Raw genomic sequence first — 72,089 nt, 5'->3', positions numbered from 1 at the left:
ATCCTATTAGACTTATGATTTTTTCTAGTATAAATATTTTTTTGCAGAAACTTTTTGAGGTTAGACTATTTTTTAATTAAAAAATTGATATTGTTGCTATTTTTTGTGTAGTTCAGTGATTCTCAAACTAAGTTCTTGATTGAACTTACAAAATTTTAAAAGATTGATCAACTTTATTGTGATTTTATACTACTCATTCGAATCTCTTTATAGATATAAAAAGGGGATGATTATTGCGTATAACTTTGATTCTTCAAGGTAAATTCTTGTTTAGCTAAATTGCAAATCATTGAAATTTTATTTTAGCGAATCTTAAAAAGTATGGGCAACATTTAATGATTGTTTTCTATTCTTTTCTACAATTTACACTTTCAAGCAGCATCAAAAAATCCATCATGGTATATACTCTTAACCCTCATGATACACTTTGTTAGCATATTGTTCACAGCACATCTCACCAAAGCTAGTTTTACACAACAAGAGATAATCCTTCCTCATTTTTAAATTCTCATCCGTTTCTCTGACTGTTTGAGTCTGAGAAGGTAAAGTATAATTATTTTCAAAAGTATTTCACAGGGTTATTTATGAAAACTTGATCCAAGTACCCATCACAAGCACAGATCTGAGAGTTCTCATAATTATAAGAAACAAAGTGAAGGCAAGTAATTCAGAAAAAGAAAGAGTCATTGGCACATGAAGTCGACTGGGATAAATCAAAATTTAACACAGAAGATGCTTGATGTCATTGGCTCAGCATAGGGTTATTCTTCACCCTCAATTTACCTCTTCTTCTTCCCCCTCTCAAGAATAGTAAATAAAAGAAGAAGCTTCCCATGGCCGTTTCACAGCATAATAATATAGGAGCAGTTTCATGGGGCACTGGTAAGCACGCAAAAGTCCACTATGGGAAATTTCGTCAGTAAATGACAATTGCAATGTGGTCATGCCGAAGAAATATATCTCTGGATGGAGAGGCTTCGGCCAAGTCCAAACGGTCCCAGCCAATGGCAACCAATGGCCCTGCAAAGTTCGAGCGTCTCTATCTTGTCAGCAGTTCGTTCAGCACTTTCTCGTGATATGTGAACCACAAGGGTCCGGGTCCCAGCCCCAGCTCATCATCATCACGATAACTTTTTCAAGCAAAATGAAAATCCAGTCTGCGTTCCCATTGAGTTACAACAGTAAGCGTCGCTTCTTTCTCCAACCATTTCATACCTTGCAGGCTCCAGCATATTTATCGTTAGCATTTCATATGTAACTTCTGTACCTGTATCCCAAGTTCTATTTATAAATGAAAAAAACGTAGCTTATTTCCTTGTCCAATTTGATTTATAAGTATTATTTGTTTGGGATTGCAGTCTAATCAGAAGTTGATCAAAATGTTTTTAAAAAAATTATTTAAAATTATTTTTTATATATTTTTTGATATTTTGATGTGCGGGGGTTAAAAATAAGTTTTTTAAAAAATAAAAAATATTATTTTAATATATTTTTTAAAAATAAACTTTTAAAAAATAATTACCATCCTACTATTAAATACCGACAGAACTGCTGCAACCAGAGGGTTCATGGAGATGAGGTGCTATTTATTGGCTATGTGTGGTGTAGTGAAGCCACACAGACTTACAATACATGCCATGGAACGTGTCTCATGGTAGAAAGGCTCATTCTAAAGTAATTATTTTTTATATAAAATATATATATAAAAAAAATATTTTTAATATTAAAACATCTAAACAATTTAAATACATAAAAAAATATTAATTTTAAAAAATTAAAAAATAATATTTAAAAAACATAATTTTAAAATATAAAAACAAACTGATAAATTATGCGCACAGCAAAAAAAAACGTGGGGTTGTTAGTCGGCGCTTGGATAAATGGAGGCAAATATAATATTATTAGTCTTTATTTAATATGAATGAAATTTAGAAATACACATAGACTGGAGAAGCAGACAAAAGACTTGTAAAGCTATATAGATTCCGAATCTGGAGAGATCATTCTCATTCTCCATGCAACTGATAAACGTGGTTTATTTTCTTCCAAGTTCCCATTATCCTCTTTCTTTTTGCATTTGTTTTTTTATTTTAAAATATTAATTTTTTAATTTTTTTTCAGCATATTAATATCAAAAATAATTTTTTTTAAATAATAAAATTATTATTTTAATATATTTAAAAAAAAAACTTTAAAAAATTACTATTTTAATATATTTTTTAAAAAAATTTAAAAAATAATCATTACCACTACTCAAATACATTTTTATTTATTTTTAATTTTTACAAACACCACTGCTTCATGAATGCCTCGCTTTTCCACCCCATTGGACGAGAATCTTTCCATCGTGCACTAGATACATAACACATGTCACAACATCACATCAATTAATAAAGAAATTATAAGCTTGATTATATAAATACATCCAATCAATAGACCACGATGAGGAGGAGGATAGTATTAACTTTAGTATTAAAGTATTTTATATCCCAATAAAAAATCATTTTTATAAGAACCACTCATTAGCTTGTTACATTTCAATTAGAATTGAACAATTAATAGATAACAATTTTTATTTTTATTCAATGTGAAAATTAAATATTGTCCTATAATTAGGAGTACATTTTAACTCAATATATATATGAATTTAGTCACAACTTTTTTAGATTTCATTACCTGATGCTTTTGATTTTTTATTTCCCTACATTGATTACTATTTTCATATATAAAATTCAAAATTATTAAACAATTTATTGATTTTTTTACGTAATATATTACTTTTATCATCTAATCTATTCACTTTATTGTGCAAAGTTCTTATTGAATTACTTAAATTCTAAATTTTATCACACAAATCATTTTTGTATAATTATTTATTTTTATATGTAATTGACAATTTTACATAAAAATAGTTTTTCTTACGTTAATGGATCTTGTTCAATATGCAGATTAAGTGATGAATTGTTTTTACCCTTTTAACCAACTGTCAAACAAAACGTTATTATATTAATTAAGAAATAAAATAGCTACGAGGAAAAAACAAAATCTCACTCAATTAATAAAATATATCAGTTTTAAAGAATTTTGTTGGCCTAGGGTTTGTCAACTTTAAGTTTGATGGGTCAATTTCGGATTGAAGTTGTAATGTAGTGTTCAACACATGTTTAAGTTAGGTGGAAGCAATATTGAACTATACGTATTGAGAATTTTGAGAAGAATTAAGAAAAGGTGAAACAGATATAGCACCAACCTACAGATCCCTTAAACGACTTATCGAGCATTAAAAGAGGCTAAGTTGAGTTTTGTGCACAATCTTGCTTATTTTGGTAAGATTTTGTGCAATGGCTACTTCGAGACAATGGATTACAACTAAAATTTTAAATTCTTTGTAAATTTTAACGTGGGTCAACGCGAATCATGGTTATCAAACCCTCATCTTTTAATCATAGTTATCAAACCCGACTCGTCCCGGGTTGCACGGGTCAACCCGAATCAACCTAGAAAAATTAAAAAAAAAATATTTAAAGTTTTAATATTTCATGTGAAAAAATTCATGTGAATATAGGCTATAAATGTTGTAAATAATAAAGTTTTAAAAAATATTTTAAATTTTTTTTTATCCCACATTAAAAAACATAACTTTTTTTCTTGTGAACATAGAGTATTATAACAAATACTAAAACTGCTCAGTGTTTCACTATGCAAGTCCACAGTGAAACGCTGAGCAGTCTCTGTTTTTTTTTTTTTTCGTTTTTTTTAAACTGAGCTGTCTTTTTCTTTCCCTTTTTTTTTGTTTTTTGAACTGTCTTTTTTTTTATTATTTTTTTTAATACCTTTCAGGTTTTTTTTTACTTCGTTTTCGTTTTTTGATAAATTTGTTTTGTTTAATTTAAATTGTTTTTATTTAGTTATTAAACTTCCATGACACGGAACCCGGGTTTAACAGGTTAACTTGGTTTGACAAATTAACCCAGATTTTTTTTTGTTTTTTTTCTTTTTAATTAATTTCTTTTGTTTACTTTAGTTTGTTAATGTTAAATTTCTTTCTATTTAGTTATCAGAGTTTCATGACACATATCCCAGGTTTGACGGGTTAACCTGGTTTCACTGGTTAACCCAGTTAATTCTAGGTTAACCCGTTTATTTTTTTTGTTTTTTTTTCTTTTAATAAATTTTTTTTATTTAATTTAGTTTGTTAATGTTAATTTTTTTTATTTAGTTATCAGACTTTCATGACACAGATCTCGGGTTTAACGGGTTAACCTGGTTTGACGAGTTAACCCGGAGTTTTTTTTTTTTTGCTTTTTTTCTTGTTAATTAATTTTTTTCGATTATTTTAGTTTGTTAATGTTAAATTTCTTTCTATTTTGTTATCTGGCTTTCATGATATATATCTCGGGTTTTACGGGTTAACCTGATTTCACGGATTAACCCAGTTAATTCTGGGTTAACCCGTCAATTTTTTTTTTCTATTTAGTTATCAAACTTTCATGACGCGAATCCCAGGTTTGACGGGTTAACCTGGTTTGAAGGGTTAACCCAGTTAATTCAGATTTTTTTTCTTTTTCTCCATTAGTTGTTTTCTTCCATTTTGGTTTTTATTCATTAGTTTTTGTCTTTTTAATTAATATATTTAATTATCACACTTTTATGATACAACCTTGCAGCTAGACCCACATCCAATGCTCTTGGGTCTGGTGTTGCAGCCAGACTCACTTAAACTTGAGTCATGTAAGTTATATATTATTATTAATATTATAAATATTACTCTTGGGTCAAGGGTTGCAGCTAGACCAAAGACTTTTGGGTATCTCTTTACAGAAAGACCTAACACTATTAGACTTTTATGACACGGATATTAATTATTAGATTTTTATAACACGGATCTCAGATTTGACGGGTTAACCTGGTTTGACGGGTTAACCCAGTTGATTCAGATTTTTTTCTTTTTCTTCATTAGTTTTTTTCTTCCCGTGGATTTTTTTCTCTTTGCTTTTTCCTTTTTAATTAATCTTTTTTTTTAATTTAGTTCATTAATATTAAATCTTTTTTCTATTTAGTTATCATATTTTCATGACACGAATCCCAGATTTGACGGCTTAACCTGATTTGGCGGGTTAACCCAGTTGATTCAGATTTTTTTTCTTTTTCTTCATTAGTTTTTTTCTTTCAATTTTTTTTTAATATTGTATGCAGTCCACAATGAAAAATCTGATGCCTTTAGTTGTTTTTTTTCTTTTTTTCTTTTTATGCCTTTTCACTGTGGATTGCACAGTGTAGTCCACGGTGAAAAGGCTGAAACCTTCTTCTTCTTTTTTTATTAATTTTTTTTAATTTAGTTTGTTGATATTAATTTTTTTTTCTATTTAGTTATCAGACTTTTATGACACGGATCTCAGGTATGACGGGTTGACCCAGTTAATATAGATTTTTTTCCTTTTTTTTCTTCTTATAGGTTTTTTTTCCTTTTATTTTTTCTTTTTAATGAATATTTTTTTTTGTTTAATTTAGTTCATTAATATTAAATTTTTTTCTATTTAGTTATCGACTGATGCCTTTAGTTTTTCTTTTCTTTTTCTTTTTCTTTTTTTGTCATTTTTATACCTTTGACTGTGGACTACACAGTGCAGTCCACGGTGAAAAGGCTAATGCCTTTTGTTTGTTTTTGTTTTTTTTTTAATTAATTTTTTCTTTTAATTTGGTTTGTTTATGTTATTTTTTTTATTTAGTTATAAGACTTTCATGACACGGATCTCAGGTTTGACAGGTTAGCCTAGTTAATTCAGATTGTTTTTCTTTTTCGTCATTAGTTTTTTTCTTCATATAGGTTTTTTCTTCTTTGTTTTTCCCTTTTTAATTAATTTTTTTTAAATTTTAGTTTGTTGATATTAAATTTCTTTATATTTAGTTATCAAAGTTTTATGACACGGATTTCAGGTTTGACGGGTTAACACAGTTAATTTAGATTTTTTTTTCTTTTTTTTCATTAGTTTTTTTCTTCCTATAGGTTTTTTTTCTTTTAACCCAGTTAGTTTTTTTTTTGTTTTTGCTTTTTTGCCGTTTCTATGCCTTTGACTGTGGACTGCACAATACAGTCCACAGTGAAAAAGCTGATGCCTTTTGTTTTTTTTTTGTTTTTTCCTTTTTAATTAATTTTTTTCATTTAATTTAGTTTGTTAATGTTAAATTTTTTTTCTATTTAATTATGAAACTTTCATGATACGGATCCCGGATTTGACAGGTTAGCCCAGTTAATTCTGGGTAACCCGTCAATTTTTTTTTTCTATTTAGTTATCAAACTTTCATGACACGAATCCAAGGTTTGACGGGTTAACCTGGTTTGAAGGGTTAACCCAGTTAATTCAGATTTTTTTTCTTCAATAGTTTTTTTCTTCATGTTGGTTTTTTTTTATGTTTTTTTTAATTAATCTATTTAATTATCACACTTTTATGATACGACCTTACAGCCGGACCCACATCCAAGGCTATTGGGTCTGGTATTGCAGTCAGACCCACTTAAACTTGGGTCATCCAAGTTTAATGTTATTATTATATTAAAAATATTACTCTTGGGTCAGACATTGCAGCCAAACTCAAGGCTCTTAGGTATAACTTTGCAGAAAAACCTAAAACTTTTAGATTTTAACTTTTTTATATTTTTTATGCAAAAAAAATAGACCCGCGGCATCGCGCGGGTCATGTAACTAGTATATACTAAAGGGTTTCAAATCTCATATTGAAAAATAACTTCTTTCTTGTAAACATATAGTATATATATTAAAGAGTTTCAAATCCTACATTGAAAAGATATTATATTATCCTTTTAAGTTGAATTATTTAAACCAAAACTTTTTTTATCCTATATTGAAAAGACATAACTTTTTTCTTGTGACATAGAGTATATATACGAAAGGATTTCAAATCTACATTGAAAAAATAACTTTTTTCTTGGGAACATAGAGTATATATACTAAAGGGTTTCAAATCCCACATTGAAAAAACATAACTTTTTTTCTTGGGAACATAGAGAATATATACGAAAAGGCTTCAAATCCCACATTGAAAAAATAACTTTTTTCTTGGGAACATAGAGCATATATACTAAAGGGTTTCAAATCCCACATTGAAAAAACATAATTTTTTTATTGTGAACATAGAGCATGTATGCAAAAGAGTTTCAAATCTCACATTGAAAAAATAACTTTTTTCTTGAGAAAATAGAGCATATATACTAAAGGGTTTCAAATCCTACATTGAAAAAATAAAATATTTTTTCTAATATTTATATAGTGAGCTTTAAAAAGTGTTAATAACCAACTAAAAAAATATATAAAAAAAGAGGTATAGGAGAAAAACCACATTTGAAAAAAAACATCGGGTCTCGTCCGAGTTCGCCCGGTTTTGCTGGGTTGTTGCACTGTCGGTCTTTTAACAAACCCGGACCGGTCCGGCCAATGGGTCGACCTGTCAGGCCGATTCGGGTTTAATAACAATGCTTTTAATTGGCTAGATGAAAATTCAAGTGAAAACTTCAAAGAATTAGATGTCATGTTAGCTATTTGCTCATCCAAGTTATTTAAACCACATGAAATTATTTTATTGATTCAATGATGTGGTTTAATAAGAAGATTGAGTTTTGAAAAGAGATAAACATGGCTATTGGTTTAAATCAGCTTGGACTTGGACTAACTGGAGATAACATGAAAACCACTATAAATAGAGGAGCCAGGAAAGAAGAAGAAAAAATACATTTACAAAATAAAGAGAGGTGAAAGAAAAATAGAGGAGATTCGGTCACTATAACCAAGTTTCATTTAATTCTTTTCTCTTTTGTTTTTTTGTTAGTTTTCTCTATGAATTTGATGTTTAATATCTTAAACATGTGTAGCTAGATATTTCTTTTGTTAAGGATGATTTTAAAACTCTAGACATGTTTATTTTCAATCAATAAATTTCATGATTTACTTGCATCTCTCTATTGAATTTGTTTATATTCTCTTGATTTCATTATTAAAATTTGTCATCTTGTTGATTTAGGTTAACAATAAAGTAAATATGATAGGGATTTGGTTGCTATTTTAGGATTTTGGTTTGTTTTGTTATTAATTCTAAGCTAAGTTGCAAATTGTGTTAGTAGATTATTAGAGATTTTCAATTAATTATTTGTAGAATATAATCCAGGACTAATAAACCAAGTTTGTGTGTTTTCTTCTTGATTCAACCTACATCTTTCTTGATTTATTGCTTTCTTTAAATTGAATTTAAAGAGCTTGTTCTAGGTTGTTTAATGAGAAGAGGTCAAGTATAAAGTTTATTTTACTTGACAACAAGGTAAGGAATGATCAAGATAATCGAAATTATGATTATTTTAGAGTTGCTAAATTCAAAGGAAAGTGAATGAATAATTTTGATTTTTGGCTATATTTCATGTTTAGAAGTGGGAATGATGCCTTAACCATGTTTCTCATCAAGTTTTAAACTTTATTAAAAACTTGATTCTAAAATTTTTAGGTTTCTAGATGTTTATTTTTATTTTTATATATATACTAAATTGCCCCTGATTTTATATGTGACTAAGATAGAAGTGTTTTTTAGTTTGTTTGCAAAGTTTTAGTCAATTGTATTAAGTCTAGATAGGTTTTTTAGTTTTATTTTTTTAGTAATCATATTAGATTTTTTTTCTTGTGTTTTTGAGACAATAACTTATTAACCAGAAACAATATTTTGTTCGAAAGACCCTTGCTTGCTACCATACTTAATAACGATATTATTTAGTAAAATAATTTAATTTATATCTTTTTAGAGTGTCAATTTTGGCATCGTGTCATTGGGGATTGTTTTTGCTAATTATTTTGTTATTTGTTTATTTTTCTGTTTATCTTAATTAGGTTTTTGGTTTTTTTGCTTTAGTATTTTATGAATGTCTATACTTATTAGAGAAGAGATAGATCAACTACTCAATATAACCTTGCAATTCATATTATATACTCAAATATTAAATGAGAAATATGCATTTTTTCCACCAACACCATCTGAATTCAATCGAGCATTGCATGCTATTCTCAACCTAGTCCATCAATTGAGTAATTGAGTAAGAAGATGAAGAGATAATTGAATGAAACATACAAATATGATATATAGTGAGATTATATTTGTTTTTAGTTTAATCTTATTATTGTATTGTTAAATATTGTTTATGGAAAAAAAATGTTTTTTCTATCATTTTTTGTCGAGAAAAAGATGAAGATATAAAGAAGAGAGATGAATTTTGATTTCTTTATTTCAAATTTGGTTTAAGGAAGATGATTATTTATAGTAATATTCTAAAGTGCAAAAATGAATTTTTAGGGGTGTATGGTACTTTTTTTGGTTTTAAAGTTTTTGTTTTTATAAAACTGAAAATTGTTATTTTTTTATTATTTATAATTTTTTAAAAAACTATTTCTTAATAAATTTATATGAAAGAAAACAATTTATACATAATTTTTTTAATTTGAAAAAAAAATTAAATTTATATTATTAGTTCAAATATAAACTAATAATATAACACATTTAATTATGATGGTGAAATAATAGCATCGTGATGGTATCATTGTAGTTTTGGTGGTGACACTAACGATATAACAATAGTGATGATATCATTGTATTTATGATGCTAATAATGATGATAATGGTTATAGTAATACCAAATTAACAATGATTGTTATTTTAGTGGTGATGATATAATAGAGGTAATTATAATAGACTAGTGATAAAAAAAATCTTACATATGTTTTTAAAGTCCATAGAGCTCATGTTGGTGGTGGATTTAACCATGATGATGATAATATTAAACTAGAGGTGGTGCTTAAGATATAATAATAAAATTGGTGATTATGATGACCATGATTATGATGATGATATTACAATAATAGTCATGATCATAATTAAGAAGTTAGGATGTTATTAATAGAGAAGTGAAGGTATGTGTTGTTATCCACTTTCGACCCCACAAACAAAACAAAAAACAAAGGAAAAGGAGAAATCCAAAAAAAACAAGAAGAAAGCCTAAAAGATTGCTCAAGTTGATGGTGAACGACCAAAATGACAAGTGGAAAAATTAGAGGACCAAAATATATAATATTAAAAAAATAGCAACCCAATTCTGATTGACAAAGGACTCATTTGGTGAAAATATTTTTATTTGAGGTAAAGAAATACAAATTTGAATAAGTAAGGATTCAATAAGAATTTTGGAGGCTTAATTAATTTTATTAAGGATTTAATTGCAATAACAATTTAGTTTTTAAAGTCAATTTAGACTTTAACTGGAAGAAATTAAGGTCTGGAGGTCGATTTGCAATTTTAAAGAGTTAATTGAGTCAATTCAAGGCTTAATTGCATAAATATTGAAGTTTAATAGGCAATTAGGGACTTGATTGAAGAAATCCAAAACTAAGGACCAAACTGAAAAAGGCATGTGATTGTAGGGGCTAAAATTAACCAAATCAAAAGCCAAATTGAAAGTTTGATGGTCAATTAAGAATCCAAGTGCACAAATAAAAAACCAAGGACCAAGATGAAAATGACACTAAACTTTGAGAATGATGATTGAGTTTGGCATAGGTGAAATTGCATAAAATTAAGAGTTTGAGAGGCAATTATGGTTGCAATTAAAAGCAACTGGAAGAAGACACCAAAATGAAATATATTAAATCCCAAATTAAAAACCCTAATTCCTAGAGTTTAACCTAGACAACATGTTGTTCATCCATTGTTTAACTTTTTCTTCGAAAGTTTTGGCTGATCGAGTAGGTAGTTTTAAAGGCCTAAAATGCCAGTTTGGGGTTTGATAATGGCTGATTCTATATCTGGGCATTTTCTAGGTTCTAATGCAGTGTTCTTCATGTTCTTGGAAAGAACAATGCCTTGACTCCATGATTTGGACCGGTTTTGGTCCAATTATCCACACAAAATTCTTCGGGCGACTTTATTAGTCAATAATCTAGGGTTTATTTGTATCAATAACATGTTTCCAGTAGGTTTTAATCTAGGGTTTCAGTTTTGAATCAAAACTCATTTTGACAAAATTATGGTTTTTAAATGATAATCGAAGTGCATGAATGCTAGATTATTGATCCTTGCATGATTTCCAATATGTCTATGTCCTTGGTTTGTCTATATGTTGTATGATTTGAATTATACGTTGCTGAGTTTATGTTGAATGTTCCTCGATGTTCTTCATGTTTTTTGTTTTTCTGGGTTTTAATCCGTTTCGATAAAAAGATTTTGAGGTTTTTTTTTTTTTTTTTTAAGTTCGATTTTGTTTTAGATTCTAATTTAGGTCTTAGTTTGTTTTTCATGTCAAACCAGCGAACTTTGGTTCAGTTTATGGTCGAACTAAAAGTTTTAGATCAACTCGGACGGGTAAAAGGTTAAGACTCTGTTTGGCTGACAATGTTTTTACTAAAGGTTTTCTTTGGCTTAATGGTATTTTTGGCAAACACCTCTTAAGCCTATTTTAACAGTTTTGGTTTTAGAAAAAAAATGAGTTTTTGTTAAACATGACCTTAAAAAAAAATTGCATTTTATTCATAAAAAGAGAGAGAATGTTTTTTTAGCATTGTTTTTTAGAATCTTTTTTGCATTTTTTTTTTGAGAATTTACAATAAGTTTATAAAATTCTTTGAAGATTTGACTAATATTTCAATAACTCTAATTTTGTTTTCTCTAAAAATTAATGGTCAACATTCTAGTATAAATATTGGACCTACCAATAGGCTGGCATTTAAATACCAAGAGTTGACTAGAAAATTCTCAGAATTGTTTTAGATATTCACAATTTTAAGTAGAAGTATTTTTTTCATCACAATACACGAGTTGTGGAAAATACTTTTGAAGTTAAGGTGATTCAATTTGCAAGGTGAACTATGTATTTTGTTTGTTTATTTATTTATGGGCGACAATGAATAACATTAATGTTAAATCGTAGTTAACAGGTGTAAAAAATATACTAGGAATAATGATATTCAACAATTAAAAGAATTTTCTGACTATATGATGTGGCAGTGAAGGATGACGTGGCAGCTGACGGGTAGGAAGGATGACGTGGCAGCTGACGGGTAGGAAAGATGACGTGGTGGAGTTTGTTTATGTGGCACTCTTGGTGACGTGGCTGATTATGGCTGAAGTGGCAACAATGTGCTGAAATGGCAGATGACATGGCAGGGTTAATTAATTTTGCTTTAAGAGTCTTCCCCGTAGCTGAGTCTCCGGTGGCAGACGATTATGGTTTCTTTATAGTTGTTGCAGGTGGCAAATGTGGAAGGAAGTGTGACTGTTGTAGACGAAGAACTATTGTTGTCTTCTACGATGTTGATCTCTTCCTAGTTAAGTTGGACGCGGCCAATAAAGAACTATTATTGTCTCCTACGATGTCGATCTACTCACAGTCAAGTTGGACGTGGTCGATGGCTGGTCGTGGCGGAGGCTATGTTGGTTTTAGGTTGTTGACACTAATTGATTTGCTGCTGGTGGTGTGGACAATCTGTTGTGGAGGCGTTACGCGAGTGTTAGAGGTAGCAAGTCGGTGTGGATCCGTGGATTGCTTGTGACACGAAGTGGTGGTTGGATAACAGATCTGCCGCTGGCGTGGAGAGTGACCTGTTGTAGGAGAAAATGTGATATGTCATCGTGGATGCTGTAGAGAATTGTCGTGGGTTTTGGTGGCTATTCGAGAAGCCCGATCTACTTTCTGGTGAGGATGGCGTGCTTTGTGGCGGGTGTTTGCTGGTGTGGATGGCTGCCGTTGTTGATGGAGAAGATGAACAAATTTTTTTTTTACTGTAATCAGAACAGGACTAGAGATTTTTTTTTTCCAAATCAAACTAAAAATTCCACAAGCCCTAATTAGATCGATTAATTGTGAGGAAAAATTAAAAATCCAAGGCTCTGATATCAAATTTGATGTGGAACAATGAAAAAAAAGAATTAAAATAGAAAAGAAAAAAGTTTTGTAGAGAAAGAAGTTAAAAATTGAAAGCAAAGATAGAAAAGAATGGGAATTGAAAATATGCAAGTCTATAATATTTTTAATTAATCATCAAAACTCTCTCACAAAAGAGAACATATAAATAACATAACCCTAAAACATCTCACTATTGGGCTCAGCCTATCAACTAAAATTGTTTAACTTAAATAAATAAAATAAACAATGAAATAAGCTTAAATGAGCTCAGTCTCCCAACCAAAGAGGTCTAGGCTAGGCCATCCTACGTCGTCTTTGTTCATATACTCGTGTGATCTATGGTGTGGGTCTGTTGTCCCCACCACACTATTTAGCTTCTTCTTCAACAGTTTTGGCTAATCGAGTAAGCAATTTCAAGCAAATGAATGTGGCGTTTCCAATCACCTTTAAGGTTGTAACCACCACCATTCAACTAAGAAAGAACCCCTCCACAAAGATCACTCATTATCATCAAATGTTTACATCTCATTTTCTTCAACGAACTCAATAACATCTTGTCACCAATCAGCCATCACTGCATTTTCAAATTCTAGGTTGATCGGGTTGACATTTTCAAATGAATAAATGTAAAGCTACATACCTTCGAATGTAAGGTTTGATAAATAAAAAAAAGATGTTCACCCCCTCTACCAAGATCAAGTGATCTTTAATGACGATGACGTCAAAGTTGCTTCGATAAAGTTTTGAAAGTGGTTAACTCAGTCATCGATGGATGTGATATCTATTTTCCAAAACCACTAATCTTTTTTGTGTGTTCTTATCAAAGGTTGGTTACGTTTCTCTCGAGATCAAAAGGCCAGAAACAAACTCCTTGGTCTTCAAGTTTGAAAAAACACCAAAACCTCCAAAAACCAAGTTTTTTACAAGACCATAATTGAAAAACCAGCATATGTACAGAAATCACAACTGTAGAACCCTCTCATTTTGATCAAAGGGCTAAGCTATAATCAATATATGTTTGAACCCATCAAAAACCCTAGCAAACCCCTATAAATATCCCCTAGAAAATCAAAGCAAAAATGAGAAAAAAGAAGAAAAGGCTAACAAAGAAACTTGAAATATAAATGTTTAAACGCCTAGCACAAGGATTTTTTAAGTTTTGAAAGGGTAACAAGCTTGTGGAAGCAATACGTTGCAAGAAAGTAAAGAGGGCAGTAGCTACTGTAGGGGCTTGAAAGTATACTTTCTAACCTGAAAGAGGAGTCCATTTGGTCTGTTTGAGTGTTTTTTTTTTTTGTCATTTGATTTGTATTTATATTACAAACATAGAGATGACATTTAGAATGTTTAGCAAATAATGTTGTGGTTGCTCCTTTTGTTATTATGATAGTTTGATTTTGTTTTTTGAAGGGTTTTTTTTTTATATATCTTAGATGTAATAAAAGTCTTCTATTTAAGCTGTTTTTTTTTTTTATATAAAACAATGTTGTAATGATCAATGATGTTTATCTTTGATTTGCTATGTCTATTCATGACCAAAATGAGCATCGAAAAATCAATTTTAAATCCATATTGTATGAACATGTAGGCTGTTTTAAGTTTACGTTTATGGATTTGGAACATCCTGTATGATCTAGATGATTTGATGTTGTTTGTTGTTTCTTTTGATTCAAATATGCTTAGTTATGATAACGTGGTTTGTTATAACTAAGTAAATATGCTTTAGACACCTAAATTGTTAGTTCTGGATTTGACAACGACTGGTTCTATATCTGGGTATTTTTTGGATTCTTCAGCACCTTAGCCCCATGACTTGAACTAGTTTTGGTCCAATTCTTTACACTCCTTCGGGCAACTTTATTAGTCAATAATCTAGAGTTTATTTGCATCAATAACATATTTTCAATAGGTTTTAAAATCGAAACCTATTTTGACAAAATCATGGTTTTTGAGTGATAATTAAAGTGCATGAATGCTAGATTATTGATCTTTGCATGATTTCCAACATATATGTGTCCTTGGTTTGTCTATATCTGGTTTGATTTAAAATCTACGCTTTATGATAATTGAAAGATTAGGGACCCAAATGAAACTTTGGATAACCTAATTGATGCAAGCAAGAGATTAATTGAAAGAAATTTGAAGTTTGAAGGTTAATTAAGAACTGAATTGGAAAATCCTAAAACCATGGATCATTGTGAATAAGACGCAAAAAGAAGAGGACCCAATTGAAAATAGTTAAGGGTAGAATTGAAGAAACTTCCAAATATTAGGTTGAGTTGAAGGGAGGGGGGCATAAAAATCTGTTCTCATCTTTCCGAATCCCCTTTAAAACATACCAAACACATACACTGGATTTGGATCCTTCAAGGTGAATAAAATCAGAGGAAATAGAAAAAGAAATAAGAGGGATTTGCATTTTCAGAGAGATTTGGATAACCTAATTGATGCAATCAAGAGATTAATTGAAAGAAATTTGAAGTTTGAAGGTTAATTAAGAACTAAATTGGAAAATCCTAAAACCATGGATCATTGTGAATAAGACGCAAAAAGAAGAGGACCCAATTGAAAATAGTTAGGGGTAGAATTGAAGAAACTTCCAAATATTAGGTTGAGTTGAAGGGAGGGGGGCATAAAAATCTGTTATCATCTTTCCGAATCCCTTTTAAAACATACCAAACACATACACTGGATTTGGATCCTTCAAGGTGAACAAAATAAGAGGAAATAGAAAAAGAAATAAGAGGGATTTGTATTTTCAGAGAGATTTGGATAACCTAATTGATGCAATCAAGAGATTAATTGAAAGAAATTTGAAATTTGAAGGTTAATTAAGAACTGAATTGGAAAATCCTAAAACCATGGATCATTGTGAATAAGACGCAAAAAGAAGAGGACCCAATTGAAAATAGTTAGGGGTAGAATTGAAGAAACTTCCAAATATTAAGTTGAGTTGAAGGGAGGGGGGCATAAAAATCTGTTCTTATCTTTCCGAATCCCCTTTAAAACATACCAAACACATACACTGAATTTGGATCCTTCAAGGTGAACAAAATAAGAGGAAATAGAAAAAGAAATAAGAGGGATTTGCATTTTTAGAGAGATTTGGATAACCTAATTGATGCAATCAAGAGATTAATTGAAAGAAATTTGAAGTTTGAAGGTTAATTAAGAACTGAATTGGAAAATCCTAAAACCATGGATCATTGTGAATAAGACGCAAAAAGAAGAGGATCCAATTGAAAATAGTTAGGGGTAGAATTGAAGAAACTTTCAAATATTAGGTTGAGTTAAAGGGAGGGGGGCATAAAAATCTGTTCTCATCTTTCCGAATCCCCTTTAAAACATACCAAACACATACACTGGATTTGGATCCTTCAAGGTGAACAAAATCAGAGGAAATAGAAAAAGAAATAAGAGGGATTTGCATTTTCAGAGAGAAAACAAAGTTCACCCACCAGCTTATACTAGCCAAAGCACCATCCCCCTTTTCGGGTCTTTTTCTCTCTAGTTGATGTTCAAGATACATGGAGGAACTAAAATCTAATTCTCATAACACTAGCTGGAATAATCAAAGTGAAGTCTTTTCCATCATTTTGAAGGTTCTATACTCATGTTCATGCTAGTTCTAGGTTCTAATGAAGGAAATTTTCTTGTTCTAAATTCGATACAATCAGGATGTTATAATCTTCTCAGAATGCTTGCACCGATTTGTTTTGATTTCCTTGCTTTCATTTGGAAATGATTTGAAACATGCCATACTTGATTCAGGATAGGTTCATAGGAATGTTTGTTTAGGTCAGTTGAACAAAAAATCTTTTTTTCCTTGTAGATTTGTTATAAATCAAGTTTCAAGGTCCAATTGTTTCTCTATGTATTAAACATGGCAGTCTCTCTTTTGTTCTTCATTTTGTGAAAGTCCATCAGTATCTGGTTTAATCCTCACAGCGTCAGATTTTGATTTATAACTTTTGTTTAGGGAGTAAACTCATATGATTCATGAGATGATAGAGTCCACGATGAACTTACTTCCATGATGAGTGTTTGGCATGGAATGTGTTCGGTGTCTTTAAAAAGAATGGATTCTGAGATTATGCAATGTGTTTTGAAGAACATGGAGCACGTCCTTTGATGTTGTGGTTCTGATCTTCCAAAAACAAAAGGGGCACTCAGGTTTTTGTTTATGGATCAGGCCTTATTGGCTTTAAAATGGAAATCTAGTTTGTGTTTTCTTTTTCTTGAAGTCCATTTATTTTTCAACCAAATTCGTGTGGGCTGATACTAATGCTTGGGTCTTTAAATGGGCTTGGGGTTGAAAGATAATAGGGGGCTCATGAATACTTTATAAGAGCTTGGGTTTTAGCAGCCTTTGGCCAGGTTGAAAAGCCCAATCCACATGAAAGGTTTTTAAGGATTATGGTTATTTTTAACAAAACTAAAATTTATTAAAAAACAAACATATTTTTAGACTCGTAAAGCATGTTTAGCAAACACGTATTTAAAACAAATCTCAAACTCATGTTTTTGTAGCTAAGAGTGTGTTTAACAAGTATATTCTAATGTTTTTTTTAGCCTTATATTTTTTTTTTAATTTTACCAAACACAACCTTAGCTAAATTTTAATTAAATTTCATATTTTTAAGCACAATTTTGTAATTAGTTTTAGGTCTCTTATATCATTTTATCTTTTTGTATTTTATATTTGAAATTGTGAACTTATACACAAGGTATTTTTTTAATATTAAATAAATTATTCTTTTTGTTTTTTTTAGGATTAATTTTTTGTGCTTCTAAAGGCAAAATAGTATTTATACTATAGCAAAAAGAAATTCATGTATCATTTTACCAAGAAATACTCAAATATATTTTATGAAAAAAATTATCTCTACCTAAAAATGGCATACTCAATCAGTGTTTTTGCCAAGAAAAAAATGGTCTTTATACCACTCTAATTTACAATAATCTCTGTTTTGATAAATAATAAATGTTTTTTTTAATTTTTTTATATAATATTTTTTTTTGTCTCAGGCTTTATAATTTTCATTTATTTTCCCTTAGCCCTAAGTATATACTAGACTTGTAAGCTGGGTTTATCATTTAGTCATTCCGAGTAAGGTATGTTTTGTGAGAAATTAATTACCCAAATTGATACTTTGATAGATTAATGCATTATTAAATTAATAATTTGTTTAGAATTGTAATAGCGGTGGTGGTGATTTGAAGTGTTTTTTATTTAAAAATATATTAAAATAATTTTTTTTATTTTTTAAAAATTAATTTTAATATTAATATATTAAAATGATGTAAAAATATATAAAAAATTTCATTTTATTTTATTTTTTTAAAATTTTTAGGAATGAAACATGCTATAAATGGTTGTATCTGTAGCCTTTAGGTACTATTAACCCTAGTGCTGCCCGCTTCTTCTCTTTTTTCTTTTCAGGGGGGGTTTTTGTTTTCTATTCGGGATGGTTACTTGCTGAGGACGAAGAGAGCACAAATACAGAGAAGACGATCAGAATCAAAATCCAAATCTCACCCACCAGACCCACTTGCCTAACAGCAACGCAATCTTTATAGTTTATTCCAAAATTTCTAATTTCTGTATCACTGTCGGCTCGGCTCATATATTTTGATTTTAGAGTTTCAATGGACGAAGTGATGACAGCTGCTGATGCATCGTCCAGATATCGATCAGCAACATCTCCACCCGCTAGTCTCCCCTCCAACATTCCTCTCCTTTCCGCCTTCCTTGCCTTTTCACTTGCCCAGTTCCTCAAGCTTTTCACCACCTGGTAATCTCTCTCACTCTCTCTTCATTGCATAAATGTACATCCTTTTCTTTTATACACATAGTTTACGTTTCTTGTTTGTTTTTTCGGTGGTAGGGCTTAATGGGTTCTTAGTTATATGTGGTGTCGAGTCTATATATTGCTTTCGGTTAAGTGGTAAGAACGAAAGTGTTGCAAAGAATGTGGAATAGAGGGAAATAATTCATTTCAGCAATAATTCTTTTCCTGTTATTTCTGAAACTGGTCTAATTTGTCTCTCACAAAACATGCCTTGGTCGGAATTATTTCACTGTAATAAATTGTGTTTATTATTTCCTTAGTTCATGAACTGAAGAAGAGACAATTGAATGAAAACTACAAATCTTTGTTTAATGCAAGTGAAACTGAAAATACCAAAATTCATACCTGAAAAAGTTATCATTCACAAAAATTAATAATTTTATTATGTCTTTTCTGTAATCAAGTAATTGACAAATTGCGAGCACTGTTGTGCGAATTATGTGCACAGAGCTTATTTTTGTTTTTCCATGAATATATTTGTCATGATTGACTCCATTTCTATGTGTCCTCGAAACAATCTTTTGCAAAATTGTAGACAACCTTGCTCATTTCTGTACCATCTATCCCCCCCAATATATCATCTTTGTTGGCAGGTTCAAGGAGAAGAGATGGGATGCTAGAAGGATGCTTGGGTCAGGTGGAATGCCCTCATCCCATTCAGCAACCGTGACTGCTCTAGCAACCGCTATTGGTCTGCAAGAAGGAACTGGAGCACCAGCATTTGCTGTTGCATTGGTTTTGGCATGCGTTGTATGTATTTTGTAAACAGGTCTTGTACATTCTTTTTGGTTGACATGCATGATCTTGCTTAAGTTCACGATTACTGTTGAAAACTTCATGAATGAGAAATGTTTGTAAAGATGAATTAGGCATATATGTTAGGTTTTAAGGTTAATTATGCCTTTGGAAGTTATCAAGCCAGACTGAATTTTTGCCTTCATTGTACTTTCATGCACTTTCTATCTAAGTGCATTCTTACTATGAAGAGAATTCTCTGCTACATTCATGCCACTGGGCAGTATCCATAAATTAATTTAGAGTCAACATTATCGGATTACATAATCTTTTTTCTCAGGTTATGTATGATGCAACTGGTGTTAGACTTCATGCTGGTCGCCAAGCTGAGGTAAAGCTGTTTGTTGCTGTCAATATATTTTGTTGTGTACATGTTAGACTTCATGATGGTCGCCATTCTAATTGTGCTTCTGGTTTTGAAACTTGTACTAAGCGGGATGTGGAACCACCACAAGAACACAAACCAAGAGAACCATTTCTTTGAGAAAAAGCCAATATCTGATTATAATTATTCATAAGGTCAACTGAATGCCTAGGTTGGGTAGGTAGGGTACATGTATAAGGCACCAAACCAAATAAAAATAGGAAAAGGAAACATAATAAATAAGAAATAAACTAGATTCATAATTTAACTACTAAGTAATAATATTAATAATCATACATGATACTAGGAATCTAGAATCATCATATAGCATTAAAATTCCTAATAAGCATTATTTCTTCCCACTGTTCATCTTTCTTCTTTTGCCTTCAGCATGCTTTTCCTTGCTAGAATTCACATAATACTTGTTCAGTATGGCCAATTGAGGTTTGGATCATGCTCAAATCAGGTCTAGAAGTTGTTGTTTGGGAATTTACTTTATTTTTCTTCTTATTTTTATAATATTCCCTAGTTAGGTTTCAAAATTTTATTCGATTTGGTTTTCATTAGTTAGGTCCGTTTAGTTAATACTTAACAATTCTGTATGTTTTTTTCGTAGTTGTATTTTTTTTTTTAAAAATCAAAGCGATGTGATCTTGAGTGCCTTTTTTCCATAAGTTACGGCTCAAGAAGTCTTTTTTGTCACTTGCTTTTTGCTATCAAATTGGACGATCTGCTCACATAGAACAATGGAAACCAAAACACACATTTGTTATAAGCAAGCCTGATATCTCTTTTATTTTGATAAAGGAATGGTTGAACTTGACGCAACAATTGACGCAACAATAAGAAAGAAATTAGGATTTCTCAAGTTTTAAAATTAGAGTAAATTGTAGATAATTTGATAATTTTAAATGTCTAGAATTTACATAAAAGTTGATGCAATATCAAATAAATAATTACATTATTAGCCTTTTGATTTTAGAAAATGTTTGTATCATGCACAGATGCAATAACAAATAAAAGATAGTTTGGCTTGTTTTATTGTTGTGATCTCTATCTCTATGATGTTGGTTTGCGCTTGTGCTATGCAATAACAACCATTATGTTTTCTATTCTAATTTGTATGGTTCATTTATTGCAGTTACTAAATCAAATTGTCTGCGAGCTACCTCCGGAACACCCTGTCTCCAATGTTAGACCCCTACGGGATTCACTTGGTCACACTCCACTCCAGGTCTGTTGTTGATCTGCATGTATGCATATGAAGTGATGGTTGCCATTGATTTTTCAATGTGCACAGGATGACTAAATGGTTTTGTTTTAGCGGTCAAAATCTTTCCTTCAATAACTGAATTGAGACTTATACTGTAAAGGATTGTTTTTGTGTGAGAAAGCAATGATGAACTCCTAATGGGCATGCTGCATTTAATGGTCTCGATGCTAACTCTTCCAGTGTCTATGTAGTCATCAAATGCACCTAACCATTTTAGCAATCATGTCCTACATAGAGAAACAAATGACTTGGTTTTGCTTGTAGAATGATCTTCATTGTCCCTTCTTGCATGTTTATTCTATTGGAACCAGCCCATCTTGACCTGTTCTTCTTTTCTGTTGCAGGTTGTTGCGGGTGCAGTGTTGGGGTGTATTATAGCTTTCCTCATGAGAAGTTCTAGCTAGGTGATGATATAGCTAAAGGTGATTCTTTAACCTAGTCAGTGGAGATTTATAGGCTCTCAATTCATTGGAAGCATTTGTGCTCTGGAAAAAGGAATTGAGCTTGACGAGACCTTTCAAGTGAGTTCTAGTTGTTGTAATTGTTGTTTAGGCTTTACGGACGTGACAGAATGATGTATAGATAAATTACAGTGATAACCTTCACACAATGTAGTTACAGTGATTAGTTCCCTTTGATGTTCCTTTTGTTTTTTCCCCTCGAAAATTTCAAAAAACCTAGTATAAGCAACCCTAATGCTCAAGAAAGTCTGTAAGGTTGACAGTGCATACTTGATGTTTGTCAGCTCAGTGTGTAGTTTTTCAGGTTCAGCTTGCCATGCGTTTGTCTGATCTAATAGTAGAAATTGCTTCATTGCCTCTGGTTAAATTTGATCAGTGATTGAGTGTTACATTCGTGGGATGAGGATTTGTAAATTAGTAGTGAGGTCCGAAGGATGACATTTGTGCTTCACTGTTTCAGTGTTTTGTAGACGTCGAAGTCTTGGTGCTTTACTCGGTGGCCGTGTAGTTGCGCTCATTAAACCATCAACGGTTGTGTTCTATATTTTCCCAAGAAATAATTTTGGTTTATTGGCGTTTGTTTTGCATAAAGTATTTTATTAAATCTTTTTCTTATTTTTTTTTATGTTTATTTAATGTAAAATATGTTTTTTTAAAAAATTAATTAACTTGTAATATTTCGTGTCAATTTATATAAATTTAGTTTGTTCATTGAAAATGTTTTCTAACCTGCCAAGTCTTGTAAAATTTTTTATGGATGGTTGTTAACTTATCCTGTCATGCAATATTTTAATCATTGCTGCCCCACCAGCATCTAATTTAATCTTTATATTAAAATAAACTTTTAAACAACCCAAAAGACCTTAAAAGTGTTTTGGACAAATGGATTGTCTATCCATTTATGTAAAGTAAAAAGAGAGAAATTAAAGATAATTTTTGTTCAAAAAAAAATTGAATGAAATTTGCACAATTTATTTATTTTGATTGAATGGAATGAAACATTGTACTACAAGCTTTCATTTAAAATATATATGCTTTTTTGTTGAACATAAAACAATAAAAATCTCTTTGATTACATATCAAAACATTTTAAGGTCTTTTGGGTTGTATAAAAGTTTATTTTAATATAAAGATTGAATTAACATTAATTTACACTTATTATTTTCATTTGAGTCATGTCTATATATAAAATCTAAAAGTTTCTGTGTCCTTGCAACTAATAAAAAGAACTTAGCCTTACATGTTTATTGAGAGACCAATCAAAAGAAAAGATGAATACATGATTTCGGGTATAGGAAGAAAGGGTGAGTTTTTCTTCTCTTTCTGGCCACCCCTCCATTCCTTTCTCTCTTTACTTTTTATTTGATAGGAAACCCTAATCCCTTTTCCTATAAAATAGTCATTTTCTAAGTAGACAATTTATATTTAAGTAGTGATGCAAATAAGGAGAAGGCTTCCCCATGGTTCCATGATCAATGACTCCGTAAACATTGGAGCTGTTATGATATACAAAGAATTTTTAGGAAGCTTACATATTTGCTGCAATTCTGTTTCTTTTCTGTTTATTGCTTTCCTAGTTGGAGTTGGAGATTGTATGATTGGATTGATATTTAAGGTAGGATGAAAATAATGAAGGCGGTCTATTTTTTTGGTCATTTTATGAATTTGAATTCGAGTTTTCCTTGGACTGATTCCAACGTCATAGAGGGATTTTGTGTTTGCCCTGCTTTTGGATTCAACGTGAGGTTGATTTGAGAGGCTTGGCACCAATTTTGGTAACAAAGCCTGGTTCTTGGTTCCTTGATTACGGTGTTTCACGTTCCATGCCTGTAACCCGTAGTGGTACTTCGTACGCCATGGCAACCAACCAAAATCCAAACAACCTAAATCCAAACGACCAAAACCCAAACACCCAAGACACAAACCAGCCCCAGTTACAGCACCAAACTGATCAAATCTCCACAGTATTGGAGCAACTTACTCATCAATTGGATGTCATGGATGAGCGTTATGTTCGAGAGGAGTATGGACCCTTCAATCGAAGAGGGTGCATAGCAGTTCATGGAGAGGGACTGGACGAAAGTGATGGAGATGCTTATGAAGAAGAAGAAGAAAACCAGGAGTTTGAGGATCATGAGCCTCGAGTCCAACGTCATAGGCAAAACTTTCACCAAGGTCATGCGGGTCATGACGCACGTTATCAACCTCTTGATGAACTGACCAAAAGAATGAAGGTTGATGTGCTAGATTTTTTGGAAAATTAGAGCCTAACACTTTTGAGGACTGGTTAACGACTATCGAGGATTATTTTGATTGGTTTGCTATTTCGGAGGATAGGAAGGTTCGTTATGTTCGGATGAAATTGAAGGGGCATGCACTAGCATGGTGGGGAAGTGTGGAAGAGCAATTGCATCGTACACAAAGACCAACAGTTTCGAATTGGGAAGAGAAGAAATAGCGACTAAAGGAAAAATATTTGCCTATTGATTATGAGCAAATGATGTTCAAGGAGATGTTGCAACTCAGGCAAGGGTCATTGAGTGTTGATCAATTTACGGATCGCTTCCTACGTAAAGAAATATGGACTGCATGTTTAATCAACGTGGTGTAGGCATATCAATTGCCACTCCGTATTGAGAAATAAATAGGGCCTTCGGTTTAGAGGAAAATAACATCGTGGGATTCAAGGTCGGAACGTGTCCTAACATCTTCAGTCCAAAGGCCTCCATTGCTAAAAGATTAACCTAGAGGCGGGGTATGTGGAGACCAGAAAGGAAAAGCCAAAGTTTTTAGCGAAGGGCTACAATGTTATAAGTGTAAAGGCTCCAGACACTATGTTGTAGTGTGTCCTACAAGAGATAAAAAAAACTAGCATTTATATGTGAAAAGGAATTGTTAGAAGCGGATGCTGTTGAAGACACGGATGGGGAAGTGATGCAACCATATTATTCGATAGTTTCATCCACATTTAACTAGTGTTTTGCCTATGTTTTATATGTAAAATGCCTTGATATTCTTTGTTTTATGTTTTGAAGGCACTTTTGGATGAAAGATGCAAAAAGGAGTAAATTGGAGATAATTGGCAGATTTGACCTTCAGTCGATGTTTTGTGCAGAGCATGAGCTCTAGAGGTTGAAATGAAGTGATTCTAGTGGCATTAAAAAGCTAACATCCATACCTCTCTGGACATCTAAGGCAAGAAAATAAAATAAGGAAGAGCATGGAAATCGCAGCCTTCAAAGTCAAATCTCGCAATCTGCCAGTGTTGACCTTCGGCCATTCCAACTTGAATATCTGGAGCTACAGAAGTCCAATTGATGCAAACTCAATTTTTTTGGATTCATGACTCAAAGGTCTATAAAAGATCCCAATTTCAGCTAAAACCGATGTCATATGAGGGAGATATGATTTTTCAAAGATGACATCTGAATTCTGCAAGCAAACAGATTTCGTGAAGAAACGAGTCCAAATTACGTTCCGAAGCATCTAAACCGATATCCAAGTTTTTATTTCAGCAATTTAGCTCCTCTAAGTCAAAGCTTGAAGATTTCATGCAAGGCTATTTCTCCTTTTTTTAGGAAAATAGTTATTGAAGTACTTAAATGTAAACAATCTACTTAATGGAGGACTATTTTGTAAAATAGAGACCTAGGGTTTCCTAAGATATAAAAAGAATGAGAGAAGAGAAGGGGGGCAGCCAGCCAAGAAGAGAAAAACGCCCCCTTCCTCTAAGAAACCCTAAATTATGCATTCTTCATTCTTTTTGATTAGTTGTTCAACAAACATGCAAGGCTAAACACTTTTTCTTGGTTGCAAGGACACGGAAACCTTCGGATTTCAAGAACTGTGAGATTTATTTTACCTTTTCTTTTTAGTTTATATGATGAATATGTTTGTTCTCCTATGCTTATTTTCCTATGATTGTTTATTTTAATTGCTAGAGCGGACTCTAAGTTATTATTGTAGACAATCTATTGCTAAGTTTGATATCAAAACCGGAGTTGTGGTATATAAACTTGTGAAGCAACTGAGTTTAATAATTGTGGCGGATCTACGTTATTAATCTTAGGGAGAACATTCAATCAAATCAAACATAGACTGCGGACAGTTATGTTTTCTTGATTAATCAACTTATCTAGTTCTTAAGGCTGCCATTGAATTAAATTACTAGTGCGGACACTGTGGTTGTTTGATGGTTAGGGCTAGTTATACGGCGGATCCGTTAACTAACCAATGTTAAGAAGAGATAAATATTCAGAATATAAATTGATGTCTCGTTTCCATGATCAGCTCTGATTTCTGTTGGTGGACGTTTGTTCTCTTGATAATTTTCTGATTTTATTTTATTTTGCTTGAAAGTTTTCTGTTTTCTTTTGCTTTAGCCTAGATAACATCCAAACCCCCCCAAATTGCATATCATCTAGCATAAAAATCTGACTTGAATCTTCCCCGTGGGATCGACCCCTTGCTTGCTCTATACTATTTTGTGTGTTGTGTTTGAAGTTAGGGTAATTAATTTGTGCGACCGCGACATCGCAACAAATTTTGACGCCGTTGCCGGGGAAGTAATTTTAGTTGATTTTTGTGCTATTATTTTTATTTGCTGTGATTGTTATTTCTTTTTCTGAAAAAAAAAAACAGAATTTTTGCTTGTTGCGGCACTGTTCATTACGGCAGCGGTACTGTTCAAAACAGATTTTTTGGTAGAATTAGGTATCGGTCTTTTGTTTCTTGAAGGAAAACGACGTTCTAAACAAGACTAGTGTTAAACACTAGCCCCACCCTATTGAGGCCAAAATCCACTTTTTTCTAGGGTTTTTAGGCAGTTTTTGTTTTCTACCGTAGGATTTTCATATAATTTGCATTGTTTTTTTTTTTTTTTTTTTTTTTTTTTTTTATCTCTTGTGTGGGTTGCTTTCTTTTGATTTTTCTTAGCGATTTATGCCTGTGACCCGTTCTACTAATCAAATTCAAGTGCAGGTTGATCTTGAAATAGAAAGCACTTTACGCAGGTTAAGAAAGGAAGCTTGCCTCAACATCATGGCTGTTGCACGACAACAAACACTCAAGGAGCTTGCTGCTCCTAACATGAAAAATCAACCATTGTGCATAAACATTGACAATAATGTAAACTTTGAGCTCAAATCTGGTTTTATACATTTGTTACCAACATTCAATGGCCTTGCAGGAGAAGATCCTCATACTCATCTCAAGGAGTTCCATATGGTTTGTGTTGGCATGAAACCAAATGGAGTTGATGAAGAACAAGTTAAGTTGAAAGCTTTCCCTTTCTCTTTGAAAGGGGCAGCAAAGACATGGTTTTTCTCTATTTTCCCAGGTTCCATTGGAACTTGGAATGCCATGAAGAAGATTTTCCTTGAAAAGTATTTCCCAGCATCTCGAGTTGCCAACATAAGAAAAGAAATATGTGGGATTCGACAATCTCATAGAGAGACACTTTCCGAGTATTGGGAAAGATTTGAGCAACTGTGCATTCAATACCCTCATCATCAAATACCCGATCAGCTGCTCATTCAATATTTCTATGAAGGATTGATGCCTACTGACCGTAGTATCATTGATGCTGCAAGTGGAGGGGCATTGGTAGATAAGACACCCGAGGCTGCACGCCAATTGATCTCAAACATGGCAGCCAACTCGAAATAGTTTGGCACTCGTGGAGACTTCGTGAATAAACGAGTAAATGAGGTAAGTATTTCTAACCTTGAGAATAAAGTTAATGATCTTACTCTCTTGTACGTTCTTTGGCTTGTGGCAATGTACAGCAGGTGAAAGTTTGTAGCATATGCTCCTTACAAGGACATGCTTCAGATATGTGCCCAACAATGCAAGAAGATTACATTGAACAAGCTAATGCAGTTGATGGAGCATTCAATGGACAACCTCAGCGTAAGTATGATCCTTTTTCCCACACGTACAATCCTGGATGGAGAGATCATCCCAACCTACGGTATGGGAACCAGCCTCAACAAGGCAATCAAGGCCGACATTTCCATCCCCATGGATTTCAGCCCCAACAGAATTATCAAGCAAGACAACCCCCTCCATTCACAAACTCCAATGTTATGGTGTCGTCATCTAGTGATGATCTTCGTGAGATGATGAAAACTTTGGCTTCTAACATTGTGACCTTGCAACAAAATGTCATGTCTTTTCAACAGGAAACAAGGTCAAGTATTCACAACTTGGAGAAGCAAATGGGGCAAGTAGCTTCAAGTGTGGGGAAATTGGAAGCACAAATGAATGAAAAATTGCCCTCCCAATCATTGAATCCAATAGAGAATGTTAGTGTGATCATGCTGCGAAGTGGGAAAGAACTTGAAGAGAAAAGGTCGAAACAAATTAAGATGGAGGAAGAAGAAGAGATAGAAACTGAATTGAGTACAAAGAAGGAACATCCTCCTCCTCCACAAACTGAAACATCGACCAACACTCCAAAGGTAACTCCTCAATCAATGAATTCTAGTTTTAAAACAATTCCACCTTTTCCTGTGAGTTCTTCTAGGTCAAAGAAAGAGGACAAAGAAAAAGGGATTTTAGAGGTTTTCAAGAAAATAGAACTCAACATTCCTTTGCTTGATGCTATCAAGCAAATTCCCAAGTATGCCAAATTCTTGAAGGAGTTGTGTACTACCAAGAGAGCTTTCAAACTAAAAGGTCATGAAATGATAAGTATGGGCGAAGTTGTATCTGCTATTGTTCAAAAGAATATGCCTTTGAAGCAAAAAGACCCAGGTGCGTTTACTATCCCATATGTTATTGGTAATGATGGTTTCAAAAGGGCCTTGTGCGATTTAGGTGCATCCATTAGTGTTATGCCTAAACATGTTTATGATTCTCTTAGTCTTGAGCCTTTGAATAAAACTAGCATTGTAATACAACTTGCGGATCGTAGTTTTGTTTACCCACTTGGTGTGATAGAAGATGTCCTAGTCAAGATTGATAGTTTGGTCATTCCATGCGACTTTTATATTCTTGATATGGAACATGATTCTTGTGATTCATCAAACAACACTCCTATATTGTTTGGGAGACCATTCTTGAAAACTGCCAATAAAAAAATTGATTGTGGTAAGGATACTTTGTCTATGGAGGTAGGAGATGAAAAAATTGAATTTAATTTTCATGATGCAATGACATATCCTTGTAGCAATGTTTATTCTATCACATGTTATGACCAAGTTGATAAGTGTGCGCAGCAAGTTTGTGATTTTGATAGTGAGGATGGATTAAGCGTAGCTTTGAGCTATGACTATGATTTTACCAAGATAGAAGAGATGGAGAGGCATATATGTGTTTCCTAAAACGTGCATGAATCAGCATTGGCTTTGCAAGCTTTGCAAACTGTTCCCCATGATACAGGAGTCATTCACCCCATCATGGACAGTGAATGGGTGGCGCCTATCCTTTTGGTGCCCAAAAAGATTGGAATTATGTTGGAAGAAATACAAAATGATGCTTATGAGAATGCAAGGATTTACAAAGAAAAGACTAAGAGTCTTCATGACCGAATGATTACAAGAAAAGAGTTTAATGTTGGAGACAAAGTCCTTCTTTATCATTTGCGTTTGAAATTTTTTCCTGAAAAGTTGCGCTCTCGTTGGATTGGACCCTTTGTTGTTTCTAATGTTTTTTCTTATGGTGCAGTTGAAATTACAAGTTTAGAAACCAACAAAGTACTCAAGGTCAATGGGCATCGCTTGAAACCTTTCTATGAAGGTTGGACAACAGAACTCACCGCTTCTGCGGAGTTAGCTGAACCAATCTATGAAGAATAAGCATGCAACATGTCGAGCCAATGACATAAAACAAAAGCGCTTACTGGGAGGCAACCCAGCACAAAAAAGAAAAAAAAACAGATTTGCTTTCTTTTTCCTTAATCTTTTATTTTTCGCATTTTACTTTATTTTTGTCATTCTCCTATATTCCTTTTCTTTTATTTCAACATTGAGGACAATGTTGTGTTTTAAGTGTGGGGGTATTGGGAGAATGTTGGTTTTCTTATTTTGGTTTTCTTTGTTGTTCCAAAAAAAAAAAATTTCTATGTTTGATCTTTTGAACTCCTATTGGTTTATGAGAATGTGAGTATTACATATAAGAATTAATTGAGATAGATGGAGATATGAATCGAATGAAGGAGTGTGCATGCAAGTTTTAAGGTTTAATTGGTTTAGGGATTGACTTTGAGAATATGCCATGTTGACTTTATAGTGTTATACCAATGCAAGCTTTTGAGCCTTCAACATTATATTCTTTTATTGTGTCTTCTTCCAATGATATGTATCTCTAGAACTTGCTTCATATCTTGTTGAGATTACATTCGCATTACATATATACCCTTTCTTTTTAGTTTATATGATGAATATGTTTGTTCTCCTATGCTTATTTTCCTATGATTGTTTATTTTAATTGCTAGAGCGGACTCTAAGTTATTATTGTAGACAATCTATTACTAAGTTTGATATCAAAACCGGAGTTGTGGTATATAAACTTGTGAAGCAACTGAGTTTAATAATTGTGGCGGATCTACGTTATTAATCTTAGGGAGAACATTCAATCAAATCAAACATAGACTGCGGACAGTTATGTTTTCTTGATTAATCAACTTATCTAGTTCTTAAGGCTGCCATTGAATTAAATTACTAGTGCGGACACTGTGGTTGTTTGATGGTTAGGGCTAGTTATACGGCGGATCCGTTAACTAACCAATGTTAAGAAGAGATAAATATTCAGAATATAAATTGATGTTTCGTTTCCATGATCAGTTCTGATTTCTGTAGGTGGATGTGTGTTTGTGACCAAGGTTTGTTCTCTTGATAATTTTCTGATTTTATTTAATTTTGCTTGAAAGTTTTCTGTTTTCTTTTGCTTTAGCCTAGATAACATCCAAACCCCCACAAATTGCATATCATCTAGCATAAAAATCTGACTTGAATCTTCCCCGTGGGATCGACCCCTTGCTTGCTCTATACTATTTTGTGTGTTGTGTTTGAAGCTAGGGTAATTAATTTGTGCGACCGCGACATCGCAACAGGAAGAGACCGATGGGAGTAGTCACTGTGAAGAAGAGCACTTGGGTGCGTCAAACTTACTCAACTGCATGATCCATCGAGTGTTGACAGGAACTAAGAAAGAACTTCCAGGCTAATCCCAAGTGGTTGCGCACCAATATTTTTCACACTCGCATGGAACATAATGGTCGGGCTTTGAATAACATTATTGATAATGGCAGCGACATAAATGTGGTCTTCGAGACTGTCATTAAGCATTTGGGGTTGAAAACTGAGAAACATCCCACTCCTTACCGAATTAGCTGGGTTAATGAATGTAATGCCCCACACTTTCATATGTGTTTATAGTTACTTTCCTATGATTTGGTACGTAAAAATAAGGGTAGTTTTTTTTTCCCAGTTCTCATATAAAAGTCTACCGAAATTTCCACTGAAATTTCGGCAGAGTCTTCCCTATATTGGAAAGTCCCAAGTTATTGACACATATCCTGTTTACACTTTTAATATCTTACATCTCATAACTGCATCACGACCCAATCATCCTGGGTCTCAATGTCACAAACATAATCATCATCATCACAACCACAACATATATAACATACATTGACAACAAATATCATTATAGGGGAATAAATGAGATAAACACGCATATATGAAACATGATTATATGAATTTCAGAATTAAGTTCATCTATTCAAGTTTAAACATCAATTATACAAATTAAGTCATATAAAAGTTGTAATATTACAACATACAAGAGTATACTCCCTAGAACCTAGACTACAAAAAAGTGAACATAAGCTAGGATCTATTTCTGTCGTGGATGCGATGGTCCTGGAACAAAAAAATACATATTATTGAAACATGAAAATCACAATAATATAGCAACACAAATATCCAACAATTTAAAGAGACAATCACGCATTCATATTTTATTCACTTCTCCCTTCTGGTTTTCATTGGAAACTCTTTCTCCTTCAATTACTAAACCGTTTCCTCTTCTATGATCAACCTCCATTCAAGATTTCATAAGATCAACCATGATCATTTCTGCTTAACACATTACCGATACCAATTTCACTGGTATCATCATCACCTTGTAAGAGGCGATGTAAGGTGATCCCTTTACTCGGGATCCTACATACACTAAGTGTATGCTAGCCAACACATGGTGATCCCCTTACCCGGGATCCTAACATATACTAAATGTATGCTAGGCAACACATGCTGATCCCCTTACCGGGGATCCTAACATACACTAAATGTATGCTATTCAAAACACATATTACACTTCTTATATTTTCTTTATTAGTGGTACTCCCATCACTTGGAAATGCACACAAGGGTAGTTTACCTTGAACACACACATACATTCAGAATAGTATCCGAAATAACAACATCATTACACCAACTTCCATCTTTCACATAATATCCAACGTTGCAAATTCACATCTCACTTTATTAACATATTACATTCTTGAATTTAACTAAAAAGCTACCTACCTGCAGTAGAAGCTCTACTTGTGCTCCCTTGCTGCTGCTGTTGCACCACACCGGTGGTCCCTCCTCCAATCACAGGCTTATCTCATAAATTTTTCTCATTCAAGGATATGTTTTATAATAATCATATCAACAGCTAATAGATCTTTCTTTCAATCATTTCTTTCTTTATATTTTATGTTTTTTCTCATTACACCTATTTATGTTGTCATCCTTTATCCAACCATAGTTATCATTCATTTCTTTATATTTGAACTGTTACTGTTTAAATCTCGAACTATTATTGTCCAACTGTTACTGTCTAGACCTTTGACTGTTATTGTCCAACCGTTACTGTCTTAACATTGAACTGTTACTGTCTTAAACCATTATTATCTAGACATTGAACTGTTATTGTCTTGAACCATTATTGTCTAGGCATTAAACTGTTACTGTCCAGCCATTACTGTCTAGACATTGGACTGTTACTGTCCAACTGTTACTGTCTGAACTCTCCTAAGATTTTAACTATATCCAGAGTTCTAGAACTCCGTTTCAAGCGATATTGATCTCGTTGAAAAGCTAAGACACAAGGCTACAAGTTCTCTGAAGGAAGGAGAACCCAGTTCTGCCCCTAAGATAGTCAAAATTGCTCATCCACTAATCACTCCTATTGCTTTACAGAGTCAGTCATGACCCAGTCTCGGTTGGTGACCCACAACTGGAGTTCTACAACTTCAAATTGAGCAAGACCGATTTCCTTAGTTAGCTAACATCCAAAACTACAATTACTATGAAGGAACCTGATCCTAATTCCCTTATTCTCCTAGTCGAATTCTCTCTAAAATTCAAGAGATGAATCTGTCCAGATTTATCAACCTTTTCCATTTACACACAATATCTACAATTGAACTTTTTCTCTTTTATCTTAACCCCTAGCCATATCACATGCCATATAAGAGTGTCAAAAATATCTTTTTAAGAGCCAATTTATCTTATTTATTTCAATCTTCCCTTTTAACGTCAAAATAAAACATTATTATCGATTTTACAAACTTTCCGAACAATATTTTTCCAAACACAATCCTTGACATTCCAACATGCATTTTTTTTCTTCTTATTTTGACACAATTAAACACACATCATCAAGCTAGATATGTCAAATTAAATATCCTCCCCCTTTGATGCATAATTGACTGAAAACTTGGCCTTAAGGAACTAAGACTTCCCTCATTCTTTTCATGCTAATTTCATTCAATTCACACACACATTCACATAAAGAAAAAGAAAACAACCTCTTATAATAAATTCATTAAGGAAAACCATAATTTCCCCCTTTTCCTCTTCACTTTTCATATGGTTGGCTAACTTTCCTTACCCCCACTCATGTGGCCGACTTTTTATATCAATCCAAGTTGTTCTTAGAAATTAGGATAACAAACACAATAACCTTATACATTTTTATTTTTGATTTTGGAGAGGTATTTACCCCCCTAAACATACACTTTCAGGGCTGTCACAGCAGCCCCAAAGTTTCCCAAAAATTAAGTCTCTCTAATGCTCCATTTCTTTTTAATTTTATGGCTGTTTCAGTTCACACAAAACCAATTTTGACAACAGTTTCAATCAACCACAATTAACAAATGAATAATATTCCAAACAATCCATATGATCAAGTTATAATGCATTATTATGAGTATAATATATCCAAATATCAACTTCATCAAATGGTGAAATATCTAGAAACATGGGTTTAACCGAATTGACCTCAAACTTGCAGACCTACTGTGCAAGAAGCACACCTTCTATACCAAGTGTTTGTTTATGATCTCCAGATAGCATCAAGAAGAACAACATATCTAAATTATAGCTCGATCCAACGGTGGCCGAAGGAGGAAACAGGTGGCGACAAAGATTGTCCAAAAGTGTATTTTCTCAGAAATATCTCTCAAACGGAGACTGATATAGAAGATCCATCCGGTGAAAATTTACACGACATGAAGGAGAACAACATATCAAATACCATTCAGATCCAATGGTGGAAGGTGGAGTTATAGTTGTCGGACTTTCTGCCATCAATATGTCTTCTCTCCAGCCGCTCTCTAAACTCTCTCTTGCTCTTGCAAGTCACTCCAAGAGAGAAAATAAAATGATATTTATAGTGCTATCATCTTAATTGCACATTTATTCCCACCCCTTTTTATCATTTGTATATGAACTTCTAACCTTCTGTTATTTGAATATTGACCTGTCTTGGTCTTACATATTTATTTTGTCCCACAAATGTTTTTCTTTTCAACAATTTAGTACTATATTCACTTTTCATTTCATTAATTTCACTATTTTGTTTTATCTTGATTGATGTTTCTTTAATTTAATTTAACCTATTTTACTATTGGTTAAATTTATCATATTTTAATAACGTAGAAAAATTATAACCGGGGGTTTACAATGAAGCCAACTCAGTCCTAGTGAGATAACGTTGCTTGGTTAAATTTTCATTGTAAAAAAAAATACGTGGATGAAGCCTGGTGTGACGTAATTCCTGTGACTGTTTACCATATGCTACTGGGACGTCCGTGGCTCTATGACCAAAGGGTTCTTTATGATGGGTATGCTAATACTTATTCTTTTAATTTCAAAGGTAAGAAATTTGTTACAAAAATTTCAGAATTTGATATAAAAAAGGAGATTGTCCCAGTTTTGGCGATGCGACAACTCTCTCTAGTTATGCATTACGATAATATGGTGCTACTAGTAGTGAGACGTGAAGTGAAGTAGGAGGATGGCAATGTTCCAGTAGAGTTCTCGGCAATGTTGGAAGAGTTTCGGGATATCATGTCGGATGAGATTCTGAATCAACTACCTCCAATAAGGGAGGTTTAACATGCCATTGATCTGATCCCTGGCTCAACCTTGCCTAATTTACCACACTGCCGCATGAGCCCAATAGAGAATGAAGAGCTTAGCCGACAAATTCAACAATCATTGGACAAAGGGTTCATTCGAGAAAGTCTCAGCCCTTGTGCTGTTCCGGCACACTAAAGAAGGATGGTGGCTAAAGGATGTGTGTCGATAGTCGAGCAATTAATAACATAACTATGAAGTACCGATTTCCCATTCCTCGTCTTGATGATATGCTTGATTTGTTATGTGGTTCCTCTATTTTCACTAAGATCGACCTTCAAAGTGGCTACCACCAAATTCGTATCCGGTTGGGTGACGAGTGGAAGACGACTTTCAAGATGAAAGATGGTTTATTTGAGTGGCTAGTCATGCCCTTCAGATTAACCAACACGCCAAGCACTTTCATGCGTGTTATGACGCAAGTTCTCAAACCATTCTTGGGGAAAATTTGTCGTTTATTTTGATGATATCTTAATTTTTAGTCGAAGTGTGCAGGAGCATTTGAGCTATGTCGAGTAGGTAATAAAGGTCTTGAGAGCTGAATAGCTCTATATTAATAAAGGCAAGTGCTTATTTATGAGGAAAAGTGCCAAGTTTCTAGATTTCATAATTTCTAATCAAGATGTTGAGGCTGATCCCGCAAAGGTGCAGGCTGTCAAGCAATGGCCAATGCCCCAGAATGTTTCCGAATTTAGAAGCTTTCATAGTTTGGCATTCGCAGTTTCAGCATAATAATGGCCCCAATCATCGAGTGCTTGAAAAAAAAAAAATTCTCATGGAGTGCTGCAGCTGCCAAGGCATTCACAAAAATTAAAGAAAAGATGGGGTAAACACCAGTGCTCAAGTTGCCAGATTTCTCTAAAATTTTTGAAGTGGCTTGTGACGCTTTGCATGTGGGAATCGGTGGTGTGCTGAGTTAGGAGGGTCATCCCATTGCTTTTTATAGTGAGAAGCTTAATGACACTCGCCGACGATACTTGGTATGTGATATGGAATTCAATGCTTTAATTAAAACTCTCAAGCATTGGCAACCTTACTTGATCCATAAAGAGTTTATCCTTTTTACAGACCATGATTCTCTAAAGCATTTAAATTCCTGAAGTAAACTGAATGCACGACATGCTTGTTGGATGGACTATCTATAACAATTCGAATTTGTTATTAGAAATAAGTTAGGGACTAAAAATAAGGTGGTTGATGCCTTAAGCAGGAGACCACACTTGTTACATATGTTTTCAGCTAATGTTGCAGGTTTTGATAGTCTGAAAACACAGTATGCCAATGATGAGGACTTCGGCAATGTATGGAATGATATCTCCACTCATGGGCGCACATCTGGTAATGAGTATTTGTTGTGCGATGGATTTCTATTCTACAAATCATGTCTATGTGTTCCACATGGTTCTTTTCGGGAGTTTCTAATTATGGAACTCCACGGTGGGGGCTTAGCTAGGCACTTTGGTCATGATAAGACCTTTGCTATTATTGCTGATTGATTCTATTAGCCTCGAATACAGAGTACGTGCATACATTGGTTTATCGGTGTCGGATTTTCCAATTAAATAAAGGAACCAAGCAACAAGCGGGGCTCTATACGCCACTTTCCATTCTAGACAAACCATGAAAGCATATTAGCATGGACTTTGTTCTTGGGTTGCCAAAAACTTTTCAGCAACATGATTCAATTATGGTGGTGGTTGATCGTTTTTCCAAGATGTCCCATTTTATTCCATGCCACAAAACTTATGATGCGTCAAAAGTTGCTGCATTATTTCTGCAGGAGGGCGTTCGCTTGCATGGTATTTCGGTTTCGATTGTGTCTAATAGGGACGTCAAATTTATAAGTTAATTTATCGTTGTTTTGGGCTTAAAAAGCCGAGTTGTTATAGTTGGTATCAGAGGTCTTGGCTTGGATCCTAAGGATCATTGATAATTGTGTTGTTGTGATAAATTTTAGGAAGGTGCGCATTCGACAAGGGACACGAATTGAGCCACCCTCCTTATAAAGGAGGGTTAGGAGACAAGGTGCCCAAGGTTGGCACGATGAATATCCCTTGGACGACACGACATCTCATGCTCTGGTAATACCACCCGAAACCTTATAGGGGGGAGCCACGGTAGCGGTGGAAGGTTGGAGGCCTAACCAAACAGAGGAAGTACCCTAGTTGCAGCAGAGCAACAAGAAAGATCAAAAGCACAACCGTCACCTATTCCAACTAGTGTGCCCCCGCAGTATGTAGATGCGTGACTCCTTGTATAAATAGTTAAATTAGTGATGGAGGGCATGGCTAGCTCGGTGACACAAACAACTCCCGCCATACAGATTCCACAGGCAGCCCTTGTGACTGGCATGACCACAAACAACGTGGTGCTATTAGTCTAGAGTATGAGGGAAATGGGTTGTGAATCGTATATGGGGGAACAAGATGCAGAGATGGCCGGGAGATGGATTAGGAAGGTAGAAAAGACCATGATTCAAATAAGCATACCCAAGGGTTTGAGGGTAAATTGTGCAACCCAATTATTGTCTGATAGGGCCATAACATGGTGGGAAACAGTTCAGCTGAGGCATGTAACCGAGACACTAACTTGGAGTGACTTCAAGACAGATTTTGAGAATCAGTTTTATTCCAGGTACCATCGCAAGGTGAAGGAACAAGAGTTCTTGGCATTAAGACATGGTGATATGTCAGTATTAGAGTACGAAGGAGGTTCCATGATCTCTCATTGTTCACCCCACACTATGTGCCGATAGAGGAACATATGATTGAGAAGTTGAGAGATGGTTTGTGACAAGATTTGAGACAAGGATTGATCGCCTTACGGTTTAAATCCGTGAGGGAGTTGGTTAAGGCTGCACAAGCTCTAGAGGCATGTATTGGAGAAAGCCAACGGGGACATCAAGGTATAGGCAAAAAGAGAGATAGGGACTATTTTAGTGGCAGACTACCACTTCCGAAGAAAGGTAAAAGTGGAGTGTTTGAGCAGTACAGGAAAAGGGGGAGTTCAATGGTATCACCCCACCAACAGTCAGGTGGGAGAATGATGGTTGAACAGTCGCACTAGAGAGCCAACTCTTCAACTGGGACCAGTGACCGTAAGGGTGTTGACTATCCTTTTTGTGTAAAATATGGACAAAAACACCCTAGGGACTGCTCAATTTCCCTAGGGCGATGCTTTATGTGCAGGGGAGAAGGTCATAGGTAGAGGAACTGCCAATAACTGGGGGCAAGGGTGTCATTATTGTGGTGGAAGAGGTCATTATAAAAAGGATTGCCCCAACAAGAACACTGGACAGGTATAGAGCTATGGGCAGCCGAGTTAGAGCCACCAACAGTCAGTCACCGTGAATAGGCCAGTGTGATCTTCTCATTCATGAGAAAACAAAATGATCGGACCCCGGGGGGGTCTTCCACCTGACACAGGAGGAGGTCAAGGTTGCATTGAATGTGGTGGCAGGTACGCCACTAATGAATAATTTTAATGTGCATGTGTTGTTTGATCCGGGTGCCACCCACTCATTCATTGCTTGGAGAATTGTCACTACATTGAGAAAGGGAGTAGAAGTAGTAGAGAAGGGGTTCGTGATTGGAACTCCAATGGGAAATATGGTTGAAACAAATATTGTGTATGTGGATGTGGGGGTTATATACTTGATTCCCTTAGAGTTGCATGATTTTGACATAATCCTAGGCATGAATTGGTTGAGTAAATACAAGGCTTTAATAGATTGTTATGCTAAAACTATTACATTCCAAACACCTGAGGGCGAGAGGATGATTTTTGAGGGAGAGAGAATTCTCAAACCGATCGCCTTAATATTAGTTGTAATAACCCAAAGACTTTTGAGAAAGGGATGTATGGGATACCTCGCATACATCTTAAACTCCGATGATGAAGGTCCACAACTAAAGGATATTCCTATGGTAAAGGAATTCCTAGATGTGTTTCCCGAAGAACTACCGGGAGTGCTCCCAGAGCGAGAGGTAGAGGTGTCTATAGACACTTTACCTGGAGTCCCACCCATAGCCCAACAACCGTATTGGATGGCTCTGGCAGAACTGAATGAGTTAAAGACTCAACTATAGGAGTTGTTAGACAAAGGGTTTATACAACCTAGTAATTCCCCTAGGGGAGCGTCGGTTCTATTCATAAGAAAGAAAGATGGGACCTATAGGCTTTGTATTGACTATCGACAGTTGAACAAAATAACAATGAAAAACAAGTATCCGTTACCTCGGATAGATGATTTATTTGATCAATTAAAGGGAGCGAGGGCATTTTTTAAGATAGATATGAGATCAGGGTACTATCAGAACGAAGATTAAAGAAGCGGATGTAGCAAAGACCGCATTTAGAACCCGTTACGAACACTATGAGTTTTTGGTGCTACCGTTCGGATTGACGAACGCCCCAGCCCTCTTCATGGATTTAATGAATTAGGTTTTCCAACCATACCTTGATAAGTTTGTGGTGGTATTCATTGATGATATACTGGTGTACTCGAATTCCTTCGAGGAACATGAAGAACACTTGAGGCAGACCATACAAACCATGAGGGATCGCTAGTTGTATGCAAAATTGAGTAAATGTGAATTTTGGCTGGAGAGAGTGACATTTCTAGGACATGTCATATCAGCCGAAGGTGTTTTCATAGACCCCCAGAAAGTTAAAGCAGTTTTGAGATGGGAATGACTGACTTCGGTCACTAAAATACGTTGTTTCCTAGGGCTCGCAGGATACTACCGAAGATTTATTGAAGGGTTTTCCCTGATTGTAACCCCTTTGACCCAACTAACTAGGAGGAATAAGAAATGGGTGTGGTCAGAAGAATGTGAGGAAAGCTTCGAAGAATTGAAGAGGAGGCCCACCACCACTCTAGTGTTAACACTTCCCTCAGGGACCGAGGGTTTTGTAGTATACAGTGATGCCTCAGGGAAGAGATTGGGGTGTGTTTTGATGCAACATGGGAAGGTGATCGCCTAAGCATTAAGGCAGTTAAAAAATCATGATGCGAATTACCCGATACACGACCTAGAGTTGGCTGATATAGTATTTGCATTGAGGATATGGAGGCACTACTTGTATGGGTCTGGAACCCAAATTTTTACTGATCATAAGAGCCTGAAGTATTTGATGTCGCAAAATGAGTTAAATATGCAACAAAGAAGGTGGATAAAGCTCATTAAAGATTATGATTGCACTATAGAAAACCACTCGGGGAAAGCAAACATGGTGGCAGATGCCCTCAGTCGCAAAAATAGAGCCACCCTGAGTAAGTCAACAGTGGGAAAGGATCGGCAATTGGCGAAATTGAAAGGGATGGGTGCAGAATTGGGCATTAATGCAGGAGGTAGGCTAGTGGCTCAACTATTGGTGCGACCAATGTATCGGGAACAAATACTACAAGCCTAATTCCGTGACAATGAGGGGCCCAAGATTAGGAAGAACATTGAGGCCGGGGGTGAAACGCAATTCTGGGTAGTGAATGATGGATCATTGATGATGGGACAACAGTTGTACGTGCCTAATGACAAAACAGTCAAACAGATGGTTCTACGACAAGCACATGAGTCCAAGTTCTCCATATATCCTGGCAGCACTAAGATGTATCAAGACTTGAAGCACCTTTATTGGTGGCCTAATATGAAAAGGAAAATAGCTGAGTATGTGTCTAAGTGCGGGATATGTCAACAAGTCAAGGTTGAACACCAAAGGCTCGCGAGACCCTTACAATCATTATAAATTCCGGAATGGAAGTGGGAAATGATCACCATGGATTTTGTGCCGGGATTTCCCAAAGGGAGGAAAGGAAATGATGTGATATGGGTCATCATAGATCGGTTGACAAAATCCACACTATTCTTGCCCATAAAGATGACTGACTCGATAGACAAGCCTGCTAAGATCTACATAAATGAGGTGGTACGACTCCATGAGATTCTAGTGTCCATTGTATCAGATCGAGATCCCAGGTTCACCTCTCGATTTTGGCCGATCATACAACGTGCCATAGGGACAAGATTGGATATGAGCACTGCATTTCACCCTCAAACTGATGGCCAATCAGAAACAGTCATCCAAGTCTTGGAAGAGCTATTACGGGCATGCGTGCTAGAATTTGGAGGAAACTAGGAGAAACACATAGCATTGGTGGAGTTCACGTATAACAATAGTTACCAAGCCACATTAGGGATGGCCCCGTATGAAGCCTTGTATGGAAGGAGGTGTATGACTCCTTTATGTTGGGAAGAAGTTGGGGACCGGAAGTTGTATAGCGCGGAGTTGGTTCAAGTCACCAGGGAGAAAGTGAGAACACTCAGGGATCGCATCAAAGCCATACAGGATAGACAGAAGAAGTATGCTGATGTGAGGAGGAGACCTCTCGAGTTCAGTGCGGGGGACCAGGTGTTCCTGAAGGTAGCCCCGTGGAAGAACATGTTACGGTTCGGATTGAAAGGCAAGTTAACTCCCCGTTTCATCGGACCCTTCAAAATCTTGTAGAGAGTGGGGCCAGTAGCCTATAAAGTGGACTTGCCCCCACAATTAGCTAAGGTCCATGATGTGTTCCATGTCTCCTTTTTAAGGAAGGCTGTCGTAGACCCCACCCGAATTCTACCTCAAGTTTCAGTAGAAGTCAAAGAAGACTTAATGCTCGAATTGAGGCCCATAAGGATACTGGATCGAGAAGTGAAGGAGCTACGAAACAAAAAGATCCCCATCATTAGAATCTTATGGTGAAATGCTCAAATAGAAGAGGAAACTTGGGAGAGGGAGTCCGAAATGAGGAAAAAATACCCCAATTTATTTGAACTACCATGTATGGATTATGAAACCTCTTAGATTTCGAGGATGAAATTCATGTTAAGGGAGGGAGAATGTAAACACCCAAAAATAAAATAAAATGAAAGTCCAAGCAACCCCACCGTCGCTGCTACCCGAAAATAGTTTTCGCTGCTGAATCGTGTAGCCTGCAGCGAAATAGTTTTTGCTGCTGAATCGTGTAGCCTGCAACGAACCAGTTTTTGCTGTCGAATTGTGCAACCCACAGCGAACCAATTTTTGCTGCTGAATTATCTGGGCTGCTACGAGTCAATCTTTGCTGCTGATTTCTATAATAGGCCTCCCAGGCAGAAATGACTCAAATGCTTGTAACAATTTTATTGTATGATGGTGTAAAATGTGGAACACTTGAATGTGAACATATGAACTCTTGAAATAAGTATGGTGATGAATGTGATTCAAAGACACAAATGTACTGATTTGTGATTATTGATGTCTTAGGTGGTGCGGTCGGGATCGGACCATCATCAGGACAAGGACAACCCGCAAGTGGAGCAGGTAGGTGACTTTCACCTTCCTTTTTCATAACATTGAATTATGGAATACTTTATCATGAATGTTACCGTATTGTGTTAGTACAGATATCAGATTGTCAAATGATTGATTAGCTTCGGCTAATGGCATCCGAATGGATGACCCGGACAAATGAATGATTAGCTTCGGCTAATGGCATCCGAACAGATGACCGGGACAAATGGTTGATTAGCTTCAGCTAATGGATCCGAATGGATGACCAAGACAAATGAATGATTAGCTTCGGCTAATGGCATCCGAACGGATGACCGGGACAAATGAATGATTAGCTTCGGCTAATGGTATCTGAACGGATGACCAGGACAAATGATTGAGACAAATGAATGATTAGCTTTGGCTAATGGCATCCGAATAGATGACCAGGACAAATGGTTGATTAGCTTTGGCTAATGCCATCAGAATGGATGACCGGGACAAATGGTTGATTAGCTTCGGCTAATGGTATCCGAACAGATGATCGGGACAAACGATTGATTAGCTTCGCCTGATGGCATTCGAAGTGGATGGCCGGGTCGAGTGAACAGTTAACCTTGGCAAATGATGCCTTAAGAGGATTGCTGGATTTAAGATTGTGGCTGATTGCAAGAATTGGTGCATTTATATGTACTGCGAGTCGTTCATACCAAGTACATCAAGGAACTACAAATGTCATGCTTCAAATATGGGATAATGTTAATGCTTCATTAAACTGCCAGACTACTTATTATCATTATTATTATTATTAAGTAATCGCATTCTTATAAATGTTTTGTACTGCAGCAGAGACGTCACACCAACGAGGTGCCTAGGAAACCCAATACACGAGAACCTACTTTTGCAAGGAATCATGTAGTTGCATTCTAAATCACGATGTATTTTGTATGAATCAATGTACTAAACATATAACTATTATTAGATCCTTTTTGTTTAAATTTGTGATGACTATTAGTAGGATAAGAGTGCAAACTCATGTCTATGTATGTACATTTTTAATGTGAACTTCTAATCATGCAAACATAATAATATGTGTTTAGGTAAGATTCACTTTTAAATGAAATGTTGATTGTTGTTGGTGTATGGATTGTATCTTGATGATATGAGGGAACAAGTTCGCCGATTACCGACACGATGTGTGTCAAGTACATATTAACAAAAAATAAAATTTACCATTGTTTTAGGCTTGAAAAGCCGGATTGTTACAGATTCGCCATATAACTAACCCTAACCAACAAACAATCACAGTGTATGCACTAGGAATTTAATTCAATGGCAGCCTTAAGAACTAGATAAATTGATTAATCTAGACTACGTAACTATTTGCAGTTCATGTTTGATTTGTTCAAATGTTCTCCCTAAGACTAATAACGTAGATTCGCCACAATTATTAAACTCAGTTGTTCATGTTTGATATCAAACTTAGCAATAAATTGTTCACAATAATAACTTAGAGTTTGTTTTAGCAATTAAAATAAACAATCATAAAACATAAGCATAGGAAAACAAACATATTCATCATATAAACTAAAAAGAAAAGGTAAAATAAATCTCACAGTTCTTGAAATCCAAAGGTTTTTGTGACCTTGCAACTAAGAAAAAAAGTTTAGCCTTGCAAGTCTATTGAACAACTAATAAAAAAGAAAGAAGAATGCATGATTTCGGGTTTTCGAGGAAAGGATGTGTTTTTCTTCTCTTCTGGCCGCCCCTTTCTTTCCTTTCTCATTTTCTTTTTATATCCTATAAAACTCTAATCCCTTTTATACAAAATAGTCGTTTTCTAAATAGACAATTTACATTTAATCTTCAACCTTTAACTTTTTCCTAAAAAAACAGAAATAGCCTTGCATAAAATCTTCAAGCTTTAACTTTTGACTTAGAGGAGTTAAATTGCCGAAATAAAGACTTGGATGTCGGTTTAGATGCTTTGGGAAGTAATTTGAACTTGTTTCTTCACAAAACCTGTTTGTTGGTAGAATTCATGTGTCATCTTAGAAAACTCATATCTCTCTTATATGAGCTCATTTTCTTCTGAAATTTGGTAGGCTGATAGGTCTTCGAGTCAGGAATCCAAAAAAATTAAGTTTGCATACAATGGACTTCTTTAGCTCAAGATATTGAAGTTGGAATGGCCAAAGGTCAACATTAGCAGACAAAAACTTGAAGTAATAAATAACCCGGCAAGACCGAGGTCGAACCACATGGAGGTTAACTATATAAATTATAAATAATAATGATGATGATGATGATGATGATGATGATGATGAGTTAAAGAGGACTTTGAGATATAAGATTAATGTGAAGACTAAACAATGATAAAAATAGTTGTCAAGGTTAGAGGATCTACTAATGATATTTCAAATAAGTATAATATAAACTCTTTTTATTACTCAAATGGAAACCATATACAAAGGAGGTTCCAATCACATGATTTGTCATTAATAGCTCATTATAAATTATTAACATGATCATATTAATTATTTTATTTAAGTAACACCAAACTTTTAAATATTATCAGGAATTCATGATGTTAACTTATGTTAACAATAAATCAAGTTCCTTTCATAGCACAGGTGTAGGTTTTACCATACAGTTGGCTATGAAAGTGCCAAACATTTGTTGTACCAAGTGTTATACAACACAAATCTAGATTAACCATTTAACAAGTAAGGTATTAAGAATTAATAAGATAAAAATGATAAGACATGTTAATAGCAAACTTTCTTGGATGTAAGCATTGCAGTCCATATTGAGTTTATATTATACATATCTTAACACCATTAGTGAAACCTTTTCACCTTGACATATTAAACTTAGCTAAACATAATGAAAGAGAGAAACATAAATAAACAAGATGAGAACATAATTATATAAGTATAGTAAAGGAAATGAAAGGCATAAACAAGATATTAAGGAAACTATAACATGAAATAAAATTAGAACATTAAAACTACAAAGAAAGAAAGCAAGTAAGGAAATGATCTTGATCTGAAAATCAAGATGCCTAAATGCATGACAAATGCCTCCTTTTATAGGCCAAAATTCAGAACTATTGATTTGATGACTAATTGTTGAGTGGGTGGCCACCTCTTGACTTGGTAACAGTCCTTATGTTCTTGTCTGCAGAAAACGTCATTGCTAACATCCAAATTTGAGCAGATAGTCCTAATGAAAGTTCTGGGAAATTTTCTCAGCTTTCCAACAAAACAAGAATCGGTGCATTTGAACTTCTAGAACTCGAGATATGGGCTGAACACTAAATAGTGTTTGGGCTGCAGGACATATTCCGACTTCTCTGTTGTTGCTACAATTTGAACTTGAAAACGGTCCTTTTGAATCTTGGACTCTTCATGAAAGTTTTAGGACTATGTCTTAGCTTTCCATACATATAAACTAGACCTAAATCCAAGTTCTACAACTCCAGTTATGATCCAATAACCGAATGGTGTTCCAGTTTGAACTGAACCAGCATCTCTTATTCGCTGCACACAACACAATTTCGGCAGCGAATACTAGTTTGCTGTAGATAACACAATTCGGTAGCGAACACTGATTCACTGTATAGAACACAATTTCGGCAGCGAATGCTGATTCCCTACAGACAACAAAAATTTTGGGCAGTGAACACTTGTTCGCTACAAGAACACAATTTCAGCAGCGAACACTAGTTCGCTGCACCCAACACAATTTCGGCAGCGAATGCTAGTTCGTTGCAGAGAACACAATTCGGCAGCGAACACTGATTCACTGCACAAAACACAATTTCAGCAGCGAACGCTAATTCCTTACAGACAACATAAATTTTCGACAGCGAACACTTGTTCGCTGCACCTAACACAATTTCAGCAGCGACCGCTAGGTCGTTGCAAAGAACACAATTTCGGCAGCGAACGCTGATTCCCTGCATGCAACACAATTTCAGCAATGAACACTGATTTGCTGCAGACAACACAATTTCAGCAGCGAAAGCTGATTCGCTGCAGAGAATACAATTTCAGCAGCGAACACTAGTTCGCTACACCCAACATAATTTCGGCAGCGAATGCTGTTCACTGCAGACAACACAATTTGGTAGCGAACTCTGATTCCCTGCAGACAACATAATTTTTGGTTGCGAACACTTGTTCGCTGCAGAGAACACAATTTCAGCAGTGAAAACTGATTCGCTGTAGGCAACTCCATGCGACACCGAAACCTGATTCGCTGCAGACACCACCATCCGGCAGCGAAAACTAATTCGCTGCAGACCACACAATTCGACAGTGAAACTGATTCACTACCGACAACACAATTCGTTCTTTGGATCCAGCAGAATCATACAATTTTAGCATGAACACATGCAAATTCAATTTAGAAATCGGCAGCCAAAAACAGTGTCGCTGCCGATTCAGAAATCGACAGCCAAAAACAGTGTCGCTGCCGATTCAGAAATCGACAGCCAAAACTTTTCTGCTGCCGATTCAGAATTCGGCAGCCAAAAAGTGTGTCGCTGCCGATTCAGAAATCGGCAGCAATAGTGGAGTCATTTCAGCTTTACTTCTTTTTTTTTTGTTTTTTTAGGTGTTTACATTCTCCCCTCCTAACATAAATTTCATCCTCGAAATTAATGGGACTCGTCTTGATAGTGCCTCTAGATTCTCAGAGCAGATGCCATAGTAACCGACCCCAGGTCGTGTTTTGGTTAATTCTCTACGTGGGTCTTTAACTGTTTTGACACATAAGCGATCACTTTCCTATGTTACATCAATCACACTCAAGTTGCATCATGTTTACTTCTGTTTCATACCCTATTTCTTGTCGGAGTTCCAAATACAAACTCCCTTTCCATTTTGTTGTAAAATTCTCCTAGTACTAAATAAGTGGGTAGTACCTAGTTTAAACAACACAAACGTATTAAAGTTATTCGTCGATAGTGTACTTGTTACCACATCGGATGCAACCCTAACTTCTTCCCATGTAAGGTGGAAGACTCTTCTTAAAGTCCGATCATTTTGTGCCCCTGGCCTCCCTCGGTTGAAGTTCGCTTTAGATTGGGAAACCTCGTCGGCCTATTCATTGTGACGGACTATCGACAACTTTGAACTTTGCTGCTACATCCTCTATCCTTGCCCAATGTTTCTATTAGGGCATTCCCTCTTTATTATGGCATCAATGAATATAGTTATGTAAATCCACATTCCTAAAATATGGATACTCATCGGGGTATAAGAAACTGATCATCCAAGAGGTCTCCCGTCTAGTGAAGCTTGGGCATTTTGGCCTCCACTCCTCCTTTCTATGAAGGGTGGCTTGGTTTATGCCCCTTATCAAGTGTGCACCATCCTGAGATAGATCACAAAAACTTTATTATCATTGACCCTCAGGATCCTAACCAGGTACTCTAATACCAACTGTAACGACCTAGCTTTTTCAAGGCCAAAATCGCTGGAAATTTTTTTTTTAATCATCTGGTTTCTGGGTGTTTTTCACCATATCATTCTCCAGGTTTATCATTGCATTCTGTTCATTAACAAGGCATAATCTATGTAGGATAACGTAAATCAACATTCCCATAGAACGGATTCTCAATACACGTGTCCATAATATTATATTTCCATACCCATAGGTTTACATTACATCATATCGACATTCCCATAAATTCACATTCTTGTTCTAATCTTGTTATCATCACAAGTTCATACAAGAGTATCGAACAACAAGTTACACAACTAGTACTTTCGTTATCCTGACCTCATGTAATTTCACAACACGACATCCTTATTAGATGTATGCCTCATATGTATATACACATCATATCAACTTGTTCGTACATGCACATCTGTGTTCCATTTTAATTTTTCATTACTAGTCTTTGCAAAAGGGGTCAGACGACTAATTGAGTGATTAACACGTTCGTTCATGCAGAACTCATATCACCCATAACACGTGAATATATAGTTCTTTTTCAAAATGTGTGAGACGTGAAACAGATTTCCTCATGCGCCATGCTTGTATGATGTCCCTATTATAGCACAAGATAATTTCCAGCATTATAGGCAATTTAAAAGAAACATAGTAAAGAATATTAACGTTACATTTCATTCATGAACCAAAAGAGCATAATTCTTTCATTTCTCCTTACTTATGTAAATACCACCATTAATAATTCGTCAATTACCGAGGCTAATTACAATACTCAAACCCGGTCATTCATCTCGAATACCGTTAGCCGAACTAACGTTATTCTTTGCTAAAGCACAACAATCATAGGTAGTTCTTTGATATACTTGGTATGTACAAAACATAGTATACATGAATGCATCAATTCTTCAAACTAACTCATAACTCTCAAATTCGGCTATCCTATTAGGATGTCCTTAGCCTAAGTCAATCATTTATTCATCCCAGTCATCCACTTAGGATGCTATTAGCCGAAGCTAGTCATTTATTCATCCTGGTCATCCAGTTAGGGTGTCAATAACCGAAGCTACTCATTTATTCTTCTTGGTCATCCACTTTGGACACCATTAGCCGTAACTAATCATTTATTCATCCCGATCATCCATTTAGGATGTTATTAGCAAGCTAGTCATTTATTCATCTCGGTCATCCACTTAGGATGCCATTAGTCAAAGCTGATCATTTGTTCATCCCGGTCATCTGCTTAGAATGACATTAGCCGAAGTCAATCATTTATTCATCCCGACCATCCACTTAGGATGCCATTAGCCGAAGCTAATCTATCACTTGTCCCGGCCATCCATTCGCATTCATTCAGATGCCATAAGCCGAATCTAATCAATCATTTTCATTTATCACGGTCATCCATTCGGATGCCATTAGCTAAAGCTAATCAATCATTTGTCCCGGTCATCCATTCGGATACCATTAGCCAAAGCTAATCAATCATTTGTTCATCCTGGTCATCCGCTTTGGATTTCGTTAGCCGTAACTAATCATTTGCTCATCCCGATCATCCGCTCAGGATGTCATTAACCGAAGTTAATCATCAACCAATCGAACGTTCCATATGCATTTTAGGAAATCACTATAGAAGTAGGGGCAAAACGAATACACTTAAAGAAAATGGGGCCTAAATGCAAATAAGAATAATTATAGAGCATAAATATTCATTTTCTTACCAAAAACAAATCTGCAACTGTTGTGAAGAAAGAAGAGAGGGAGTTTTGGTATTTATTTTTACAGATCAAGAGAGAAACACCAAATTTCAAGAACCCATCCAAGATTAAGGGTTATAGGTAGAATAAACAATGGTGGGCAAGGGATTAACAAGAAAAATTGAACAAGAAGAGAAGAGGGGAGGGCCGGCTGTCATTTGAAAGAAAAGGAGGGATCGAGAGCTTGATTCGTATCGGGTAAGATATTCTAAACATGGTCTTATGAGTTGTTTTGAAGTCGATTGTGAATTGATGCCTGGATGTTAAATTATAGATTTGAGTTCTATAACTCCAAATATAGTTAAATATCTGAGGAGAGGCCAGACAGTAACAGTTCAAAAACGAGACAGTAACAGTCCAAGTGTTTATTGATGAGCAATTTTGACCATTTTAGAGGCTGAACTGGGTTCTCCTTTATCATAAAACTTGTAGCCTCATGTCTTAGCTTTCCAACGAGACTAATCTCGCTTGAATCAGAGTTCTATAACTCCAGATATAGTTAAAAATCTAAGGAGAGGTCAGATAGTAGCAGTTCAAAAATGAGACAGTAACAATTCAAGTGTTTGTTGATGAGCAATTTTGACTATCTTAGAGGCAGAACTGGGTTCTCCTTTATTTATAGAACTTGTAGCCTCATGTCTTAGCCTTCCAACGAGACTAATCTCGCTTGAATCAGAGTTCAATAACTCTAGATATAGTTAAAAATCTTAGGAGAGGTCAGATAGTAATAGTTAAAAAACAAGACAGTAACAATTGGACAGTAACAGTCCAAGTGTTTGTTGATGAGCAATTTTGACTATCTTAGAGGCAGAACTGGGTTCTCCTTTATTCATAGAACTTGTAGCCTCATGTCTTAGCTTTCCAACGAGACTAATCTCGCTTGAATCGGAGTTCAATAACTCCAGATATAGTTAAAAATATGAGGAGAGGTCAGACAGTAACAGTTCAAAAACGAGACAGTAATAGTTGAACAGTAACAGTCCAAGTTTTTGTTGATGAGCAATTTTGACCATCTTAGAGGCAGAAATGGGTTCTCTTTTATTCATAGAACTTGTAGCCTCATATCTCATCTATCCAACGAGACTAATCTTACTTGAATAAGAGTTCTATAACTCTAGATATAGTTAAAAATCTGAGGAGAGGTCAGACATTAACAGTTAAAAAAGAGACAGTAACAGTCTAAGTGTTTGTTGATGAGCAATTTTGACTATCATAGAGGCAGAACTGAGTTCTCCTTTATTCATAGAACTTGTAGCCTCATGTCTTAACTTTCCAACTAGACTGATCTCGCTTGAATCGGAGTTCTATAACTCTAGATATAGTTAAAAATCTGAGGAGAGGTCAGACAGTAGCAGTTAAAAAACGAGACAGTAACAGTCCAAATGTAAAGAAAGGAATGATAACTGGGGTTGGACAAAGAACAACAATATTAATGGGTGAAATGAGAAAAACATAAAATATTAAGAAATGACTGAAAGAAAGACTTGTTGGTTGTTGATATGGTTATTATAAAACATATCCTTAAGCGAGGAAAATTTATGAGATAAACTTGTGATGTGCAGGAGGGACCACAAGTGTGGTGCAACAACAGCAGCAGCAGCAAGGGAGCACGAGTAGAGCTTCTATTGCAGATAGGTGAATCGCACCTATACCTTCTAGTTAAATTCCATGATTTAATATATATTACCAATGTGAAATGTGAATTACTGAATGTATGTGTATTCAAGGGGAAAGGTTGTTGTGTGAATTGCTAAGTGATGAAATTATCATTGATAAAGGAAATATGAGAGGTGTGATTTGAGGCGTAAACTAGCATACATTTAGTGTTATGTTAGGATCCCGGGTAAGGGGATCACCACGTTTGGACTAACATACATTTAGTGTATGTTAGGATCCTGGGTAAGGGGATTACCATGTTTTGGCTAGCATACATTTAGTGTATGCTAGGATCCCGAGTAAGGGGATTCCCACATATTGGCTAGCATACATTTAGTGTATGTTAGGATCCCGGGTAAGGGGATCACAATGTATTGGCTAGCATACATTTAGTGTATGTTAGAATCCCGGGTAAGTGGATCACCTTGCATCGACTCCTACGGGGTGATGATGATGATACCAGTGAAAGTGGTATCGGTAATGGTTAATAGTGGTAGAGGGCACGATTATTAATAGTTGAAAAAGGAAGAGATTCTAATGAAAACCATAAGGGAGAAGTGAACAAAATATGAATGCATGTTACCCTGTTGAAATTGTTAGATATTCGTGTGTTACATTTATGTGATATTCACCTTTCAATAATATGTATTTTGTTTCAGGATCATCACATGCACGACAAGAGTAGATCCTAGTTTATGTTCCTTTCTTGTAATTTAGGTTCTAGAGGGTATACCCTTGTATTTTATAAAAATGAAAATATTTGTATAATTTAATTTGTATAATTAATATTTAAATTTGATTGAATGAACTTAGCTCTGTAGTTCATATAACCATATTTCATGTCTATGTATTTATATTTTTTATCCATCCATAATGATATTTTGTTATATAATGTATATCATAAATATTATGGTTGATAGGTGTGAGAATATTTGTGGAAATTGAAACCTAGGATGATTGGGTCGGGATTTAAGTTATGAGATGCGAGTTATTAAAAGTGTAAATAGGTTACATGTCGATAACTTGGGACCTTCCGGTATAGGGGGACTCTGTCGAAATTTCTATAGATTTTAATATGAAAACCATGAATATATATATATATATATATATATATATATATATATATAAATTTAATTACTCTATTTTTCGGTGGACATGAGATTGTTGTTTTTATCCTAGAATGGGGGATGTTATAGTTTTGGTATCAGAGCTTAGGTTGCTATTCCAGGGACAGGAATGATTATATGATTTTGAAATGTGTTGCAGGATGGTGAGAACAAGGCAAGGAGCTAGGACTGATCCATCCCCAGTTCGGGGAAGTGACCAGAGTTTTTGAAATGAAAGTGATCCAGACGGGGATCCCTTGGCAGACACCTCCTCTCATATACCTGCAACATCAGTGTACTCTGAAGGTGGCGAGTCAGTGAGACTTCGAGATGATTCGTTGTCCCGTCAGGCTGATGTGTTCATGCCCGAGGTATCAGACAGATGATTAGTACTTAAAAGTGTTTTTTTATCAAGGTTTTATATCATCATTTTGCACTTGAAGTATCAATAACTCCTTAACTAAAGCATGTTTTATAATAACAAGTCTGATACCATAAGATACCTTTAATTTATGGTAAATGTTCATCTTAAATGCAGGCCTATCACATAAATGAAAGGATTGATTGATGAGTTTAAGTACGGAAATTGAAAGGACAAAGAGAGGGCCAAAATTAGAAAAGAGATGCTGGTTCAATCCAAACTGGAACAATGTTCGGTCATTGGGTCATATCTGGAGCTGTAGATCTTGGATTTAGGTTTGCCTTATATGAATGGAAAGTTAAGATATAGGCCTAAAACTTTCATGACGAGTCCAAGATTTAAAAAGGCTGTTTTCAAGTCCAAATTGTAGCAAAATGACCTCAACCTTTTTTTCCCTGGAAATCTGAGACAATTTCCTAGAACATTCATGATTTAAGTCTGTTCAAATTATGACGTTATCAATGATATTTTTGGCAGACAAGAAGATAAGGATTGTCACCAAGTCAAGATGTGGCTACCCACTCAACAATTAGTCAACAAATCAATAGTTTCGAATTTTGGCCTATAAAAGGAGGCATTTGCCATGTATTTAGGCATCTTGGTTTTCAGATCAAGATCATGTTCTTGCTTTCTCTTTATATTTTGTAATGCTTAAGTTTTGCTTATATTAATCTCTTGCTTATGCTTTTCATTTCCTTTCCTTGTTTATTTATGTTTCTCTCTTTCATTATGTTTAGCTAAGTTTATCATGTCAAGGTGAAAATGTTACACTAATGGTGTAAGAATAAGTATAATATAAACTCAACATGGACCTTAATGTTTGATACTAACATGTTTTATATTTGTTATCTTGTTCACTTTTAATATTTTGCTTGTTAAATGGTTAATCTAGATTTATGTTGTATAACCCTTGGTACAACAAATACTTGACACTTTCATAGCCCAACCGTATGGTATAACCGACACCTGTGCTATGAAAGGAACTTGATTTGTTGTTAACATAAGTTATAATCATGAATGCCTGACAACATTTACAAGTATTAGCATTATTCGAATAAGATAACTAATGTAATCATGTTAACAATTTATAATCCGATTGGAACCTCCTTTATGTGTGGTTTCCAGTTGAGTAATAAAAAGAGTTTATACTATACTTGTTTGAAATACCATAAGTGGATCCTCTAACCTTGACAATTATTTTATCCTTGTTTAATCCTTACATCAATATCACATCTCAAAGCTCTCTTTAACTTCTTGTTGTTGTTGTTGTTGTTTATAATTTATATAGTTAACCTCCCTGTGGTTCGACCCCGGTCTTGCCGGGTTATTTATTACTTCGACACTCCTGCACTTAGGAGAAGACATCAATCTTTTGGTCGTGTCAAGTTTTTGGCGTCGTTGCCGGGGAGGTAAATTCTTGTATAAATTATAATATTTATTTTATTTTCTCTTTTCACTTTATCTAACTTTTGTTTCTTTTTCTTCTTCCTTTTATTCTCTTCCTACACGTGCATGAGAGTTTGGTCACGTACATTAAGCGGTAAACTTTGTAAGGTATCCCCATCATTTTCAGAAAATATGGCCGAAGAAGATAATCAGTCGCTTCATAATGAGAATAATGAGAATAATCGTGTGAGAACACTTAGAGACCACATGAATCCTACAAGAACAAGTGCACCCTCATGCATAGTTTTTCCCCCTGATGCATCTCATTTTAATTTTAAGCAAGACATTATTCAACTTTTACCTTCTTTTCATGGCTTAGATTTAGAAAATCCATACTTGCATTTAAGGGAATTTGAGAAGGTCTGTAATACCTATAATGACTCAAATTGTAGCATGAACACCATCAGGTTAAAGCTTTTTCCTTTTTCATTAAAAGATAAAGCTAAAACATGGTTACAAAATTTGAGACCTGGATCCATTCGTGCTTGGGATGAAATGCAACAATAATTTTTAAAGAAGTTTTTTCCATCTCACAGAACAAACTCTTTCAAAAAACAAATCATCACTTTCACTCAAAAACTAGGAGAAACATTTTACCAATGTTGGGATAGGTATCGAGACTTGCTTAATACCTGCCCTCATTATGGTTTTGAAACATGGAGATTGGTTTCACATTTTTATAAAGGGTTAACTCCTAGAGATAGGCAAATGGTTGAATTGATGTGCAATGTAACTTTTGAGGATAAAGACCCTAATGAAGCAATGGAGTACTTAGACTTGCTAGCTGAAAATGCTCAAAATTGGGACACTACAGGCACTTATGAGGCACCGAGTAAAACTCAACCTCATACATCTAGTAGAGGTATGTACAACCTTAGGGAAGATCATGACCTCCAAGCCAAGTTTGCATCTTTAGATAGAAAAGTCGAGGCACTAGAATTAAAAAAGAGTGGTCAACTAAAATTTGTTCAAGACATTGTGTGTCAAATCTGTGAAACCAATGAACATTCAAACAATGACTATCCAACTTTGCCTTCTTTTAAGGAATGTCTCTATGAACAAGCCCATGCTTTAAACAGTTTCCAAAGGCCCAATCATAACCCATACTCGCAAACATACAACCCTGGTTGGAGAAATCACCCAAATCTCAATTGGAAGAGTGATAACAATAATGCACAAACTTCACAGCCACCGTTTCAAGCACACCATAATTTCCAAAATTCTCATGGATATGCACCTCCTATGCTCCACCTCCTAGAAGAAATCTTGAGGAAACATTGCATGCATTCATTGAAAAGCAAGAGACAATCAACACTCAACTTGCTCAAAGCATGATAGATTTTAAAGATACTCTTGCAAAATTGACATCTGCTCTCAGTTTTCAAGAGGAAGGTAAGTTTCCATCTCAACCACAGCAAAATCCAAAGGGGCAATACAATGCAAATGCAAGTAGTTCTGGAAGCCAACACATGGATCAAGCCAAATCAGTCATCACTCTTCGCAGTGGTAAGGTTATTGAAAAAACCATTCTTGAACCTTGTGAGAAAGATGATGAGTCAATCTCTGAGGGTAAGGAAGGGGTTGAATCTGAACATTGTAAAGAAAAGACTGATTCTTCGTCAGCACTTCCATTTCCTCATGCCATGACCAAACAAAGGAAAGTCAATCACAACTCTGAAATCTTTGAAACTTTCAAACAGGTAAGGATCAATATACCTTTGCTGGATGCTATTAAACAGGTTCCTTCTTATGCTAAATGTTTGAAAGATCTGTGCACTGTGAAGAGAAAATTGAATGTGAAAAAGAAAGCCCTTTTAGCTGAACAAGTAAGTACCATTCTTCAGAACAATAATGCTTTGAAATATAAAGATCCTAGTTGTCCTACAATTTCATGCTTTATTGGAGAACATAAAATTGAAAGAGCTTTACTTGATCTTGGAGCTAGTGTGAAATTACTTCCATATTCAGTTTTTCAAAGTCTCAATCTAGGTGAGTTAAAACCAACTTCAGTAACTCTCTTACTTGCCGATACATCTGTAAAAGTGCCTAGAGGAATAATTGAAGAGTGTTAGTACAAGTTGATAAATTCATTTACCCTGTGGATTTTATTGTCTTGGATACACAACCTATTGAAGCATGTAATTCATTTCCTGTTATTTTAGGACGTCCGTTTCTTGCAACTTCTAATGCATTGATTAATTGTAGGAATGGACTGATATCTTTTGGAAACATGACATTAGAGATGAATATTTTCAACATTTGCAAGCAACCTGGAGATGATAATGATTTACAAGAAGTAGATTTTATTGAACAATTAGTTTATGATCAATTTGAATCTACCTTGAGTAAAACTGAGTTTGATGAATCTGAAGAATTGCAAATGATTTATTCTCAGGAAGAAATCACGGATGAAAAAGGCACCGAAAATGTTGTCGCATATCATTTGTCAAGATTGACAACAGATTCGACATCTGACATCACACCAATTGATGATTACTTTCCTGACAAATCCTTACCTTCTCTTAGTTCAATGCTTGGTTTGCTACAAATATCAATTTTCTTGCTTCAGGAGATTTGCCAGCTCATTGGAGTACCGAAGACAAAGGAAAGTTTTTGAACGAAGTAAAGAACTTTTATTGGGATGACCCCTACTTATTCAAATATTGTCCTGATCAAATATTTCAAAGATGCATTGCGGACAATGAGGTAAGTAGTGTCATTAAACTTTGTCATTCTGAGGCATGTGGGAGTCATTTCTCGTCAAAAAAGACGACTGCAAAAATCTTACAAAATGGATTTTATTGGCCCACCATGTTCAAGGACATGTATGCATTTTGCAAAACTTGTGAAAATTGTCAAAAAGTTGATACTGGTCAAAAAGTTTTGCTTTATAATTCTCGACTCCATTTATTTCCTGGAAAGCTAAGATCAAGATAGAACGATCCATTTATTGTGAAACATTTGTATCCTTATAGGGCCTTTGATATTGAGAATCCAAAAAATGACAATGTTTTTAAGTCTCTCTCACCCCAGTCAATGGCGGATAACGGTACTCCGTGACTCTTAAGTCGGTTCTTTCAGTTTCCCATGATAACTGATATCTGTGTATATATTTGTTCAATTTCTTGTTCCTTCTCTTTGCATTCTTTTTTTTCCACTTCTTTTCTAAAAAATGGACACCACTCTTGAAAAATTAAAAAAGTATTTTCCTGCTTTGCCTCAAAATGCAATTACAAAAATTTACCGAGCTAGGTGTGCAAGATTGAGGTTGTTAATGAATCATGGAATTCCTGAAGATATTCGTTGGCTGATTGAAGCAAAGGTCCGATTATCAGGTGAGTCTTCCAATTCTTTCATTTCATACATGCCTGGAACAGGTAAAAGCACTTTTGCAAAGAAACATCATGCAAAACGACTGAAAGTCTGTCATCGATGTGCCAGATGGACTTGTAATGCACAATGTCGTTCTTTAGGAATGATATCTATAAACCGTGAAGATAAAATACAATTCATTAAGGATGGCCTGAGTAAGGGGTCTTTAGATAATCTTCTATTGACTCTTGAGATGCATCTTAGTGGAGATGTGCATCATGCAATTCATGATTTATGACCCCATTTTCATAAAGAACATGATCGACTTAGTCTTGGGAATTTGACTATAAAAGACCCTGTTTGCCAGTTTTTTTAAAAACTAGATAGGAAGCCTATCCTCGACCCATAGAGGGCGTTTAAGTCGTTCTTGGACGTAAAACCAAGGGAAGATGTAAGCCACAATCACAACTACGATTTGAGTCTTAGTTTGTAAAAATTTATGTCTTTTGGTTTTATTAATAGCATTATATTTTTCTATTTTGTTATCTCTTATATTTGTTCAAGTGTGTTTCAGGTTTGTTAGTGTTCGCTGTTTCAGGTGATGTCTTCTATACTCTATCTTTCTACCTTATGACATTGAGGACAATGTCTCATTCTGGTTGGGAGGAGAGGGTAGTAGTTGACATTAAAAAAAAAAAACTAACCAACTAACTGCTTTTGTTTTTAATAAAACCATTTGACAAAATTGTTATTACTAGGATGGCAGAGTAAGGAGGAATTTTAGTGACTCTTGAGACGCATCTTAGTAAACATTTTCCAATGGTTATTTGCAATATTCATAACAAGGTCTATCAGAATACTTCTTGAAATATTCAGGTTTACAAACTCTCGCATTGTTATCACTTGATTCTGCTCATATACTCATTTAACAAGTATTCTTAAACCTTTATTTTCACACGCACACTCTAACATATGATTGTGGGTTGCACATTGGATTATTACATTATTTATGTTCTTTTGTTAAAGGTAACAACTAAGGAAAAGGGATAGTATATAATTTGCAAAAAAAAAAAAAACAACAATAACAACAAATTGATAATATTGATGATAATAGAAACGTAGATAAGTTTGGTTTCGTAGCCTCCCTAACCTAAGCAATTAAGCCCGAAGGGGTGTTTTAACATCTAATACCCTAAAGTCAACTGACTTGGGAGCTATTGGCCCAAAGCTTGTTACATGGGTTAAGGAGAAAAGCTTAAGGGAATCAAACATTGCACTATCTATGTATTAGTATCTGCAACCCGAGTTACTAAGCTCGTAGGGGTGTCTCAACACCTAATGCCCTAAGACCAACTGGTCTGCGAGTCATTAGCTGAAAGCTCTTTACATGGGTTAAAGATGCATTGTGTTTTAAGTTATATGTATATATATTTAAAAAAAAAAGAAAAAGAAAGAAAGAAAGAAAGATAATAATCTCAACCCAAGGAAGTTAACCTTAAACATTAGAACAGAATATTGTTTTCTTCCAATAAAAGCCCCATCATTTATGTTTTCATACATTGAGCACATAAAAAGAAAGGTTTATTAATATTTTGTTTAAGAGGTATTGAGCAGATATATAAATTTAATGAGAGTTTGTTTATCTGAATAGATTAATGGAAGTTAAATGATGAATGTCTTGCTTTGTGGAATTTGCAAATTGTTTTTTTATTTTAACGCTTTGATTACTAGGGACTAGTAATAAGCTGGTTGGGGGGTGTGATTAGTACTTAAAAGTGCATTTTTACCAAGATTTTATATCATCATTTTGCACTTGAAGTATCAATAACTCCTTAACTAAAACATATTTTATAATAACAAGTCTGATACCATAAGATACCTTTAATTTATGGTAAATGTTCATCTTAAATGCAGGCCTATCACATAAATGAAAGGATTGATTGATGAGTTTAAGTACGGAAATTGAAAGGACAAAGAGAGGGCCAAACTTAGAAAATAGATGATGGTTCAATCCAAACTAAAACACTGTTCGGTCATTGGGTCATATCTAGAGCTGTAGATCATGGATTTAGGTCTGCCTTATATGGATGGAAAGCTAAGATATAGGCCTAAAACTTTCATGGGGAGTCCAAGATTTAAAAATGTTGTTTTCAAGTCCAAATTGTAGCAACAACGGAGAAGTCTGAATCTGTCCTACAGCCCAGACACTATTCAGTGCTCAGCCCATATCTCGAGTTCTAGAAGTCCAAATGACCTCAACCTTTTTTTCCCTGGAAATCTGAGACAATTTCCTAGAACTTTCATGATTTAAGTCTGTTTAAATTATGACGTTATCAATGACATTTTTGGCAGACAAGAAGATAAGGATTGTTACCAAGTCAAGATGTGGCCACCCACTCAACAATTAGTCAACAAATCAATAGTTCTGAATTTTGGCCTATAAAAGGAGGCATTTGCCATGTATTTAGGCATCTTGGTTTACAGATCAAGATCATGTTCTTGCTCTCTCTCTTTGCAATGCTTAAGTTTTGCTTATATTAATCTCTTGTTTATGCTTTTCATTTCCTTTCCTTGTTTATCTATGTTTCTCTCTTTCATTATGTTTAGCTAAGTTTATCATGTCAAGGTGAAAATGTTACACTAATGGTGTAAGAATAAGTATAATATAAACTCAACATGGACCTTAATGTTTGATACTAACATGTTTTATATTTGTTATCTTGTTCACTTTTAATACTTTGCTTGTTAAATGGTTAATCTAGATTTATGTTGTATAACCCTTGGTACAACAAATACTTGGCACTTTCATAGCCCAACCGTATGGTATAACCGACACCTGTGCTATGAAAGGAACTTGATTTGTTGTTAACATAAGTTATAATCATGAATGCCTGACAACATTTACAAGTATTAGCATTATTCAAATAAGATAACTAATGTAATCATGTTAACAATTTATAATCCGATTGGAACCTCCTTTGTGTGTGGTTTCCAGTTGAGTAATAAAAAGAGTTTATACTATACTTGTTTGAAATACCATTAGTGGATCCTCTAACCTTGACAATTATTTTATCCTTGTTTAATCCTTACATCAATATCACATCTCAAAGCTCTCTTTAACTTATTATTGTTGTTGTTGTTGTTGTTGTTGTTATTTATAATTTATATAGTTAACCTCCCTATGGTTCGACCTCGGTCTTGCCAGGTTATTTATTACTTCGACACTCCTGCACTTGGGAGAAGACATCAATCTTTTGGTCGTGTCACTTACCATTGTGGAGAGTAATGACTGATTGGACTTGATCCATGTGTTAGCTTCCGGAGCTGCTTGCACTTGAATTGTATTGCCCTTTGAGATGGAAACTTACCTTTCTCCTGAAAACTGAGAGCAGATGTGAACTTTGCAATAGTATCTTTCAAATCTGCCATAGTTTGAGCATTTTTGAGTGTTGATTGTCTCTTGCTTTTCAATGAATGCATGCAATGTTTCCTCAAGATTTCTTCTAAGAGGGGGAGCATAAGGAGGTGCATATCCTTAAGAATTTTGAAAATTATGGTGTGCTTGAAATGGTGGCTATGAAGTTTGTGCATTATTGTTACCACTCTTCAAACTGAAATTTGGATGATTTCTCCAACCAAGGGTTATACGTTTGCGAATATGGATTCTAACTTGGCCTTGTTGCGATGTCACGGTCGCACAAATTAATTACCCTAGCTTAAAACACAACACACAAGATAGTATAGAGCAAGCAAGGGGTCGATCCCACGAGGAAGGTTTAAGTCGGATTTTTATGTTAGATGATATGCAATTTTGGACGTTATCTAGGGTAAAGCAAAAGAAAACAGAAAACTATCAAGCAAAATTAAATAAAATCAGAAAATTATCAATAGAACAAACCTTGGTCACAAGTAAACGTCCACCTACAGAAATCAGAACTGATCATGGAAATGAGACATCAATTTATATTCTGAATATTTATCTCTTCTTAACATTAGCTACTTAACGGATCCGCCGTATAACTAACCCTAACCATCAAACAACCACAGTGTTCGCACTAGTAAGTTAATTCAATGGCAACCTTAAGAACTAGATAAGTTGATTAATCAAGAAAACATAACTGTCCGCAGTCTATGTTTGATTTGATTGAATGTTCTCCCTAAGATTAATAACGTAGATCCGCCACAATTATTAAACTCAGTTGCTTCACAAGTTCATATACCATAACTCCGGTTTTGATATCAAAATTAGCAATAAATTGTCTACAATAATAACTTAGAGTCCGCTCTAGCAATTAAAACAAACAATCATAGGAAAAATAAGCATAGGACAACATTCATATTCATCATATAAACTGAAAAGAAAAGAAAAAATAAATCTCACAGTTCTTGAAATCCAAAGGTTTTCGTGTCCATGCAACCAAGAAAAAGAATTTAGCCTTGCATGTTTGTTGAACAACTAATAAAAAAGAATGAGGCATGATTTCAGGTTTCTTAGAGGAAGGGGGCATTTTTCTCTTCTTGGGTGGCTGCCCCCCCTTCTCTTCTCATTTTTTTTATATCCTAGGAAACCCTAGTCTCTATTTTACAAAATAGTCCTCCCTTAAGTAGACAGTTTACATTTAAGTACTTCAATAGCTATTTTCCTAAAAAATGAGAAATGACCTTGCATGAAATCTTCAAGCTTTGACTTAGAGGAGCTAAATTGCTGAACTAAAAACTTGAATGCCGATTTAGATGCTTCGGAATGTAATTTGGACTCGTTTCTTCACGAAACCTATTTGCTAGCAGAATTCAGTTGTCATCTTTGAAAAATCATATCTCCCTCATACAACATTGTTTTTGGCTGACATTTGAAGTGTTGATAGCTTTTTAATGCCACTGGAATCACTTCATTTTGACTTCTAGAGCTCACGCTCTGCATAAAACATCGACTGAAGGTCAAATCTGTCAATTACCTCCAATTTACTCCTTTTTGCATGTTTCATCCAAAAGTGCCTTCAAAATATAAAACAAAGAATATAAAGCTATTTTATATATAAAACATAGGCAAAACACTAGTTAAATGTGGATGAAACTATCAAATAATATGGTTGCATCAGGCCTTTGGAAACTGTTTAAAGCATTGGCTTGTTCATTGAGACATTCCTTGAAAGAAGGCAAAGTTGGACAATCATTGGTTGAGTGTTCATTAGTTTCACAGATTTGATATACCCCATTTCTTGAATAGATTTCAATTGACCACTCATTTTCAATTCTAGTGCCTAGACTTTTCTAGCTAAAGATGCAAATTTAGCTTGGAGGTCATGATCTTCCCTAAGGTTATACATGCCTCCACTAGATATATGAGGTTGAGTTTTACTCAGTGCCTCATAAGTACCTGTAGTGTCCCAATTCTGAGCATTTTCAGCTAACGAGTCTAGGTACTCCATTGCTTCATTAGGGTTTTTATCTTCAAAAGTTCCATTGCACATCAATTCCACCATTTGCCTATCTTTAGGTGTTAACCCTGCATAAAAATGTGAAACCAATCTCCATGTTTCAAAACCATGATGAGGACAAGTATTAAGCAAGTCTTTATACCTATCCCAACACTGATAAAATGTTTCTCCTGGTTTTTTAGTGAATGTGGTGATTTGTCTTTTGAAAGAGTTTGTTCTATGAGAAGGGAAAAACTTCTTTAAAAACTGTTGTTGCATTTCATCCCAAGCACGAATGGATTCTGACCTAAGATTTTGTAACCATGTTATAGCTTTACTTTTAATGAAAAAGGAAAAAGCTTTAATCTGATGGTGTTCATGCTACAATTTAAATCATTATAAGTGTTACAAACTTCTTCAAATTCTCTCAAATGCAAGTATGGATTTTCTAGATCTAAGCCATGAAAAGTAGCTAAAAGTTGAATAATGTCTGGTTTAAAATTGAAGTGAAATGCATCATGAGGGAAAACTATACATGATGGTGCACTTGTTCTTGTAGGATTCATGTGGTCTCTAAGTGTTCTAACTCGATTATTCTCATTATTCTCATCATCAAGCGACTGATTATCCTCTTCGACCATGTTTTCTGAAAATGATGAGGATTTCCTAGAAAGTCTACCACTTAATGTGCGTGTCCAAACTCTCATGCAAGTGCAGAAGGAAAGAAAAAGAAAAAGAAGAAACAAAAATTAGAAAAACAATAAAAGTAAAAAGAAAAATAAAATAAAATGTATAATTTATACAGTAACTTACCTTCTCGACAATGACGCCAAAAAATTGACACCATCAAAAGATTGATGTCTTATCCCAAGTGCAAGAGTGTCGAAGTAATAAATAACCCGGCAAGACCGGGATCGAACCACAGGGAGGTGAACTATATAAAATTATAAACAATAAATGAAAAGGAGTTGAAGAGAACTTTTGAGATGTGATATTAATGTAAGGATTAAACAATGATAAAACAATTGTCAAGATTAGAGGATCCACTACTTGTATTTCAAATAAGTATAGTATAAACTCTTTTTATTACTCAACTGGAAACCACACCCAAAGGAGGTTCCAATCGGATTATAATTTATTAACATGATTATATTAATTATCTTATTTGAGTAATGCCAATACTTGTAAATGTGGTCAGGTATTCATGGTGATAACTTATGTTAACAACAAATTAAATTCCTTTCATAGCATAGGTGTCGGCTATGAAAGTGCTAAGTATTTGTTGTATCAAGGGTTGTACAACACAAATCTAGATTAATCATTTAACAAGCAAGGTATTAAAAGTGAGTAAGATAACAAATACAAAACATGTTAGTATCAAACATTAAAGTCCATGTTGATTTTATATTATACTTATTCTTACACCATTAGTGTACCCTTTTCACCTTGACAAAATTAACTTAGCTAAACATAATGAAGAAGAAAAACATAAATAAACAATATAAGAACATAAACATGATATAAGTTAACTAAGTATAGTAAAGGAAATGAAAAGAATAAACAAGATATTAATATAACATAAAATAAAACCTGAATATTACAAAATACAAAGAAGGAGAGTAAGAGCAAGATCTTGATCTAAACAACCAAGATGTCTAAATGTATGGCAAATGCCTTCTTTTATAGGCTAAACTTCATAACTATTGATTTGATGACTAATTATTGAGTGGGTGGCCACCTCTTGACTTGGTGACAAACATTATCTTCTTGTCTGAACAAAACATTATTGCTAACATCAGAATTTAAACAGATAGTCTTCATGAAAGTTCTGAGCATTTGTCTCAGCTTTCCAACTAAACAAGAATGAGCTCATCTGGACTTCTAGAACTCGAGATATGGGCTGAAGGGTTGCAGGACAGATTTCGACTTCTCTTTTGTTGCTACAATTGGAACTTGAAAACGACCCTTTTGAATCTTGGACTCTTCATGAAAGTTTTAGGCCTATGTCTTAGCTTTCTATCCATATAAACCAGACTTACATCCAAGTTCTACAGCTCCATTTATGATCCAATAACCGAATGGTATTCTAGTTTGAATTGAACCAACATCTCTTCTCTAAACTTAGCCCTTTCTATATATTTTCACTTTCAATAGTTAAACACATCAATCAATCCGTTAAATTGTGAGATACGTCTGCATTCAAAATGAGCATTTACCATAAATTAAAGATATCTTATGTAAACACCCAAAGGAAAATATATATATATATATATATTTAGAGAGAGAGAGATGATGATGAATGCAGTTTTCGCTGCCGATGCAGAAATCGGCAGCGACGCAGTTTTCGCTGCCGATGCAGAAATCAGCAGCGATGCAGTTTTCGCTGCCGATTCTGGACTGGGCAGCGATGCAGTTTTCGCTGCCGATTCTGGACTTGGCAGCGACGCAGTTTTCGCTGCCGATGCAGAAATCGGCAGCGATGCAGTTTTCGCTGCCGATTCTGGACTTGGCAGCGACGCAGCCTTCACTACCGATACAGAAATCGGTAGCGACGCAGTTTTCGCTGCCGATTTCTCAATGAACAGTGACGCAGAGCTGGGAGGGAGGGGTAAAACTGATTTTAGATAAACCAAACAAGGATAAGGACACACCTAAACCAACCCCCAAACAACCCATTTCATTGGATGGGTAGTATAAATACAAAGAGGGGAGAGAGAATGACCCATCTTCTTCCAAATCCAGCAGCTGCATGCCGTTCTTCCCTTCCCCTTTCACAACAGAAACGTGAATCAGACTAGTAGAGATTACTTTGTGAACTTGTGAGGGAGAGATGAGACCTTGAGAGAGGAGTGGGCAGCTGCATAGAGGAGAGGAAAAAGAGAGCTGGAAAACGTGAGAGGAAGAAGAAGGAGGAGAACCAGCAGCTGAATAGTGTCAAACCTTCCTCAAACTTAGTTAAATTCAGAAGGTATGGGTCATGAAACTCTCTTCCCCCCGTAAGATCAAAAACGAAAATGAAGAAGAAAAACCCTAAGAAAAGAATTGATCTAAGCCCTAAGCCAGCTGTGAAAGAAGCTGAAATTAACCAAGAGAACAAGCAAACAAAAGTGAAATAAAGTCAATTTCAGAACATCTAACAAATCATGGTAGAGGGCTGGCTTTAACTAGGGGGTAATTAATGTGTTCTGCTGTGATGTTGTTGCTGGACTTAATGTGTTCTGCTGTGATGATTGTTGCTGGAATTAATGTGATGTTGTTGCTGGAATTAATGTGATGTTGTTGCTGGAATTAATGTGTTCTGCTGTGATGATTGTTGCTGGAATTAATGTGTTCTGCTGTGATGATTGTTGCTGGAATTAATGTGTTCTGCTGTGATGTTTGCTGCTGGAATTAATGTGTTCTACTGTGATGATTGTGCTGAAATTGATGCTCCCGATTGTATGTTGCGCAGCGAAATTCTGTTTCGCTACCGCAACTGAACCTCCTGCAGTGAATTGATATTCGCTGCCGATTTGTGTGTTGCGCAGTGAAATTCTGTTTCGCTGCCGCAACTGAACCTATCAATTCGCTGCCGATTTGTGTGTTGCGCAGCGAAATTCTGTTTCGCTGCCGCAACTGAACCTGCTGCAGCGATTTGATATTCGCTGCCGATTTGTGTGTTGCGCAGCGAAATTCTGTTTCGCTGACGCAACTGAACCTGCTGCAGCGAATTAATATTCGCTGCCGATTTGTGTGTTAGAATTTCGCTGACGCAACTGAACCTCCTGCAGCGATTTGATATTCGCTGCCGATTTGTGTGTTGCGCAGCGAAATTCTGTTTCGCTGCCGTAGCTGAACCTCCTGCAGCGAAGTGATATTCGCTGCCGAGTTGTGCGTTGTGCAGTGAAACTATGGCGCCAACAGCGGTGCAGTTCTCGCTGCCGAACTGGCAGCCTGCGGCGAACCAGTTCTCGCTGCCGAATTGGGCAGCCCGCAGCGAACCAGTTCTCGCTGCCGATTCCTACAATAAGCCTCCTAGGCAGGAATCACTTAAATGCTAATAACAATTTCATGATATGATGGTGTAAAATAGGGAACACTTGAATGTGAAGATATGAACTATTGAAATAAGTGTGATGATGAATGTGATTCAAAAATAAAATAAATACAACTGTGCTGATTTGTGACCATTGATGTCTTAGGTGGTGCGGTCGGGATTGGACCATCATCAAGACAGGAACGACCCACAGGTGGAGCAGGTAGGTGACTTGCACCTTTCTTTTTTCATACGTTGAACCTTGGAATATTTTAACTTGAGTACTACCATATTGTTAGAACCGATATTAAATTGTCGAACGCTTAATTGTTGATAAAAGAGTGATTAGCTTCGGCTAATGGCATCCGAATGGATGACCGGGACAAAAGACTGATTAGCTTCGGCTAATGGCATCCAAACGGATGGCCGGGACAAAGAATGATTAGCTTTGGCTAATGGCGTCCGAATGGATGGCCGGGATGAAGGACTGATTAGCTTCGGCTAATGGCATCCAAACGGATGGCCGGGACAAAAGACTGATTAGCTTCGGCTAATGGCATCCAAACGGATGGCCGGGACAAAGAATGATTAGCTTTGGCTAATGGCGTCCGAATGGATGGCCGGGATGAAGGACTGATTAGCTTCGGCTAATGGCATCCAAACGGATGGCCGGGACAAAGAGTGATTAGCTTCGGCTAATGGCATCCGAATGGATGGCCGGGACAAAGAATGATTAGCTTTGGCTAATGGCGTCCGAATGGATGGCCGGGTTAAAAAGGGATGATTTCGCTGCCGATTGTGGATCCGCAGCGACGCAGTTCCACTGCCAATTCTGGATCGGCAGCGACACAGTATTCGCTGCCGATACAGAAATTGGCAGCGACCTAGTTTCTGCTGCCGATACAGAAATCGGCAGCGACGCAGTTTCTGCTGCCGATTCTGGATCGGCAGCGATGCAGTCTTCGCTGCCGATACAGAAATCGGCAGCGACCCAGTTTCGCTGCCGATTCCTTGATCGGCAGCGATGTAGTTTCGGCTGCCGATTTTAGGATTGGCAGCAACGCAGCTATCGCTATGGAATCCGGATGGATAGCCGGGACAAATAAACGACTAGTTTCGGCGAATGGCATTTGAAAACTTGTGTATCTATATGTACTACTAATTGTTACATCAAATACATGAAGAAATTATAAATGTTAATGCTTATTTAATTGCTAGGCCGTTAGTTACCATTATTATTATTAAGTATTTGTTTTCTCTTAAATGTTTTGTACTGCTGCAGGGACGTCACACCAACGAGATGTCTAGGATACCCGATACACGGGAACCTACTTTTGCAAGGAATTAAGTAGATGCATTCTAAATCACAATGTATTTTGTAGGGATCAATGTACTGAATGTATAACTTTTATTAGATCCTTTTTGTTTAAAATTTGTGATGGCTATTAGAAGTATAAGAGTGCAAACTCATGTCCATGTATATATATTTTTAATATGAACTTCAAATCATGCAACCTTAATATTATGTGTTTGTGTAAGATTCGCTTTTGAATGAACTGTTGATTGTATGGATTGTATTTTGATGATGTGAGGATTCAAGTTCTTTGATTACCGGCACCATGTGTATTAAATATATATATATATATATATATAAAAATTTACTATTGTTTTGGGCTTAGAAAGCCGGGTTGTTACATCTTATGTTATCAAACTTGTTATTATAAAACATGCTTAAGTTAGGGAATCTAATGATACTTTAAGTGCAATATGATGATATAAAGCCTTAATGACAATGCACTTTTAAGTACTAATCACTAACTCAGAACTCCCAAATCCGACAATCCTCTTTGGATGTCAATCCTAATTATTTATCAATCTCGGTCATCCATTTAGGATGCCATTAGCTGAAGCTAATCATTTGTTAGTCTCGATCATCCACTTAGGATGTCATTAGCCGAAGCTAATCATTTGTCAGTCCCGGTCATCCATTTAGGATGCCATTAGCTTGAAGCTAATCATTTGTCAATCCCAATCATCCACTTAGCTAATCATTTGTTAGTCCCGGTCATCCACTTAGGATGTCATTAGTCGAAGCTAATTATTTATCAATCCCGGTCATCCACTTAGGATGCCATTAGTCGAAGTTAATCATTTTTTAGTCCCAGTCTCCCACTTAGGATGTCATTAGTCGAAGCTAATCATTTATCAGTCCTGGTCATCCACTTAGGATGCCATTAGCTGAAGCTAATGATTTGTCAGTCCCGGTCATCCACTTAGGATGCCATTACCGAAGGTTTTTTAAAGCCAAATCAGTGGAATTTTTTTCCGTCCGGTTCTGGATGTTTTTCACCATATCATTATGCGCTCTGATACCAACAGTAACGACATTAGGTTTTACACTGTCGCTGCCGATTAAAAAACCGATAATAAAAACTGTGTCGCTACCGATTCAAAAATCGGCAACAAACCTGCATCGTTGCCGATTCAGAAATCGGCAGTCAACTGTGCCGCTACAATATCAGAAATCGGTAACAAAAAATTGTGTCGCTGCTGATTCAGAAATCGACAGCGATGGTGGAGTCATTTCAACTTTACTTCTTTTTTTTTTTGTGTTTACATTCCACAAGCCGTCCTAGGGATTATCTCGACCACATAACAGTGTGGTGTTACTTGTATGGTTGGTCAAGAGTATGAGAGAAATGGGTTGTGAACCGTATATGGGGGAACAAGGAGTAGAGATAGTCGAGAGGTGGTTCAGGAAAGTGGAGAAGACTATGATTCATATTAACATACCCGAGGGCTTGCATGTAAAAACCTGGCTTTTTCAAAGCAAAAATCAGTGGATTTTTTCTTTTTAGTTCTCGATACTTCTCACAATGACATTCCAACATCGGTACCTAGCATAGCTATTATATAAATTCATGCATTCTCAATTGCATTATAGCTATGTACTTATGCAATTTACAATTAAATGCTCACTTTCTCGATTCACAATCACACACATCTATACAACACTTCAATGAACCAAAACATTACTAGAGGGAGTCCCGTTTCTGCTGCAACATGATCTATCAAGGTTTATCAACACACAATTGCATCTCAATCACATAACAACACATTTCCATAGAATTTTTTCGAAGGTATATGCGGAAATTACATCTTAAATGCATGTATGATTTTGTTTTATTTTGACAAGCTCATCTTTCAAGCATTTTGGCCACCTAAGTTTCTGGTTTGTCCAACCATCATTATGGCCAGCCCTCTCACTAAGTTTCAATTTACAAAATATCCATCTCTCATGTTGTTTATTCTGGTTATAGGTCCCTTATTCACCCTCATTATTTTCTTTCTTCTTGGTTTAGTTTTTCCCCTTAGTAGCAGCTAGTGTAGTTTTATGGTTATCCTCACATGGTTTTCTTCTTCCTTTCAGTTCCAAGAACCCAAAAATAGGTGGGGAAAGAGGTTTGGTTCATACCTTACAATTTTCAGTAGCTTTAGGAGAGATTTAACAAGTTTTTTTTCCCCCCTTCTTCTAGTTTTCTTCCTCCTCTTTTGTTCAGTTTTCTTCCCTTTTCTTTTTTAGTTCATCTATCTATTACACTCCCTCTCCCTCCATGGTTTCAGACATTAATCCTATCCTCTTGCTCTCCTCTTACTGACGCATGCAATAAAGTAAACATGTAGTTGGGCTGTGTGTTTTTCTTTAGACAGAGGGAAGGGTCCGCTGCAGTTGTTGGGGTCGGTTTTGGGAAGAGGAGGGTCACTTTCTCTCTTCTTCTCAACTCCCTACTCACTCTTCACTCAAGGGAGCTTGCATGCAGGTGGTCTGGTCGGTTTTTTCTTGGGGGGGAGAGGTTCAGTTGCAGCAATGGATGCGGTTGTTTCTAGGGGAGAGGAAGAGTCACCCTTTCTCTCTCTTTGTATTTATAGCCCTTATAAGTGTGCTGGGGTGTTTGGGCACTGGACCAAGGTTGTCCTTATCCCTCTTTTGGGTTATCTTGAGCTGGTTTCTATTACAATTCTCTTCCAGGATAGGCCGATCCAACATTAATTTTTGTTAGGTTTTACAGTGTAGCTGCCGATTCAGAAATATGTAACGAAGAAGTGTGATGGAGTCATTTCCAGCTTTAATTTACTTTTTTTTGGTGTTTGCATTGCGGGTAAACTATGCTACTCAATTATTGTTTGACTGGGCCATGACGTGGTGGGAAACTATTCAGTTGGGGCGTGCAACCGAGACACTAACTTGGAGTGACTTCAAAACAGAGTTTGAGAATCAGTTCTACTCCAGATACCATTGTAAGGTGAAAGAACAAGAGTGAGATATGGTAATATGTCAGTATTAAAGTATGGAAGGGGTTCCATGACCTCTCATTGTTTGCCCCACACTATGTTCTGATAGAAGAACATATGATTGAGAAGCTGAGAGATGGCTTGCGGCAAAAGTTGAGACAAGAGTTGATTGCCTTACGGTTTAAATTCGTGAGGAGTTAATTGAGGCTACACAGGTTCTAGAAGCATGTATTGGAAAGGATCAACAAGGGCATCAGTATGTAGGCAAAAAGAAGGATGAGGATTATCTTAGTAGTAGACCACCGCTTCTGAAGAAAGGAAAGAGTGGGGTGTTTGATCAATATAGGATAAAGGGGGCCCTAACGGTGCCACTCCACCAACAATCAAGCGGAAAAATGATGGGGGCAGTCGCATTCAAGGGCAAACTCTTTTGCGGGGGCCAATGAATGCAAGAATGTTAACTATCCTCAATGTGTGAAGTGTGAACAAAGGCACCCTGGGAACTGCTCAGTTTCACTAGGGCAATGCTATGTATACAGAGGGGAAGGTCACAAATGGAGAAATTGCCAGTATCTGGGGCAAGGGTGCCATTACTACAGCGAAAGGGGTCATCATAAGGAGTGCCCCAACAAGACCGCCAAACAAGTGCAAAACTATAGGAAGCCGAGTTAGAGCTACCAACAATCAGTCACCATGAATAGGCCGATGAGATTTTCCCAATAAGGGGCAAACTCCAGTTAAGGGAGGCTAAGGGCACAACATGACCGGACCCTAGGGAGGGTCTTCCACTTGACACAGGAAGAGATT

The 72,089-nt window shown here is 35.4% G+C and overlaps 2 protein-coding genes and 1 long non-coding RNA gene across 3 annotated transcripts; all 3 read left to right on the top strand.

Moving 5' to 3' along the window:
• The first annotated feature begins 18,344 nt into the window (after positions 1–18,344).
• LOC7483617 (uncharacterized) lies at positions 18,345–22,066 on the top strand. The gene is made up of 5 exons (XM_002317293.4): positions 18,345–18,741; positions 19,392–19,548; positions 19,874–19,924; positions 21,099–21,191; positions 21,575–22,066. Exons 1-5 carry the CDS (start codon positions 18,596–18,598, stop codon positions 21,632–21,634), a joined length of 507 nt encoding a protein of 168 aa, XP_002317329.1. The 5' UTR covers positions 18,345–18,595; the 3' UTR covers positions 21,635–22,066.
• A 15,456-nt stretch (positions 22,067–37,522) lies between these two features.
• LOC127905921 (uncharacterized) lies at positions 37,523–39,197 on the top strand. Its single transcript, XM_052456947.1, has 4 exons — positions 37,523–37,820; positions 37,907–38,143; positions 38,298–38,407; positions 38,535–39,197. Exons 1-4 carry the CDS (start codon positions 37,523–37,525, stop codon positions 39,195–39,197), a joined length of 1,308 nt encoding a protein of 435 aa, XP_052312907.1.
• Positions 39,198–65,752: 26,555 nt separating this feature from the next.
• Positions 65,753–68,535, top strand: LOC127904046 (uncharacterized). Its single transcript, XR_008056844.1, has 3 exons — positions 65,753–65,942; positions 67,156–67,212; positions 68,272–68,535. It is a non-coding gene; the product is annotated as an uncharacterized LOC127904046 (long non-coding RNA).
• The last annotated feature ends 3,554 nt before the right edge of the window (positions 68,536–72,089 follow it).

This window comes from Populus trichocarpa, chromosome 11, assembly GCF_000002775.5.
Source record: "Populus trichocarpa isolate Nisqually-1 chromosome 11, P.trichocarpa_v4.1, whole genome shotgun sequence".
Lineage (NCBI taxonomy): Eukaryota > Viridiplantae > Streptophyta > Magnoliopsida > Malpighiales > Salicaceae > Populus > Populus trichocarpa.
Note: the sequence above shows the minus strand (reverse complement) of the source record. Positions and strands in the feature narration are given on the sequence as shown.

Excerpts from the sequence above, each read along its gene's own strand:
- LOC7483617 (XM_002317293.4), top strand. The coding sequence starts at position 18,596 with ATGGACGAAGTGATGACAGCTGCTGATGCATCGTCCAGATATCGATCA. Across the intron at positions 18,742-19,391 it reads CTCAAGCTTTTCACCACCTG|GTTCAAGGAGAAGAGATGGG; the intron begins GTAATCTCTCTC and ends CTTTGTTGGCAG. Across the intron at positions 19,549-19,873 it reads CATTGGTTTTGGCATGCGTT|GTTATGTATGATGCAACTGG; the intron begins GTATGTATTTTG and ends CTTTTTTCTCAG.
- LOC127905921 (XM_052456947.1), top strand. The coding sequence starts at position 37,523 with ATGGGGGAACAAGATGCAGAGATGGCCGGGAGATGGATTAGGAAGGTA. Across the intron at positions 37,821-37,906 it reads AGTATTAGAGTACGAAGGAG|ATTTGAGACAAGGATTGATC; the intron begins GTTCCATGATCT and ends GTTTGTGACAAG. Across the intron at positions 38,408-38,534 it reads CCAACAAGAACACTGGACAG|GAGGAGGTCAAGGTTGCATT; the intron begins GTATAGAGCTAT and ends CACCTGACACAG.